This window comes from Protopterus annectens, chromosome 15.part0 (genome assembly GCF_019279795.1).
Source record: "Protopterus annectens isolate FY-2018-M chromosome 15.part0, PAN1.0, whole genome shotgun sequence".
NCBI lineage: Eukaryota > Metazoa > Chordata > Ceratodontiformes > Protopteridae > Protopterus > Protopterus annectens.
The window spans coordinates 849,166,313-849,238,401 of record NC_056749.1 but is presented as its reverse complement, the minus strand read 5'-3'; positions in this window follow the sequence as shown (position 1 = coordinate 849,238,401).

The following is a 72,089-nucleotide window of genomic DNA, read 5'->3' as shown; positions in this document are numbered from 1 at the left end:
TGTGCATGTGTGTGCCTTCTGTTGAAGGTTGGGCGCCAGGCTCACAACTAAACACCGTAAAACTCCACTGCCAATCATAAGCAGACAGGTGATCCGCTGTGGCGACCCCTAACCGGGAAAAAACCGAAAGAAGAAATTAACATGTATAGTTAAAGTTAATAACACTACAGCATAAGCTATTAACATGTAAAATGTAAGCAAATTATATGTTACAACATCTCACTATTAAACATTACAACAGTATTTGTCTTACCAATTCTTTACTCCTAAGAAAAAAGAGGTGTTATTTTGAGTAGATTTCTTATATATATAGTTGAGAAAAAAATAGAAAGTTGTTTTTTTCTTTCACAGACATCAGTCATAAACTTTGACCTAGCTTTACTTTACGACAGCTCAAGGTGGGAAAATTGTAGCATTCTGAAGAGATGGAACAGTCTTTTGCTCTCAAGCTTTTTCTCCAAGTATCAGTTGTTTCATAAATGACCCATGAAAGGAATGTGTTACACAGGAACCAAGATAAAATTACCAATATATTACCAATGTAGAAATTGCCTCATGTACACAGACAACCCCCTCCTCCTACCACCCAACACTACAATCTGTGAGACATGCACTTATCTAGCCTAACTTGAGTTAAAGCTCTTTCCAACCAAGACTGAACTTGACAGTCATGAGGAGAAGGTAAACATTTGCACCACACCACATTCATCACATAGTCTCACTAAATCTACACCACCAAAATCCCCACATAGTAACACAAAAACATTCACAGAGGCTCTCAATAATAATCTGTCTAAGCAACAGAGACCTCCAAAGCAGAAATGCAAGCAACCTCCATTCCCCCAACACAATCCAAATGACACATAGCCCACAAACTCAGTGTGCCACTCAACCACAGCCAAGAAGGCAAAACAATGTACCCAACACACTAGTCATAGGTGACTCTATAGTCAGGCACACTGATGTCCCACTCACCAGGCTAAACAAGGAGAGGGTTACTGTCAGCTGCCTGTCGGGTTCCAGGATCCGCCACATAACCCATGCACTTAGGTCACTCCACAACAAGTACAAATATGACTCTGACATTGTCCATGTTGGTATGAATGACCTGAGATGTACCTCCCTGGGCTACATGAAAAGAGACATGGAAGAGCTCTCCAATCTTGTAGCCCAGGCAGGTATGACCCTAACCCTGAATACCATTCTGCCATCGCCCAGAATGATACCGCAGTACAAGGACAAAATGATTGACTTCAACAATTGGCTAAGCTTCTGGTGTCATTCTAAGGGGATCCAGTATCTGTCTGCTTGGGATGACATGGTCGACAGACCATGATGCTTTGCCACAAATGGCCTGCACCTGTCACCCCTGGGATTCTGGATACTGGCTAAAGCTCTTGTTGCCCCTATAGTGCCTTTTTTAGGCAAGGTTCAAATGACAAATTCACCACTGTAGCAGGAACAGGCAAGCAAAAACTGAGGATAATGCTACTCAATGCTAGAAGTCTAAATCTCAAAATGCACACTCGAGGCACTCCTTAAAATGGAGAACATTGATATCTGTGCAGTGACTGAGACCTGGTTCAAAGCTCAAGAGAGCACCCCTGCACTACCAGGCTATAACTCATACCACACTTTTCGGCCATGTAACCTGGACCGAAATACCAAAGGCAGAGGTGTGTCCATATTCATTAAGGATATCCACACCTCCAGGCTAGTTGCTCAGCATAATGCATCCGAGGTTATCCAAGTGCAACTAACTCTGGGCAAAACTGCAATCCAAATTGTAGCTTGCTACAGATCCCCCACCATGCCCCAGGATTCCAAATCCTCTTTTCTTGATGTACTGGAAAATATTAGGGTTCAACCAAACACCCTAATAATGGGCGACTTCAACTACCCCACAATTAACTGTGAAAACTACTTGTGTACAAACTCCTTAGCTCAACGCTTTCTGGAATTCATAAACTCCAATGCTCTGGATCAACTTATCCACACCCCCACCAGGGGCAACAATATCTTAGACCTAGTCATTATCAACATGAGTTCATGTTCCACACATGAAGTCAACTCCTTGTTGGTCCGATCCGACCATAAACTAATCACCCTTGATATCCACATCCCGCCCCCACCCCCACTAAGGAAAAAAATTTCTCCAAAGCCATCTTCATGCTTCTTAAGATAGAAGTGGTGAACTTCATGACACCCATGCAGATGGACAATACAGTTATGACTGCTGAATCCTACACAAATTCACTCTATAAGCAGTTATATGAGTGCATGGATCGTGCTATCCCAAACAGAACCAAGACGCTATCCTCCAAAAAAAGGAAGCCAATCTGGTGGCCCCCTGCCATAAACAAACTGTACAACAGAAGGAAGAAACTGTTGCGAAAGAGAGTAAACTCACATGAGTGTAGGAGCTCCCTGGTCAGCCTCAGTAAGAAGCTGAGATCCCTTATAAGCTTCTCCAAAGCTAGCTACAAAAACAAAATTGCCACTAATTCTAAGGACAACCACAAAGCATTCTATAGCTATGTCAAGAATCTCAATGGCAACACCCAGATCTGCTCTGAGTTACAGCACAATGGCATGAAAATTACAGAACCAACTGATATTGCCAACATCCTGGCAGATAGGTTCAGTGCTAACTTTATCCCCCCCACCCCACCCCCTAAAGGGCCCATATCTATAAAGGAAGAATGCAGAGTCCCTGTAATCACAAATATGCAGGGAAAAGATGCACTCTCTAAAGCCAAAAACACAGCATCCATGGGACCGGACAACATCCCAGGCTGCGTTTTACACGAACTTCAGAATGAACTGGCTCCCCACTTAAGCATCATGTTCAATAATAGCCTAGCATCAGGCTTTGTGCCCACTGAATGGCACACAGAAACAGTTATCCCACTCCACAAAGGGGGAGCCACCACTGATCCCGGGAACTATCGACCTATTAAACTGATGAGCCTGGTCTGCAAGACCATGGAACGTATCATCATGGAACTCATAAACAAAGACATTGGTAACCTCCAAACTCTGGATCCCACCAAGTTCGGGTTTGTGAATGGCAGATCATGCCTCCTGAACCTGATAGATTTCTTTGAGGCAGTCACCAAAGCCGTAGATGAGGGTAAGGTGGTTCACACAGCCTATCTTGACCTCACCAAGGCTTTCAACACCATCCCTCATTCTGGAATTATAGCTAAACTAGGTATAAATCCCTACATCACAAGATGAGTTGCCAACTGGCTCACTGACAGAACCCACACTGTAAAAGTTGCAGACTCCAAATCTGACCTCAAAGCAGTGACAAGTGGAGTACCACAGGGTTCCGTCCTGGGACCTCTCCTGTTTGGTATTTACTTGTCTGAAGTACAGGCTAACACAGAAGACCTCTGGCTAATGAAGTTCACAGATGACTGCAAAGTAGGAGCCATAGTCAAGTCCCCAAATGATGTGGGCATCCCACAGAAGGGCCTCGCTGAGACAGATGCCTGGTGTCAGAGCCATGGCCTCAAGCTCAATGCCAAAAAGTGCAGTGTCATCCCCTTTGGTAAAAACTCTGTACCCATGAACTACCACATAGGCAGCAATCTACTTAACACCGAATGTGTGGTAAGAGACTTTGGGACCCAGGTGGACAGTAATCTCTCCTTTGATAGTCACATCACCACAGTGTCAGGAAGACCTTCTACATGGCTCACCTCATCATAAAAGGGTTCTCATCCAGGAAAAAAGAGGTCATTGTTCCTCTCTACTTGACACTCATTAGACCCATTATAGAGTACAATGCCACTTTTGGAATGTACCTCACAAGACATCTGTAGCAGCTGAAAAGGCCACAGAAGTACCTCACAAAGAGGATTACTGACCTCAAACAAATGCCCTACACTGACCTTCTCAAAAAACTCCGGCTTTACTCCGTAGCATATCGCCTACTCCGAGGTGATCTCTGCCTAACATATAAAGCTATGTTAAACCCAGAGCTGTTGGACATGCTACACCTAAAGAAATCCCAATCCCTCCAAGCTAAACACTCTAGGGACCTACACCTTGTCACCACAATAAACAGGACATGCTGGAGGGATAGAGTCCTGTCCCATAGACTTCCCATACTCTGGAACAGGCTACCCATCTATGTCAAGCAAAGTTCTTCATTAGCACGCTTCAAGAAACATCTTGATGAGCAGATGGGAACTAGGAACTACACCCTGGGGATCACTTCTGTGTCTCTGCTCAACAGTGGCAGAGGAAAATAACTTTTTTGGGTGGCGTAAGCCAGGGAACCTTGTTGGCTAGGCTTATGTAGGCCCTTGGGCCGATAGCCTAGTACTTACCTATGAAACTATGAATATTTTAACACTTATAATTAGCATATTACTTAGATCTGACATTCAGTTAACCAAGTAATGCACATACTAAGCAAAGTTGAACAAATACAATAACATTCTTAACTTATATAGCATTACAGTTTCCAGTTCTTTTGCTTATAATATAATAACATTCTCTTACAGGAAGTATTTGTTTAACATTAAGAAATGCACTTATACATTTAGTTAAATGAAATATATTAAGAATTTCACTGTAAATTAGGTACAATTGTAAAACTAACCCTTTATATTCTTATCATAAAAAATGTTTTAGCTTAAAATATAAACACATACTTAGATATGTTTTGGGCAAATCTAGTGTTTTGGAAAATAATAGTCCTGCAAATGGAGAAAGAGTCACTTATTTTTTAGGATTTTTAGTTTTATAAGTAGTTTTCCAAAAATTCAAATCACTCTGTCAAGAATATACTGTTCTACCCCATTCCTTTAGTATTATTACAAATTTTATTGCTGTTAATAAAGGTGGATGCCTCCTCCAGCAAGTTAAATATGTGGGTTTGTCAGAAAGGAATAATTTGATCTTTGCAGGAAACACCAAAATGACTTTAATATTGTTATTTTTCAGTTCCTTGATCAGTGGTAAACAGGATTTTGTTTTACTCATTACTTTTCTGCAATAATCATTGCAAATCTAACTAAATGCTTACCTTTTTAGTAGGTGGGCTGGATCATGCTGGTTTTAATATTCGGGAGGGAATTCATTGAAGCTGACACAATTTTTTTAGTATATGCAGTGCAGACAATTTTCAGTAAGCATTGCTTAGTGGTGTACAATCATGCACACAAATGGAAAGTTCCCTGGAATGCAAATGACCTCATAAGCAGTTGAATCTAATGCGAATGACCAAGGTGGAGTGATCCAACAAGCATAAAGGCATCAGTGTAGACTCCTACCAGGATTTAATAAACTCTGTATAGGCAACATGTAAAACCTACATGAAATATATCCCTGTACAGGGCCATGGTCTACCCTCGGCAGCACACCATTGATGTTAATGATGGCACGCTGCCGAGGGAGACCATAGGAACAGGGATATAGAATCAGTGTAAGGAGATGTGTAGACACTACCTGTGATTGTGGATGCCTGGTCAGATGTTAAGTACAAGGTGAGGGTCTCACTAATGCATCACATCACTGTTGAAATGCTGTGAATTTTGTTAAATGTGTAATATTTAAGTTTTTTTTATTTTTTTTTTATTTTATTCTTCTGCATGTTTGCATGGCACATACCAGAGCACAGCAATGCCAAGCCACTCTTATATATATAGACAGCTGACACCTGCTACATATCTAAAAATAGAAACTGGATGTAATTAATTATCATAATTATTTTTTTAAATTGTATTATCTTTTTTTAGAGTTGCTGTTTGCATGGCATGGCATGGTGGTCAGCAACGCTAAAAGGTATCTCAGTAGTATATGTGAAGGTGTACTACTTTTCATAATATCCAAGTACCTAAATAGGTAGAGTTATGGTTTTATGTCTATTGGGTCCTGAGTTCGAGTCCATATCAGGTAGAACATGTCTCTACTTTAATGTACTATATTTGTATAATTTAATAACAAAATTGTAAAATATGGCACTGCTGTGCTCTGCTGAGCTTTTCTCAACCATGTTAAACACTGTATAAACATGAAAATGGCTGCTAATATTTGTGCGGTGCTAAGCTTCACTAAAACCATGGTTGAGCAAGTTTTCACACTGCTCAGCTGGTTTGAGCAATACTAATTGACACGGTGCATTTTTGAATGTTGCTCGATATGCAAGGGAAGGAAAACAGCCTATATTAAGTGTAATAGGTTACAATTCTGCACCATTCATTGGAGTTCAATTGACTGTTGATATGGGAGGCAGTGCTGGTAAAGGTGCATGCTTTTGGGTGCAGAAGTGGGGTTATCAGGAGTCCAGGGTCATGGTTTGGCTCCTGATAAAAAGCCATGAATGCAGGCTGATGCAGGGCAGTTTCCAGGGCTCAGTGTATAAGGTAGAGTCCTGGGACTGGTTAGCCAGAGAACTCACCAGTGTTACTGGTATCCCCCTGCACAGGTGACCAGTGTCATCACCACCATGATGACCTGAAAAGGAGAACGAGGGGAACCTTGGACATCTGGGTCCAAGAAGCAAGAGATGGGAATGCCCCACAAGTATATAAGTGTGTTTTCCACTGTCTTACCAAAATGCAAGCTGAATGTCTGCAAAACTGGTATGCATAATGGTGTGCTTCTCTCCCAACAGCTGCATCTGAGAGGCTTGCAATGTCGAGTCTCATGCAGGGTACCTGGCCAGATTGCGCTGTGAGCGTTATGAGGACAGATGTATTATGCTTATTGTAGTGCAATAGGCAAGAAAGAGTAAAGCAATTACTGCAAAAATGTATACAAAAGAAAATCTGTATTGCAATAAATGGGCAATAAGAGCTGTAGTGCAATAAATGAACAATGACAACTGTAGTTCAATAAAAACAATAAACAATACCAATAACAATAATCAAAATGGTGTACAGCAGAATTGTGTTGTCATAACTATTGCAATAAAGCTGTATGCATTGATTCTGTATGGTATGTTTGCTGCAGTCAAGGATAACACTGTAATAGCTGTAGAAGGCAAATCTAATGGCCTGCAAATTGCATTGCTTAACTCAAAGTACTGTCCAAGTCTGTCTCCAGGCCAACATCAGTCACATAATGCTCTCTGTTCCTCAGACTTCAGGTAATAAAGGTATTTGGGTGAGGTAGCTCACTCCATGGGCAGTTATTGTGTGTGGACTTCACAGATATTTCAAATCAAATCCGCGGTGGTGGTGCTGTGGTAGCATTGTCGCCTCACAGCAAGACGTTGTCCCGTTCGGTTCTCTTCTGTGGAGACATGCGTGAATGGGCGTACCTTCGTTGAAGGTTGTGCGTTAGGGCCGGCAACTTAGCACGTAAAAATCAACTGCCAATCATTAGCGGACCGGAGTTCCACTGTAGCGACCCCTAACTGGGAAAAGCCGAAAGATACAACAACAACAACAATAAAAAGTGTTCACCAGCATTGTTGATTCTAAAATAAAGCTGTCTTAATATATGTAGTATGGTTGTATTCCATGTGTGTGTGTTCTACTGTCACTGCAGTCTATTATAACACTGTAATAGTACTAGAATGCCAGAAGAATATCCTGTAACTTGCATTGCTGAATTCATAGTATGGTTCCAGGTTATCTCCAAGTCAGTATCAGTCACTTACTAGTTAGCAGTTATTCAGTAGCTCAGTCTTTTAAATGCCTTCTACATAGTACATTTTGCCACACACAGTCCTGGGTTCAAATCCAGTGGTATGTAGCACTAAATTTTCAGTATCAATCACATAATCCTGTTAAAATCAATACCAAAAAAGTGTTCATTAGCATTGTTGATTTATAAATAAATCTGTGTAATCCCAGTATTGTATCCCTTGCATGTTTGTACTAAGTTGCTGCTGTCAGTTATTACATTATTTGCAGCTGCCCCCTGCAGTCACAGCTATTGAGTTCTACTCCTATGCCTGCCAACTAAGGCATGACAGCTGTCTAGTTTACTTGCTGCACACACACATGCCACGCAAGTGTCATGATTTCTCATAGAGTAATTAAAACTGCCTAATCCATCTGTCACATGATTACCAGATAAATGATTATCTGGAAAAAATATATTACCAAATCTGTTTACAGAACAGCTTGGTGGTTATATAAGTCCACATTATGTGAAACTGTTCTGTGTAGTCATTTACCTGCATTTGTTAGTGCTTGGCCCATACTGTCCCATGCTATAAGCTTCAGAGGTATGTATGTGCTACAACAGCTATAGGAGAATTTTACTCACTGTACTCACAACTGACACTACACACCTGTAGAAGTATGCATTACCAGTGTTTTCAGGGATATCATCTGCAATGTCACTAATGGAATGTTTCTCTCTCTCTCTCTCTCTCTCTCTCTCTCCTCACCCCTTATCTTCACTGTTTCAGTGACGCTGTGCACCATGCCTCACCAGGCTAACTGGAATAAAAAGTAATGGAAAAAATGGAAGTGTACCTTGGACTCTGGTGCAATAGTATACCACCAGACAGCCAAAAACATGATTATGGATGTAAGTGAGGCCTGTGATAGCAGGGAAATGTACCTTTTATCAGCAACATGTAGAAAGCCACCTGCTAAGGCATCAATGGCAAAGTACCTGTTCAACTGGGACCCTGGTGCAGAAATGCATCCATATAAAGCCATGCACATACTGATGGATGTAGAAAATGTTTGTCACAACCTATATGTGTGCACATATATCTTGTAATAGTGACTCAGTAGCTCAGTTTAAATGTCTTGCATACAGTACATTTTTCTACACACACACACACACACACACACACACACACACACACACACACACACACACACACACACACACACACACACACACACACACACACACACACAGAGAGTCCTGGGTTCAAATCCAGTGTTGTCTTGCAATTCAATTACATATTGTGAATACAGCAATTAATGAATTAATTATACACTCTTTATCCACAAAAAGCATTGCAAATTAAATAACTGTTTTTCAGTCCTGGACGTCACAGGCTTGCAGGTAGGGACACCCTTCACATATCCTTATAACATAACTGTATGTCATCTAGTAGTCTGTTATTGACACAGCTGCCTAACATAAGTACCATAAACACATGCTTTAATTGGAGTGTAAAGGGTACCCTCACCCTGGCTCTGTCTCTACAAGGCTGACACAACTGACACAAGTGCACCTACATCTTGTTGTCCTCCAAAGTGTTCACACCCTCTGTGTATGTCTATTACCTGGAGCAGCAGCTACAGCCTGTAATACATACAGCTCTATGTAAACATTTCTGCTACAGACCTACCCTCTGTGACAATGTAGTCTACTTACCCCAGTAATGTCTATCTCAACAACTAAGAAAGGGGCCCTGGTCTACATGAAGGCCTTATATATTGCACAGTGATTGCATATCATTGGCTAATGATAGTACAATTAAGCTATTTTGGCTGCAATTACATATCAGAGTCACAGATTGGTTTAGGGGCAATTACCTGCTAATGAGAAGCATGTTAAAAATGCAAGCAACTGGCTATAGGAAAACATTCTGTATGAGACTTTCCTCATGCAGAGCACACCTTTGTGAAACATTACTATTCGCACATTTCAACAGAGGAGTACTGCACTCCACCAGGTATGTAACTGTTTTTTGTGTATAACAGGATGCAGATGAGAGGATGGAGGTATGAGGAATAGAGATTACAGCAGTAAGCCTGTCTTAGACCCATGGCAATGACATGTCATTGATTTCCTGCTGTCTTACACCTACAGGGGACATAGAATACATCAAGGTGGCATTATATTTTGTCATTGTGGCACACTGATGTTGGACTGTCCCTATATAGTGGTTGCAATAACACACTGCTATTTGTCATCTGGCACTGGTCTTAAGACATGTTATTGGGTGGGTGGCCTTAGGGGACACACCATAGTGGGCTGGAGTGTTGGGTGTATGATCATACAACAGAATCTCTCATGGCACACAGATAAATACCTCAGTATTTATATTGTCTTGGTTGTATTCACACATGTAGTATGTGGTCACAGTGTGGCATATGACATGTGTGAGCAAGCAATGGATATTGCTGGCCATTTCCTTCTTGTTGTATCTGTGCATAGAGGATTTCCATGTATCTGATCTTGTAATGTGCTTCCCTTTTGTTGTCTTTCAGGAATAATGTACCGTAGATGCCATGCCCCCTTCTCAGATGCGGAGATTGAAATAATACTTGAAAGACTATGGCAGCATCATCACATCCTGCTATCCAGGAAGAGGCATAACAGGGAACAATGCACTGCATTGTGGGCAAACCTTGTCTGGGTTATGAATGCCACTGGCCACCAGGGCAGGACATATGAGCAGATTTGACACCACACAACAGACATGATGAATGGTGCATGATGACGGACAGCTGATGTAGCCAGGGATTGTGCCATCACCAGTGGATGGCTTGCAATAGAACAATGACTCTTAGCCACTGAGGAATTCCTGACAAACTTAGGGACACACAACAGCTCCCAGGCATCCATCACACCATATATCATGGAGGTGGGTGCCACAGTGAGCACAGCAGAGGAGTGTGCAGGTAAGCTTGCTAAGATCACCATTGCAATACTGTAGCAGTCATTCTGACAGGCTGTACATACTTTTACATGGATGTCAAGTCAATTTACTTTGGGGAGTGGAGTTTAAGCTCAATTGTACACTCATACTCAGAATGTCATCAATACATTAAGTAACGCAGTAGCTGCTGTACAAGTGAGATATATGCATGTATTACCTTGTTGTGCTGCAACATGCGGTGGTGCTGACATTATCTCACCCTCACCTTTTTACAGGTCCATCAGGTGTTGTCCAAGGCCATGGCCCTGCTCCTGGTAAGCTGGATACTGTTTTGTTATGGAACATATATATGCTATTAAAGTTAAGGGCCAGAATAATGCCCTATGTACACCTAATTTTGTGTGTAACAAGATTAGAATGTTTGTATGCTCCATTTCTGGAGTAATCACAGGAGTGTAGTTGAATGAACAGAAACACTTTTGTAGTTATAGTTAAAAGTAAATCAGCCTCCTGGTTTACATGATGCATTAATCTGACATGTCTTTTAAAAACCGAAAGGTTGATGACACATACCTTAGGCATTGAAACTTGTATTTGTATATATTTGATAAGATAGATGAACCGGGATTATGTATTGTTTTATCAAGTATAGTTTCATATTGAATAACTAAAAGGTAAATTGTACTGGTCAAGTTTCACTTGATTTACCTGATGTACTTGTTATACAGGCCATGAGTTAAATGTGCATTTTGTTGTGAAGAAGTCTTTTGTGCATGAAAGCGGAGATGAGGAGAAGTGAGACTGGTAACGCAGTTGTGGATCTGCATTATTATGAGTCTTGGTGGAACTTCCATACGTAATAGTGCAGGTAGGAATGCATTGCTTTTGTCTTGGTTTTCACAGATGATCAGGAGGGTTGGACTCCCAAGAGAAATTATACTACATATATTTACGTGGAGTTTAATGCCATGATTGTATCAACAATCATTTGGTCATGTAAGACCCTCATGGAGGATGTTGACATAATTTGGAGAGTCTATGACCGCTCCCAGCTTGCAGGCATCAGCAAACCTTGTCAGCTGCAGACATTCACTTTGTGTTTGTATGTTGGAAAAGTGGATTCCAAACCTTAGAGGACACAGAACTGAACCCACTGGAACATCACTGGTTACAGCTCTGGTATTGGAGGTGGATACCTCTATTTTGATATATGAGTGCTATCAGTGAGCCAGCTAGTGACCCTTCTAATGATAATACTGTTGATGGCTACCTGGTAGGTTTGTCAATGATGCCTGAGTGGGGGATAGTGTCAAATGACTTGACTAAGTCCAAGTGGTTGCATGCGCAGATGTCCCCTCATCCAGGTAATTGGTGACTGCCTCACAGATGTCCAACAGGTTTAACTGGCATGATCTCCCTATCACAGATCCAAGCAGTGTAGGGCAGTGATGGCAAACCTGTGTCACGTGTGTCAAAAGTGACATGCCACAACGTTTTGGGTGATACGCCAGCGTTCACCAAAAATTGAGTTACCAAAGAAACTGCTTGTATGAACTTCATTGAGTTAATACTTCTGTTATGCAATTTGCTTAAGTGTATAACCCCACCTGTACAATTTCTATGCTGTCTCGGTCATTTCCTAATTACAGTGCAGTTGTAGGTTTGCTTACTTTAAGGAAGTAATCACCTTTTACTGCTAAACTGCATTTTGCTGTTTACAGTTTGGAAATACACTGTTTCAGCTTAACTTTGTCTGATTTTATTAAACCGCTTACTAGAATGCAATACTTTTACTGCTTTTAAATTGTTTGTGTGCAACTTTACCTGTAAAATACACATACTGCCTTGGTCATTACCTATTTGGTGTGCAGCTGCAGGTTTGATTACTTTAAGGAAGTAATGACTTTTTACTGTTAAACTTGCTGCATTTTACTGTTTACAATTTGGAAATACACTGTTTCAGATTGGCTTAGTCTGATTTTGTTAAAAAGCTTACTAGAACACATTGCTGTTACTACTTTTAAATTGGTACTGCGTGCTCTCATCGGTATTCAGCCGCTGTGCTGTTTCAACCTGTGTTAGATTTTACTACTTAGCTTATTTTGAGTGCTTATTTTGTTACTGTATTGTGTGAAAACATTGATATTACTGTAATTTTATGTCCTGCCACCATGTTGCTCAGTTCTTTTGGCATGCATTACTAAGTAGCAACAAATAGCTGGAAAAGTTTACTGGCAATGAATTACTCTGCATTCTGTGAACTTATGGTGGCAATAGACTAAATTTCATATAAGTGAACAGGGTGACTTTCTTATTAATTATCACTGCTTGTTCCTTGACTAATTTATTTGATTAAGTACTGCTTAGATAAACTACTTAAACTGTGGAATTTCATTGTCTGTCTCTTATTGCCACTTTTTTGCTTCACCTACCCCCTTTTCTAGCTTCATATTAACATTTCTCACTCTATTTCTCCTTACAGTCCCTTAAACACATTTAAAGTCCAACAAAAACAAAACAAAAAAAAAAACAAAAAAAAAACTGAAGCAACTGCCTTCATACAAGAACATGGAGAGCGAAACCCAGTACAAACCAGTAAAAGCTACTGCAAGTCCTACTTTTATCAACAGACTGTGAGCAGTGTAGGTCTATTATAATCTTCTCTCTGTGATACTCCCACTGATTCTTCTGCTGTGCACACTACTGGACGCCCCTTTTCCTCTCATTTATTGTAACAAATATATGCATTTTTCCAAAGCTTTGGATTTATGTTATATTCTTATATTTTATTTATCTTATATATTAGATTTATTGTATATTCTTATATTTTATTGTCCCTTTTATTGTAACAAATATATGTAGTTACCCAAAGCATTACATATATTTTATATTCTACTTCTCTGATGCTCTACTAAATTTGCTTTTGAATTTAAATAGATAAACGGACACCTTTAGGTACTGACCTAGGCTAGCTGGTTGATTGTTTTTCTCTTGTCACAGCTTTCTCCAAGTCCTGATTCATAGCCTCCACCAATTTTCTTGTTCTCCTAACGTAATTCTATTTTAAGTTTCCTATCCCTGTCAAACCTGCTTTCTCACAGCTTTCTCCAGGTCCTGGCTCTTAGCCCCCCTTTTCTCTCTGTCTCCTAACATAATCTTATTGTAAGCTTCCCAGCCCTTTCAATTCTGTCTATTCCCTCCTTCTTCCTCTTGAAAGTTCACGTATTCCTCCCCTGAGCTGCGGCACCATGTTTAAATTCTTAGACCATCTACTCCCCCATCCAGATGTTCTACTTTACTGATAGTTTTCTTTCTAGATAGCAACTCCGCAGTTGGTTTCAACCCACTCCATTCACCCTCGCTGCACTTGGGCTCACTCCAATTCTCTACCCTACCCACATTCCCGACCACCCCCACATCAATTACATTTATACTTTCTCTAGCTCTTCCCCTACCCACCACCCAATTATCCCCTCCAATTCCCCTCTCATTGCTCCACTAGCCACACCTCTTCACTTCCTCTCACATAACACCATTAGCCACACCTCCAATCAAACCCACACATACCCAACATCTTAACTCACCTCATCATTACCCCATCAGCACAACCTCTTCTCCACCACCACAACTCTCTATTGCACATTAATTCTCACTCCTTTAGTCACTCACATCCCATACAACAATGTCCATCTCTATGATCATTACTCTACTTACTTTATCACTCTCTTTCAATATCCTACTACATCTAAACTCTCTACATTATTCTTCTATCTCTTCCTCTCACTGTCCATTATCCTCTATCCCCATGCAGTCTGAACACACAACTTCCTTCTCACAAATTTTAGCCAGCCTTTATAACATGCATATTATTATGTGCTAGAGTAAAAATCCTCCCCCACCATCACAACAATAATATTTTTTCTCTAAATTATCCAATCAAAGTAAAACGGAAACTAGAAGATACTACTTTCCCATATTCTGTAACAAACCTATCGCTATGCGGAGATATACATCCCAACCCATGTCCCAGCTCCTCTCCTATGCAGCCTTCCAACTCCCATAAATCAATAAACTTCACTACAATTAACCTACAAAGCATCAGAAATAAAATACCTGACTTCCATGCATGGACAGCCCACAACAAACCTGATATTATTGATGCAACTGAAACATGGCTAAAACCCTATGTTAAGGACACAGAACTCCTTCCCCCAGATTTTGCCTGTCTTAGGGCTGACAGACCATGTAAAATAGGTGGAGACATCTCTCTCTAATATACCCCATGTCCTTCATTATTTTCCCATATACAAAACTCATCCCACAGTTCTCCACAGCCAGACTTCTAGTTTCTTTCCTTAAAATGAATAATTGCAAAAACCTCTGTGTGATGGTCATTTATATTCCCCCACACAATAACATCCCAATTCTTTAGGAAATGCTTGCCTGGGCATCTACTAACATAAAGAATGAGACTATCATACTGGGAGACGTACATATCAACTGGCTAGATGTATCCCCATACCACTCTAACTGCAATATCAATCTATATAAGTTCACCCAGCTATTTAATACCATAACCAGGCCTAATAAAATTAATACTAATGGCTCAATCCTAGATTGGATTTTAGTGTCTGACCCAAATAAGAATATGTCCGCTGGTACACTCTCCAATAGTATAAGAGACCACTTACCAGCCTTTGTACAACGTGAATGTACCACGACAAGTAATAAACATCAGTACAGGGTTACCAGAGAGGAATCCCAGTTCTGTCCATCTAGCTTTAACGAAAGGTTGCTTAGCATCGACTGGGATGCACTAAAATCACTTCCCCTTGATGAGGCAGTTGAGTTCTTCAACTCAACTGTCCTCAGCATACTAAACAATCTTGTTCCCCTTAGACAAAGGAGAGTAAAGACCAACCATGCCAATTGGCTAACAAGAGCCACTAAGGATCTTATGAAATGTAGGGACAAATCATGGAAAATCTGGCAAAAAAACAAAAACCCATCTGACCTTGCCAAATACAAACTGCTCCAAAACCACGTTAAGCTCTTAGTATTACAAAACAAAAAAGAACACTACCTTACATTACAAAATCAACACAAGCAAAACCCAAAGAAAATCTGGAGGTCTTTCAACTCTTTATTAAACTCAGGCTCTGGTAATAATCCTTGCCCAGACCCAAATAAAACACCCATTGAAATTGCTGCAACCTTCAACTCCTATTTCATAGATACTATAGTCAATCTAACTGCTACCTTTCTCAAGACCAACTTGTCCACCACAAACCCCTATAACAGCAGTACACCCCCTATTCCCCACTTTACTCTGTCACCTATACCTACCTCAACTATCAAAAAATTGCTTTGAAAACTCAAACAATACAGAAATGCCCCTGACAATATACCCGCCATGTACCTGCAAATCTCAGCCAACTCAATCACTTACCCTATCAGCATACTTCTCAACAGATCTATCCAAGAATCCTATATGCCCATCATCTGGAAAAAAGCTTATATCCTCTCTCTACACAAGGGGGGCCCCAACATAGACACCACCAACTTCTGCCTCATTGCTATTATATCACCCACTTCTAAGAGTCTGGACAAATGTATTCATTCTCAGCTTCTTCACCATCTGACTCACAACTACATCCTCTCCCCCACCCAACAAAGATTTGGGCTAGGCCATAGTACCACCACTGCCCTCATATCCTTCATGGACACTGTCAAGCCAAGCCTGTGACACTGGTAAAATTGTATCTTCACTATTTCTTGATCTTTCTAAAGCTTTTGATACTATATCCCACTCTCTCCTTCTAGCAAAACTCTCTAACATAGGTACCTCACTTCAAACTGGTTCACTAATTACCTCACTAACAGTCAACGATCAACTAAATGGCAGAACTCATAGGTTCATACGTTCAAAGGTAGGTACTAGGCTATTAGCCCTAGGTCCTATATAAGCCTAGTCAAAAAGGTACCCTGGCTTTCGCCACCCAAGAAAATTATTTTCCTGTTCCCCTATCAAGCTGAGCCACAGAAATGATCCCTGGGGTGAATTTTCTATTTCCCATCCAGTCATCAAGATTTTTCTTGAAGAGTGCTAATGAGGAGCTCTGTCTGACATAGATAGGTAGTCTGTTCCAGAGTATGGGGAGGTCTCTGGGACAGGAATCTATCCCTCCAGCATGTTCTGTTTATTGTGGTGACAAGGTTTAGGTCCCTAGAGTGTGTAGCTCAAAGGGACTGGGATTTCTTTAAGTGAAGCATGTCCAACAGCTCTGGGTTTGACATAGCTTTGTATGTTAGGCAGAGATCACCTCTGAGTAGGCGATATGCGACGGAGTAAAGCTGGAGTTTTTTGAGATGGTCTGCATAGGGTATCTGTTGGAGGCTAGTAATCCTCTTTGTGAGGTATTTCTGTGGCCTTTCCAGTTGTTGTAGATGTCTTGTGAAGTACATACCAAAAGGAGCATTGTACTCTATAATGGGTCTAATGAGTGATAATTAGAGGGGAACAATGACCAAAACCTTTTGTGATGAGGTGAGCCACGTAGAAGGATTTCCCGACCACTGTGGCGATGTGATTATCAAAGGAGAGATTACTGACCACCTGTGTCCCAAGGTCTTTTATCACACTTTTGGTGTTAAGTAGACTACCACTTATGTGGTAGTTCATGGGTACAGAGTTTTTACCAAAGGGGATGACAATACACTTTTTGGCATTGAGCTTCAGGCCATGGCTTTGACACCAGGCATCTGTCTCAGTGAGGCCCTTTTGTAGTATGTCCACATTGTTAGGAGTTTCGATTATGGCTCCTATTTTGCAGTCATCTGCAAACTTTGTTAGCCAAAGACCTTCTGTGTTAGCCTGTACTTCAGAAAAGTAGATACCAAACAGGAGAGGACCCAGGACTGAACCCTGTGGCACTCCACTTGTCACTGATGTGAAGTCGGATTTGGAGTCTGCTACTTTCACAGTGTGGGTTCTGTCCATGAGCCAGTTGGCAACCCATCTTGTGACATAGGGATTTATACCTAGTTAATTGAGCTTATCTATAATTCCAGAGTGGGGGATGGTGTTGAACGCCTTGGCGGGATCTAGATAAGCTGTGTGAACCCCCTTACCCTCATCTATGGCTTTGGTGACTGCTGCAAAGAAGTCAATCAGGTTTAGGAGACATGATCTGCCTTTTACAAACATGAACTGGGTAGGGTCCAGAGTTTGGAAATTACCAATGTCTTTGTTTATGAGTTCCATGATGATACATTCCATGGCCTTGCAGACCAGGCTCACCAGGCTAATGGGGCAGTAGTTCCTGGGGTCCGTCATGGCTCCCCCTTTGTGGAGTGGGATAACCATCACGGTGCACCATTCAGTGGGCACAAAGCCTGAGGTGAGGCTATGATTGAACATGGTACTTAGGTAGGGTGCCAGTTTATTCTGTAGTTCATGTAGAATGCAGCCTGGGATATTGTCAAGTACCATGGATGCTGTGTTCTTGTCTTTGGAGAGTGTGTTTTTTACCTGTGCAGCCGTGATTACAGGAACTTTGCATTCATCCAGTATATAGATGGGCTCTATAGAGGGTGAGAGGGAGGTAAAGTTAGCACTGAACCTATCTGCCAGGATGTTGGCAATATCAGTTAGTTCTGTAGATTTAGTGCCATTGTGCTGTAACTCAGAGCAGATCTGAGTATTGCCATTGAGATTCTTGACATGCTATAGAATGCTTTGTGGTTGTCTTTAGAGTCAGTGGCAATTTTGTTTTCATAACTAGCTTTGGAGGATTTTATGGGTGATCACAGCTTCTTACTGAGGTTGACCAGGGAGTTCCTCCAGTCATGGGATTTTACTATTTTTTGCAACAGTTTCTTCTGTTGTAGAGTTTGTTTATGGCAGAGGACCAGCAGCTTGGCTTCCTTTTTTTGGAGGATAGCATCTTGGTTCTATTAGGGATAGCATGATCCATGCACTTGTGTAAGTGCTTATAAAGTGCATTTGTGTAGGATTCAGCAGTCGTAGCTCAATTGTCTGTCTGCATGGGTGTCATGAAGTTTGCCACTTCTGTCTTAAGAAGTGTGAAGTTGGCTTTGGAGAAGTTTTTTATGGTGGTTTCCCTAATTGGGGGTGGGGGCGGGATGTGGATGTCTAGGGTGGTTAGCTTGTGGTCAGATCTGACTAACGAGGAATTGACCTCTGGTATGGAACACCGCTTGCCCATGTTGGTAATGACCAGGTCTAGGATATTGCTGCCCCTGGTGGGGGTGTGAATAAGTTGATCCAAGGCGTTGGAATTTATGAATTCCAGAAAACGTTGAACAAAAGAGTTGGTACATGAGTAGTTTTCCCAGTTAATGTTGGGGTAGTAGAAATCGCCCATTATTAGGGTGTTGAGTTGTACCCCAATACTTTCCAGTGTATCAAGAAATGAGGAGTGGGAATCCTGGGGCATGGTGGGGGGTCTGTAGCAAGCTACAATTTGGATTGCGGTCTTGCCCAGAGTTAGTTGGACTTGGATAATCTTGGATGCATTATGCTGTGCAACTAACCTGGAGGTGTGGATATCCTTAATGAATATGGGCACACCTCCACCTTTAGTGCTTCGTTCTGGGTTAGGTGGCCAAAAGGTGTGGTACAAATTATAGCCTGGTAATGCAGGGGTGCTCTCTGGAGCTTTGAACCAGGTCTCTGTCACTGCACAGATGTCGATGTTCTCCATTTTAAGGAGTGTCTCGAGTGAGTGCATTTTGAGGTTTAGACTTCAACGAAGGATGATGTTGCGAACAGGTTTCTAGCAAAGATTTTTCGTAAAAATACATACTCCAATAGTTTTTTTACATTTTAGTAGTTGTCACCCATTCAAACAAAAACGGGCAGTTGTAAAGGGGCAGTTTGTCCGTGCTGCCCGTATGACAACTGTATGGGAGACATACATTGAGGAGTGTAATTTGCTGAAACAAATGTTTCTCAAGAGAGGTTACCCAAGTTCATTAATAGACCAAATTGCTAATGAAGTGAACAGTAAGAGAAGGTCTGGGCATTTTGCCCCTATTTTAAACATGAAAAACACTAATGTAGTACAAACATTAGAAAATGTCTGTTTAACAACTACAGGATTCAACACTATTAATAATAATAACAGCGAAACTACAATATGTATATCAGCTACACCGAAGTCTTACGAGAATAGTTTTTTAACAACATTTAATAGGGAAGCAAATTACATAAAGAATATTTTGTCTAAAAACTGGGAGTTTATTAGGAATGACAAAGTTATGAGGGACATTTTAGGAGAGGCTCCCATTTGTGCACACAAGAAAGGACATTGTTTAAAAAACATATTCGAGACACAGAAAGGTGAGCAGTATAAAGGGTTTATGCACAGATGTGATAGGTATAAATTTTGTAACAACATTATTGAAACAGACAAAGGTGTGGAGATTAACGGAACAAATATCTGGGTTAAAGGCAAATTTACATGTTCTACAGGGAGGGTCGTTTATTGTGCTATTTGTGTTTCCTGCCCATGTTTTTACGTGGGCAAGACTGAAAGAAAATTTAAAACCAGAATTAGTGAACATCTTAGACACATACGGGATGGCTGGGAAGGTAATGCCTTAGCGAGACATATTACAGGGTTTCCACAACATGAATATAAGTTCATTATATTGGATTGTGTGGTACCTAGAATTCGTGGGGGGGCATGGCCCTACATATTAGAAAAATTGGAACTCGCATGGCAGTTGAGACTGAATTCCATGTACTGGCCGGGACTGAATGACAACTTGTCTATTAATAGCCTTTTAAAATTAAAAGCCCTTATAAGACATTGAACTTGTAGTAATAGGGTATGTGAAGGTAATAGCGTAGTGGTTATTACACTTGCTTCATACGTAAAAGGTTCTGGGTTGAATTCCTAGTGGAAGCTGCTCATTTACCTTTCATTATTTTTACTGTTTTACAATTTTATTTATCTTTTATTAGCACATTTACTGGGGTAATAGAATGCTATATTTAATTATATTATATTAAATGGATTGGTTTTATTATATTTTTTAAAGTATCCATGATATACAATATATTTTTGAACTTGAATACTGCTGCTATCTGACTTTGTTTTAGGACATACTGTTGCTTTAAACTTTTTAAGTCTGTTTCAGGATATGATGTCATCCTTACAGGGTTTAAAACAAACTGGGCTGTTTTAAAATTTGTATCTGATGAAGTCTCTGTAATTTTGGAATATTGAGATAAAAGCGCTTATATATTTTATTGTTTATTAAATAAAAAACGTGCTTGGTGGTTTTAAGAAGTGGTCTGCCTCCTCTACACTCATTTTTGTGGATATATTTTAAGGTTTAGACTTCTAGCACTGATTAGCATTACCCTCAGATTTTGCTTGCTTGTACCTGTTACAGTGTTGAATTTGTCATTTGAACCTTGCCTAAAAAAGGCACTATAGGGGTGGCAAGAGCCTTAGCCAGTATCCGGAATCCCAAGGGTGACAGGTGCAGGCCATCTCTGGCAAAGCATCGTGGTCTGTCGATCATGTCATCCCAGGCAGACAAATACTGGATAGAATAACACCAGAAGTTTAGCCAATTGTTGAAGTCAATCATTTTGTCCTTGTACTGTGGTATCATTCTGGGTGATGGCAGGATGCTACTCAGGGCTAGGATCATACCTGCCTGGGCTACAAGATTGGCGAGTTCCTCCATGTCTCTCTTCATTTAGTCCAGGGAGGTACATCTCAGGTCATTCACACCAACATGGACAATGACAGTGTCATATTTGTATTTGTTGTGGAGTGACCTGAGTGCATGCATTATGTGGTGGATCCTGGCAGCTGAAAATAACTTTCTCCTTGTTTAGCCTGGTGAGTGGAACATCAGTGTGTCTGACGATAGAGTCACCTATGGCTAGAGTGTTGGGTACATTATGCCTTGTGGGCTGTGGTTGAGTGGCACACTGAGTTTGTGGGATATGTGTCATTTGGGTTGTGTTGGGGGGTAGAGTTTGCTTGCGTTTCTGCTTTGGAGGTCCCTGATGCTTGGGCAGGTGAATGTAGGTGTGTGTTTTATGTTTCTATGTGTGTGTTTTGGTGGTTTAGGTTTTGAGGGACTATGTGATGAGTGTGGTGTGGTGCAAGTGTTTACCTTCTCCTCTTGACTGTCTAGTCCAGTCTTGGGTGAAGAGAGCTTTGCTTCCAGTTTGGCTATATAAGTGCACCTCTCACAGATTGTAGTGTTGGGTGATAGGAGGAGAGGGTTGTCTGTGTACATGAGGCAATTGCTGCATTGCCCCAAGATGCCCAGATTCATTAGGTAGACAGGAGAGATCACCGGGAGCTGACCCTTATACATGCTTGGATAGGTGCTTATTTATTATGTACTAAAAACTGCTTTCCTCTAGACAAGTGAGGAAATTTGAGTGGTGTAGTAATTTGCAGCTTATTTAGTGCTTACGAGTTCTGAACAAGTGCTGAGTTCAAAGAAACAGATTTGAGTGCTGAAACTACAAAACTGGCTAGTTCTAAGAATCAAAATTAAGCTAGAAGGCTTCCCTCCAACCCAGAAAGGCCTGGGGGCTCAGAAGCCCACAAACAGTCTAGACCACTTATAGGAAAATCAGGAAACAAGCTTAATTTTTTCTTTCTTTCCCAGATGCTCTCTTTGTACCCAGTAGGCGTGCCTGAAATCAGAATGTGATCTCACTGCACTCAGTTGAGTGAACAAATGAGATGGGCCCAGAAGGAGTATCCAAACACAAATTTACAAGAGGGGTGGGCAATTTCAAAGCCACCAGATTAACACCAAAACAAAACCAGGGAGGGTGGGTGGGGAACTAACTGAAAAAACAAGAGTCAAAACTTCTAGTTCAGTTAATATTCAATGCAACACAAATAAATCAATTAAAATGCTGTATTATTTGAAAAAGTGCAGATAAAAGGTACTTAAATTCTCTTATGCATCCAGTTGAATACAGCTAGATCTTAGCCGGCCAACCTTCTGTTTCCTAAACACCACTACTGGTGTTCCTCAAGGCTCCATTTTAGGCCCACTTTTGTTTAGCATATTTATCAATAACTTCCACACCACACTCTTTCAAGGCTCAGTCATCCAGTACACAGATGACTCTACTATCATTTGCACTACAATAACTTCAGAACTACACCAGTTTACCCAAAACACCCTCACTTCCACTGAAATTTGGATGTCTAATAATCCTCTTGCCCTGGACTCCAACAAAACCAAACTAGTAATCTTTGCCCCCCCCCCCCAAAAGTCAACACCTCTACAAAAAAGAACTTCATCATTCAATCACTAAATGGTACCACCATCAACATTGTACCTAGCACAAAACTCCTAGGTGTCATCATAGATGAAAACCTCACATTCAACCTGCACATCCAGTCCAATACATCAAAAGCTTGGCACTCTCTACCGACACAAACATCTACTCAGTGCATCAGCCTGACTTTCCCTTGCCTCTTCTTTTCTATCACTCTCTCTTTTATACGGTGCCCCCATCCTCACCAACATTCAGTCCACTGTAAAGTGCAAACTAGACTCATGCTACAACAAAATTGCTAAGTTTGTAACTAATGCCTCCTACTCATTCCACCACTGCTTATCATTACGCAACCTAAAATGGCTTGAACTCCCCAACTACCTCACCTTTATCCAACTAACTGCAGCTCACAGACTCATTCATAATCCATCCATGTGCCCTACTCTATCTTCTATACTTACTTTATACCATCCAAACAGATCACTCTGATCCAACAACCAACTGCTCGTAAATGTAGAAAAACCCAAACTTTTGGCTGGCCAGATGCTTTACTCCTTTACCATCGCAAAACTTTGGAACTCCCTCCCCCCAACACTTAGATCCACCCGCTCAGTAATCCTCTTCAAGACATCTCTGAAACAACACCTCTCCTCATCTTGGCCGTGCACATGTGCTAACACCGCATCTCATATAACCTATCTTCAACCATCACAACTATTCTCACCCCTACTCTACTACTCTGGCATCCTCCTTTCACATCCACCTGTCTTTTTTCTTACTCTGCCACTCCATCCTGTCCACTTCCCCTCTTTCACTAACCCTCATTGTTCTACCACTGATGCCTCCTGTCTCCTTCCTTCTCTTCCTAACCCTTATAGGCCTACCATTGAACCAGGTGAGACATTCAGGTACCCTCACAGCCTACCTTAATATCATACCACCACTAATATCTGCAACAATATCCACCAACTTTGCTGATTCCTGCAACAGGACTCATACAGCCTATTGCTCAGCTATCACACCTCCTAAACATGTGAAAAGTTTAAGTACCTAGTCTCTGATTAATTCCTATATCCGCTTTGCACCCACTGCATGAAGTGTCCTATATAAATTTCGCTAGCTGAAAACTACTCATTTGGAATGTTTTCATGTATATACTCTGTACTGCTTGTATAATATCTTTGATTTGAGAATGATTTCTTATGTACTGTTTTTTTTTCACCAGTTGTATAAGCTGCCAATATGTACTAAATGTCTATTAATGTAAATTATGTACTGTATATGAAATGTCTTGTATGTGGAGCTTTACTTCCTGAAACTCCACTGAAAATGGGCATTTCTGGCCCAGCTGGACCATCCTGGTAAACAAACGCAAATAAATAAATCATAAATAAATTATTATGTGTCAGGAGCCAGTTCACCAACACTGCTGCAGAGGTAAGGAAGTTATTAATCTCAAAGACTACTTCAGTATACTATCCCGATAGAGTCTGCAAAGGGCAAGTAGTCTGCATTTCTAAGCATGTGCTGTTTTACATTCCTGTCAACTATCCCCTCTTAATCCCTCCTAAAATTGGTGACTTTTTACACTTAATAATGACAATAATTAGATTTAAAGATGTATTTTACATCAGAACATGTATATTAATTCATGTTAATTTTTTGTCAGTGACTCATATTAACAGTACTAGTAGTTTAAAACTGTCCATGTCACTTATTTCTAGATTTGTTCCTGATTCTGTTAAAATTTATCCATGATGTAGTGAGAGCTATGCTGCTCTATTTCACATTTATTTATTTATTTATTTATTTTGGGGGGGGGGCAACACCTCAGCAGAGTCAAGTTAGGCATTTTCCAAATTTTTGACATGCCGGGCCCAAAAGGTTCACCATCACTGGTGTAGGGCCACATGTTCTTAGATTGCCTATATCTTTGTTGATATGGTCCTTGATGAGTTACCCCATGGCCTTACAAATATGGCTAGTCAGGCTAATAGGACTATAGTTCCCATGCTCAGTGGACACACCACCTGTGTGCAAACAGACAACAGTTGCTGTTTCCATTCAGCTAGGAAAAAGCTGGTGGTTATACTATGATTGCAAAGAATTCCCATTGGTGTTGGTAATTGATGTTGGATACTGTTGCTCGTCTTGTTTCACAAGTGAAGATGAACAGGCAGGGTAATTCATTTATATCCTTTATTACATAAAAACACATCAAGATGGATAGCAGCAGTATAAAATATAAATGAACTGATTAACCAACAGACTACACAGACATGCATGCTTACATCTCAACAGCTAACTACAAAATGGCAGTCAGGCTCATACATGCTCAGTATTTATACACTTGTGCAAGCCCCTAGCTTCTTAAAGGTATACATACATCTTGATCTACAGATGCCATGTAGGACACAGCCTGGGATGTTAGCAGATGCAATAGATGCTGTGTTTGTCACCTTAGAGAGGCCATTAGTACCTGCTCTTAAGAGATACAGGGTATGGGACAGGTTGTAGGGATGTCATTGTGTATGTGTGGCGGAGATAGGAGTGCAGTTGTCAACAGGTTAGCTATATCCACAGGCTCATTATATGTGGTATCATTATGTATGACTTTGGCAATTATGTCGGCCTTTCCTTTTATGTTACACATGTAACTACACAATGCCTTGTGGTTGTCTTTTGTGGAGGAGACTAATTTTGTCCCATAATTTGTTTTGCAGGACATCACAACAACACTTAGTTACTTGTTTTAGCTGAGGATGGAATGCCACCATTTTAGGGAGCACTCCCTTTCTCCTAATGTGAGACACCAATGTATACCTCTTATTGTAAAACCTGCTACTGGCAGTTGTCCACCAGGAAGGTTTGCTTTGCCATGAGGAGCTAATTTTGCCCCTGTCAGGTACAGGCAAGTCAATGCAGTTGTACAGGTACTTGTATAAAGAATTGGTGTAGAGCTCAGCATAGTTGCCTTTTCCATCTTACAGGGTGGTGCAGTCAAGCTATTTATGCCATCCCATAGTAAGTTATAATCTGCTTTGTTAAACTTTATTACTTTATATGCTACAAGGAGGGGGATCAGGTGTTATACCTACTTTGAATGAGACCAGTTTGTGGTCAGATATCACTAGGGAGGACCTCACAGTGGAGGATCTACAGTGGTCACACATATTGGTAAGCACCTGCTCCAGTACATTGTCTCCCCTTGTGTGGATGTCAACTCAGCAGTCCAGGGCATTGTAGTTAAGGAAGTCAACTAACTTCTGGGCAAATGAGTTTGAGCACTAGTAATATACCCAGTTGGTGGATAGTTAAAGTCAACAAAAACATCTTGTTTTGATGTATCCTGGGAGACTCAAGTAGATCCATTTAAGCACAGTGGGTGTATTGATTCATGTTCCTGTAGCTGGCAATGGCTTGATTAGGTACTCTACAAGCAGTGAATAGCACCTGCAGTTTCTCCAGGGAATCATACTGTCTAACCAATCTGGATGTGTATCCATACTTAATGAATAGGGATGCACCACCTCCAATTCTTTGTATGCTTTACGTGTGAGGTTTGAATGTGTGGAAGGAGGTGTAGCCTGGTTGGCCTGTGACTGCACAAATGTATGAATCTTCCAAGGTGGGGACAGCTTCCACTGAGTGGAGTTTAGTGGTGACATTCCTAGCATTTAGCAGCACAACCGTGATGTTGTTTGTAGATAGCATTTTCCCATTGGAAAGTTTTTCCTTGTGGCACCGCATAAAAGGTGCACTATGGGGGTGGCCACAGACTTTGCCAGTAGCCAAAATCCCAGGGGTGACAGATGAAGACCATCTCTGGCAAAGCATTGAGGTCTGTTGAGCAGGTAATCTAGGGCTGACAGATAGTGGATCCTCTTACACTGACACCACACACTATGGCAATTATTGATGTCAATCAATTTCTGTTTGTATGGAGACATCATCTTAGGTGATGGTAAAATATAGCCCAAGGCCAAGGGCATACCCACCTTAATCACAGTCTATCAGCCCAGCCATGTGTCTGTATACAGTCCAGAGAGGTATGTCTCAAGTCGTACATCACAACAGTAACTATGACATAGTCATAACAGTACCTGATGTAGACAGATTTGAGTGCATGTGTATTATGGAGTCTGCTGGAATGTCACAGGAAGCTGATCATGATCTTTCCCTATTATAGTGTGGTGAGAGGTCGATCAATGTGTCTCATCATGTAATCACCTATGAGTAATATGTTTGATTTTGTGTTTTGCCATATGTGTTTGACCGGTAAGACAGTGGTGTGTGAGCTATTATGTGTAGCGTGCATGTGTTTGGGTGTCTGAGGCATCTGGTTCTTCCTTGTTTGTCTGGTAAAGACCTCAACACATGTAGGTATGTATGATGTGGGTTTGGGTGAGGTAGGAAATGCTCCATCTAGGCATTTACTTCTCTGCAGTCATGGCTACTGTCATTGGCCTTTGACTGACTAAATTTGTGGAAGATTGCAAATTAAGAGCTGTCATTGAATCCCACACTGACTCAACAGTTATTCAGGATGGGCTGACACAGACATTCAGTTTTTGCCAGAGCCATGGACTAACAATAAATGCCACAGAATGCACAATGCTATCCCTTGGAAAGTCATCCACCCCTGATAACTAATGTATTGACTGCACACCTCCAACAGTTGACCCAGTAGTCAGGGACTTAAGAACACATAGTGAGCTAGCCACTGACTTTCATGGGTTGGTAATATTTGGGGATGCATTATCTGTTATGCAACCTATGAACAAAGGTATGCCATGTAAATCCAAGACAGTCATTGTTCCACTGTATTCAGCATTCATCACACCTACCATTAAGTTCAATACCACCTTTGGTATGTAACTAACCTGGCATATCTGACAAATGTCACATCCAAAGAGGTTCCACAGTAAACCAATACACAGTGTACATAACATGTCCTATGCAGACCATATCAAGCCCGTAACTGTGTATTCTGTCTCTGATATGCTTTGGAGGGGAAGGGTATTTCTGGCATGCAGGGAGGTGTCAGACCCCACTGTGTACCTCCTGCATATCCAAGAAAGGACTAGCATGAGAATTACCACTCCTATACACCTACACCTTGACTGTGGTATAAACAGGACATGCTAGACAGACAGCTATGTAGCTCAGACACTACACCAAATATGTAACAGTAGATAGTCACCCTTGCATCAGACATGTAGTTTCATTTCCCTGCATCAATGATAATGATGACTGGGATGTGGCACAGGTATCATCAATTGCACACAGTGTTGTATGGGGTTGTAGGAGGCCTAGGCTGACCCAACAGGTTGCATGTGTGTGAAGCAGAAAGGAGAGGAGGCAAGATGGACCATGTAAATGTGGTGTGTGTCTGTAAAGGTGACCTGAGTGTGACCTGAGTGTGACAGCAGTGTGAGAGTGTCTGCATACACAGCCAAGCTCAGTGCTAACCCTACACAAATGTATGTTGGACAGCTTTGAGCAGTGGATGGTAGAGTTGACAGTTCAGCATCTCTGGCCCCAAACATGAGAACTGGCTCTGCCAGGAGTTGCAGTGGCACCTCCATGTCCAAGGTCAGATGCTGGGCTACTACCTGAGGGTGACTGCTGTCTGCTAGGACTGTGCCCTCCATTGGACCACCTGAAACCATGAGTCTATGGTCTAACACATCTTGGGGTGGACAGCACTCTCTCCTGTGGACCGTTGGATATACTGCCACTATGGGAGTGTGATTGTGCACAGCCATGAGGGCTCTCAGCAGATGTAGTTGCTGACCTACATCCATGATCCGATGTTCAACTCCAACCAGACTTTTCATCACAGACAATATGTGTTCCAAGGCAGATAGTGTGTGATCTGTTTCAGACCAATGTATTTTCACTGCATCAGTCAACAGATCCAGGGTATCAGCAACATGGAGGAGGCAGTCACAGATGTCACACAGTGTTGCATCCATAACCCTGAGCATTCATCTGAAGTTCCTTTCTGAACATGCCTGTACCTCCATTATGGCCCTAAACATACGTTGAGTGACACATGATGAGACAGCTGCAACAAGTGGTGAAGGGACAGCAGGCCTCCTATAAGCACCCCTATCAATCTGTCTGTGTGGAACATCTCCAGATGTTTGGCTATGGCCAGTGTTGACACTCATTGCAGCTACAGTATCCAGCTTCCCTGTTCAATGTCCTCACCCTCCAACTGTCAAATATCTGTCACCTCAGGGGACTGGGTAGCCATAGGCATACTGACACTGTACAGTGATAATATGGGTGGATGAGGGATGTAAACCTCTGTGACAGACTCAGCCCTTGCAACCCCCAGCTGTGCCTCACTTTGGCCACCATCATCATCATCAGAATCTGAAGTGACACTGACTTCAGGTCATGAAGGGGACAAAAAACAACCTCCCAGGTCACCTGTGATATAAAGGGGAAAGCATCACATTAATACCTGCACTACTATGAGTTGCAGTCCTATATTTCACTATATCTTAAGCTCTATACACTGCTGTCACTATTACAGACTAGTACAACCCACAATCTCATATAGTAGGACATGAGGTCATTAATTTCTAACCCAAACTGGTAAGTTTTCAGAATAACTGCTCTTTAAACTAGACTCTCATTAGCAATACATAAATTATGTACACTACTGATATTCTGCAAAACTCTGCACAGTTTACAGGTATGGCCAACTGAAAAGTCTTGTCAATACTGTAAAATTAATCACTGTGGTCACACCTACAAGGCCTAGGTATGACCCTAAAGTGTGTACAGTCAGAACATATCTCTACATTTTTCAATCATGCAGACAGTACATCAATCCAGCCAGCAGGCCTGGCATGACACTTTCGCGAATAACTTGAAGTAAATCTCCATCTGTGACAAAAGTTTTTGTGCTTGGCAGTGGCATGACCTCTTTCTATTCCTGATGGACCTGAGAAACATTTGAGGGAGAGATAATGTAAACATCAACACATGTTACAGTGTAACACTGGTACTATGTCCAAATATTCCCAATTTACAGTAGCTGCTATGTTAACAGGTATGTGGGTCACAATCTCTGCATGAACTTAAAACAGCAGGTAAACTAGTTCCCTCCCACCCCACAAAACACCTGACACCCACGTAAAATTATGTACACCTTTTCATGCTAAATCTTACAGTATTCCGATGCTGATTCAACTAAACATACCTGGATGGTCCTCTTGGCTGGAAATGGTGGCACCCACAGCTATGGCATATGGTATGATGGAAGCCTGGGAGCTGTCCTGTGTTGCAAGGTTCATCAGGAATTCCTCACGGGATAACAGATGTTGTTCTACTGCAGGCCTACCACAAGTGACCTGACGATCCCTGGCAATGTCAGCTGCCTGTCTGTGTGACGATTGGATCATGTCTGTGGCACAGTGTTGCTCCTGCTCATATGTACGATTCTGATGGCCCACACCATTTATGTTATGGACCAGTTCATCCCACAAGGCTTGTCGCTGTTGCCTGTTTGCTCTACCTCTGGACAGCAGGACTTGGTAGTGTTGTCTTAGTGCTTCAATTATGAGGTCATTTTCCACTTCAGTGAAAGGTGGATGACATCTGGCGTGCATGTTATCACCTGAAATACAAACTAATGAGAACACCTGTCAGGATCACGTATGTGGGTGTAGACTATGTACATATACAGCAAGTAAGGAAGGCTATCAGTATTACCCACTTGATTACACATCTCATATGGAACAGTGTGCCAATTATACAAAGGGTGTGGAAGCAACTAGGATAGTGGCAATAGTGATCTACACCTGCATGTGCCATGACAGTTACGCACATATGATCAGACACCCAACATAAGAGTCCACTGGTACTGTGGCCCATAACAGGAAAGCCCTCCCCCATAACATATGTATATAGTACAATGACAAAAAAAATAGCTGTGTAGTATTACAACTGCCAACAAAGGCAGTATCCAGGAGACCTGTGTCCCTAGTTAACAAACAGCATTAAACCCTTGATGTAGTCTACATCCTCTATAGGTGTTACACAGCTGCAGATCATTGGCATGTCCCCTGCACAGTTCTAAGAAAGGCTTACTGATGTAATCCCCATTCCCCCTAATTATATTAAAACATATGCATCATGTTGAAAACAACATGGTTGCATAATTGATGGAGTAAAATACTCCTCTTTGAAAGATACAGATATATACATGTTGTGAAAACATGTTCACCATAGAAAGTGACTCTCATACACAATGGTTTCCATAGCTAGGAGTTTGCCATTTTAAGATTGTTCTCATTAGCAGGTGATTGCCTCTGAACCAATCTGTGGTTGAGTAATGCTAACTGAAGTGTGCACAGCTGATTTGCAGTGTAATCAGGCAATCCCATGCAACTATTGAAGGAGATATTAGGCCTCAGTGTAGAATCCATCCCCTTTCTTATATGATGGGGTGGAAATGCTGGATAGAAATACTATGACAGCACAAAGAGGATGCTTGTAGTAGATACTTATTACATACATGTGTGTGCTACAGGCTGCAGCTGATGCTGCGGCAGGCAATAAGCATAGTCAGAGAGGCTGCAGAATGTGGAGGACAACAACACTTATGAGTAATGGTGTGACCAGTGGTAACTCTGGTGTACAGCCAGAGCCTGATTTGGGGAACCCATCCCACAGTATATTGAGGTATGTGTTTAAGGTAAGTATGTTAGCCAAAGGTATCATTAACAGAGTAAAAGGCAACATGTTTGTTGTGCCCTTGAAAAATGCACGGAGTAAATTTACCATTATATCAACCATTTGAACAACTGCCAAGCCATTTGTTACATTATGGTAGCGATCTGGAATACATGTGCTGGCAATCCATGTTGCTAACATGACCTTCATATGTGTATGTTAGTTGTGCAGCTGTGCATATCTGTAATATCAGTAGCAAATGACTGTGTGGTGCAGTCTGATATTACTAGGTATCCTTTGTATTACATAATTTAAAATCCTATGTGAATGCATAGTAATGCATGACCTGATAATCTATGTACTTTCTAGTGTTGCAATATGTCAACTGTGTTCCTATCTGCAGGCCTTTGACTTTCATCAGTGAACAGCAGACATTCTATCTGAAATGCTTTTCATTGATAAATAGTTGATGATAGTCATTCATTCCAGAATTCACATTGGTAATTTACACATACATGTATTTTAAATGCTACACACCACTGGATTTGAACTCAGGAGCATGTGCACCAAAAGTTTGTTTTCAAGGCATTTAACAGACTCAGCTACTGAGTCTTTATTACAGCTGGTTTATTTTACATCATATAATTGCATACTTACAGGCCTCACTTACATCCATTATTATGTGCATGGCTTTATAGGGATGTATTTTTTCACCAGAGTACCAGTTAAACATCTATTTTCCCATTAATGTTTAGCAGGTATATTTTAAATGCTTTTATCTGCTGTTAGAGACCTCACTTACATCCATTAGTCTGTGTTTAGCTTTCTAGCGATGTACTTCTTTACCAGACCCCAAGTTACACTCCCATGTTTTCAATTACTCTTATAGGTTCATAGGTTGGTACTAGGCTATCAGCCCTATGGCTTATACAAGCCTAGCCATAACAATTCCTTGCACAATTACAATTCTTTAAGCAAATTTGTGTGACACAGCACAATGAGCAGCCCTGCTTAAATGCACTTAATGACGGTAACTTAATAATTGGTATGTTTTACTTAAACCACCTATGTTAATTAAAAGCTGTGTGGCTTAGTGTGTTGATGCACAGGTCTGCAGGTGCAATGTTATGGGTTAGAACTAGGGTGTAGGTGTGCATTTTGATTGTGATTATTATTATTTCAAACACATATATCAATATAGCACCATTTAGCTGAGCTTAGTGTCATGCAGCATCGTGCAAAAACTCTTTAAAGAAATGAAAAATAGGATGATAGGACAGTGGTGAAATTGGATGAAACAGGGAGGAAAAACAATAAAAAGCAGGTAGGTATGTGCAGGAAGGGTGTAAGAAAGAAACACAGCTATCTATTTCTTGTACAGCAGCACCTATGCAATTTAGTAGATTTTTTACCTGAATTTGGACTGTCACCCCCAGAGAGAGGGAGGACAACATATGTGTGTTTTGAAGCCAGTTGGACCAAATTAAGTGTGACCAGTGGACACGTGTGCAAAATGGAGAGCTATGTATGGGACGATTTATTTTGGGGACAGGTGCCCATTTTCTTTTTCAAGTGAGAGTGGAATGTTGGGGAAGAGACATAGATACATGTGGGGGAGTCAAGTGGAAAGGTGAGGAAGTTTTTGTAGACAGACAAGACAGACAAGACAGCAAACAGAGTTGGTGTGTGACACAAGAGCAGGGATGAACACCTTGGTTGGGAAGGGTGTTGGGAATCCCAGTGACATCAGACACGGTAGCTATGTGACTCACTGTACCTTCACTGCTCCTGTGGAGGCAGTGGTTGATGCCAGCATGCAGAGCATGTCTGCCCTACCAGGATGGACAGCATGCTTTCAATCCAGACATACACCAAGAATTCACCACAGCAGCCCACACAACATGCCTGGCAATTCCTCTTGGGTAACATAATCACCCCCTCCACTTCCACTTCTGGGGGGGAACGAACCCCAGCCTGTGGGACAGAACTACCAGATGGCCCAGGTAGTGCAGGGGCAGCAGAGGGGGTACCACCAGGCTGCGGTCCAGATGTGCTGGGCTCCTGTGCCATGGCCAGAGCAACAAAGTAGGTGGATCACCCCAAACCAGCCTACCTTGTTGCATTTTAGTAAATTAAATATAAACATTAGATAAAAATAAACCTAACCAAACAAATGTTAGTATTAACATAATAGAAGACAATGGAATATAATGAGGAACACTGCAATAAATAACTTTAATGAAAGTATATTAACAGCAAAGCAATATGAAATTATACATAAGGCCAACATTAGAGGTAGTTACCAAGTCATAATAATAAATATAATTAATAAATTAAAAAAGAGAAGAGGAGGGGTGAGAGAGAAAAGGCATTAGTAACTTTGCAGGTAATATTACTACACAGACTACTACAACATACTTGTACATATCTAAGATTTCAGTTGTGAGTACACTGACTGCGAATATTGTATAGATGATGTTGCACGTACATAACTCTCAACCTGTTAGCATGGGACATTATGGGTCAAGGCCTACCAAATGGAGATACAAAGGCACAACTACAGGGAACGTTTTTACATATTTTTCCCATACGTTAGTGGCAAGATGTTCTGATAAAGGATTTGCCAATAACTTGCATTCCAAGTGGTGCCATGTATTTGATAATCAGGGACCAGATATATGGGGCAGTATTGATTACATTCTGCAAAAATTGTGATAGTTGAGAGGTATGTTTGTATACACTAATTACACTAAACAACTCATCATTTGCCAGTTGGCTGCCATGGGATTAGAACCCACAAGCAGTGACTCCAGGAATAATGTGCACTTTATTTCAATATAATGAATTCTCAAAACACCATCTCCTTTAAGAATTTTATTGCAGAATTTTGTGTGAAATCATACATTTACACACATGAATAGCTGTGTGTGTTACCAGATTGGAAACCAAATGCAGCAATCACATGAATAATGAACACTTTATTTGAAAACATTAATTATCAAAGCACCACTCCTTTTACACTGTAATGCGTAATGTCACATGAAATCTGGCAGTTACACACGTCTGGTGTGCAGGATGTCTGTTAACCTAACCATATACCCTGTTAATTTACTAAGTGCTAGCTACAGCATATTTCAGGGAAAAATTATCAGAACTGCATCTTGGCACTTAATCTGGGTATTGCACTACATGTATTTCTGAAATTTACTGCTGCATTATTTGCTAGTTAATATGTAACAGCTGACTGGTGTCAAATTAGAACACGCATGCAGTGAATACAAGAAAAATGAACACTTATTTGAAAAGATTACTTATCAAAGCACAATCTTGTTTTAAACTCTATTGATAATGTTTCTTAAAATCTGGCATTTAGACACATGGATAGCTGTCCAGGACCTCAGTTAACTTACCAAAATGCCACATTCATTGACTGAGTGGAATATACAGCATTATTTCAGACAAAAAGAGCAGAACACAGGCTTGAACCTTACTGTAGGTATTGCACTACTTTTTTCCTGACATTTTTTGCTGCAGTCTTTATTGAGTTACCTGTATTACTTGGCTGGTGTCAGATTAGGATACACATGCAGTGAATACAGTAATAGTGAACACTTTATTTGAAAACATTAGTTATCAAAGCACCATCAACCTTTAAAATGTATTGATTAATGTTGTCTCAACTCTAGCAAATAGACCATGGATAGCTGTGTAGGACTTATGTTAACTAACCCATATACCGTGTTCATTTATTGAGTGCAACCTACAGCATATTTCAGACAATGACCAGACCTGAACAATGACTCTTAATCAGGGTAGACCCTAACATTAACTGATCTTTGGAAGCTATGCTAAACATTACTGCATGTTTATTTGCTGTAACTTGATCCACCATTTCGGGTAGGCAATGACACATTAATACAGATGGAGGATGTCCCAGGTGTGTCATACCTGACTGTTAAGACTGTGAACTCTATAAGAAATTTATTGTATAATTATGTTAGGCATTAAGTTATTACTTTGATGTTTTCCTACTTACCACACGATCGCCTCATCCAGTCCAGATGCCCTGCATGGGACTAGACATTGCAAGCCCTCTCTTCTGCTGCTGTGGGAAGAGAAACAAACCATTATACAAGCTGAATTTGTGCAAACTGGTATGCATATTTCTAAATTACTGGCAAACATACTTACATATCTGTGGGGTTGGCCCAGCCAGGTGTCCAAGGTTCCCCTCTTTCTATGCTTCAGGTCATCATGTTAGTGATGACACTACTCACCAGTGTGGGGGATACCAGTAACACTGGTAAGTCCCATGGCCAAGTGATCTCAGGCCTTAGACTTGTACTCTAAGCCCTGGTAATCAACCTGCAGCAGCCGGGGATCATAGTCCTTAACCAGGAGTCCAACAAACACTTTGGACTCCAGCACTCCCCACCTTTACTCACAAAAGCGCACGCCTTCTCCAGCAGCACAGCCAAGTTAGAAATCCAATGAATGATGTGAAATTCCTGCCCATTGGCCTTTGAATAGGCTGCATTCATGCCCTTACACATAATGCTGTAACTATCAAAAAAGCTTTGCTTTGTTTAGCATCATGCAAACTTGCACAAGCCATGTGTAGGAGCAACAGCTTACCAATGAGCAAACAGGAATAGACCATTGACCATGTTTAAGCAATGCTTAGCATCATGCAGCTTTTCCAAATTAACATTTTTTTTTAGTCTTAAACCAAGCCAATGTTTCAGTCACCTAACACATTTTCACAGCAGTAAATGTAAAAAGTATGAGGGCTCAGGATTCGAACTTGGGATCTACTACACTGTACGTCATGACTCAACCTATCTAGCCACTACAATAGTGAAGGGGACTCACATATCTTCACATATAGTACAAGATGCCTGTAAGCGTAGCGCAGCTTCACTGCACAAGTTTGCGGTTGCTAACCAAGGCAGAACTGCAACAATTGAATACCTCCAGTTTCTATTTTTAGATGTCTAGTGGATGTCTGCTGTATATGTAAGAGCAGCTAAGCATAGCTAACTAATGCGCCACACTGTGCAAATAAGCACATGTAAAAAAAAAAATTTAAATGGAATACATGCGGTTTCTATTTTTACATGTCTATCATGTGTGCTGTATATGTGAGCAATGTTAAGCATAGCTGCACAATGCACTGCACCATGCAAACATGCACATAAATGTAACAAAAAATAAAATTGTAATTTAATGCATCTGTTGTTCACCTTTTGGTCCAGGTTAATGGGACGAAAGGTATTGTGCTCTGCGCACAGACTGTCCAGAAGTTTTCTGGACAGTCCATAAGTGTGGCCAGCCTGTATAGTGTTTCTTACATGGATTCAAAATCCATGTTACTGTGGTCTCCCTCGGTAGCCCAACATAATTAATATGGATGGTGCGCTGCTGAGGAGGAACCATGGACTTATACACAGGTACATTTGATGAAGGCTCTTCATGGAGCCTACACAGATTTTATTGAATCCTGGGGCTGATCTTTTTCTAAGCTAGACATTAACTTAACTGTAATTGAAAGTAGTGGTGAGTTTTTTCCACTTAGAAGGTGCTATAAGGGATCTATGTGCTCTTTCAATCTCAAAAGATGAGATTTCAGGTAGATTTAATGTATTATTTAGTCAGGTAGTTAAGAAGTTTATTATATTGTCTCCCTCATAATTTTCAGGTATGTCATAAATTCTAATGTTATTTAGTCTCAATCTATTTTCTAAATCATCATTTTTTTCTATGAGCCAGTTATTTTATTTTAAAAGAAATTCAGTCTGAGACTCACCTTCATGATCATTCAAAGTCTCTTCCATACTGCTGATCCATGCACTTTATTGTTTCCTAAGAATTTCAAAATGTTCCATCCTCTTTCTGGTCTCTTGAGTGACTTGTGTTGAAGTCTCTTCTCTCTCTTAACCAAGCAGTTGAAATGCTGACAGAAAAAATACAGCTTTTGAAGAACTTGAAGCTATAAATCTTTTATTTCACTATTAGTGAATACAATTAGCTAACAAGTATCTACAAATTTTAATTTTTTGACTATATTTTCTGTCAGAAAAAAGTTTTCTATATCAGAACTTTCACCAATTGCTGCTTTCAGATAGCCATCCTGATCATGGCCTCTCAATGCTGGGTTTTTCATGTCTTATCTCATCTTGTTTCATTTGTGTTATACTTGGTGGTGCAAAAATCACTTTCATAATTTAAGGAAAAAGGTGAAAAATTTAGTTTAAGCTGCCATAGGATGCACAAACCAGCCAGGCATTGGACAGCACAGAGGTGTGCAGCAGTAGTGTTGTCACCTCACAGCAAGCAGTTCTCTGGTTCAGTTATAGGCTGGAGTGCCTTCTGTGCGGAGTCTGCATGTTCTCCCTGCGTTTGTGTGGGTTTCCTCCGGATGCTACGGTTTTCTCCTATATTACAAAGACATGCATCTGGAGTGTTTTTCCCAGGGCCTCCACTGAAAATTGGCTTGATTCCAATTTGGACTTTCCCAGTTAACAAATGTTAAATAAATAAATAAATAATTGTGCATTCAGCATTGGGATAGTACTCAGGGAAGAAAATACAACTGGCATGTATCTTTCTTTGTGGCACAAGTTGTAAGTGTAGTGGGCTTATAGATGATGGATATCTGATTCAAGCTTCAAATCCACTGACATGACACTTTTACAGAGGATCGTCTGAGCATTTCATCACATTTTGTGATATAATTGTGTTATTGTTTAAAAAGCAACTGTTGTCACTATTGCTAACAATATGTGATCATTATTCTGTCCACTGTAACATAATATGTCACTAAATACAAGTAGGATAATGTGCTCCACAAAGTACGTTGATGCTGCAAAGAGATGTGAGAAGAAGAATTGTTCAGCTGAATACACTTCTGACTCCAGTCATTGATACATATCCCCTTGCATTGCATTTTATTTGCTATCTGTAATTTCCCTAACATATATTACCCTTCTAATGTCTTTTCTAGTTGGTCTACACTTGACATCACACAAACACAGTTCACTACATAAGCAAAAAATTAAAAAATTTAGTTTAGTCTGCCTTACATAGTTCAATCATGCCTGGTGTTGTTGAGTGATGCTCCGCAACAGGGAGAGTACTTAGTTCAGTAAATGTACCAGATACATGTCAAATTCTGTGCTACAGGGTGAAACTGAAGTGAATCAAGAGAAATAAGGCACATGTAACATTGATCCAACTCCCCTTACCATAACTGACAATATTTACTTTTTAATTGTAATAATTTTAAGGTACATTTGCCTTCCACTTGGCATCAACAAACAGGGTTCACTACCTAACGTAAGAAATTAAAAATTTACTTTAGTCTGCCTTAGGTACCTTAAACATGCCTGGCATCATTGCACAAGTCCCATCAATAGAGAGAGTACTTAATTCACTAAATGCTCATAACAGCTGTACTTCATTCATTAAATGCTCATAACAGATGCACTTAAATCACTAAATGCACATAACAGATGTTAAAGTCTGTGCTGCAAGGTGTAACTGACATGAATGGAGAGAAATAAGGCATATGAATTATTGTTTGAATCCTGTCTGCGGAGCACATTGCAGTATATTACAATATGCTATTTTTTTCTATTTACCTTCATTTTAAGATATATTTGCATTCCACTACCTAAGAAAAATAAATGAAAACTTTTCTTTAGGCTGTCTTAAGCAGCTCAACCATGCCTGGCAATATTACACTGTCTTCAGCACACTGGACAGTACAGAAAGGAGAGCTCCTACCTGTCATGGAACTATCTCCTTGGTACAAGGTGTAATAACAATGATTTCTGAGAAATAGTACAGGCTTCATATCCAGCTCCAAATTATTTTTTGAAAAGGGAGTAGGAAGCATGTATTTCATAAATGTTTGAATAGGACTGTAATAGTAAAGAAAATTGATAATGTCACACCTGTTTCTTGCAAGCACATCAGTAAACCTTCCATAACAAAAATGTACTTAATGTACATTTTAGCATATATGACTAATATGTCATATACACACACACACACACACACACACACACACACACACACACACACACACATATATATATATATATACATACACACACACACAACCTAATGTATGTCCACCTTCCTAGACATGACAATGACTATATTTCATATAAAAATTAGCTACATATGTATGATGGGCACAATACAGCTGTTGTAATCATCATGACTCATCACATTATCCAAAACCTGTGTTTAGGAGCCTTATGTCTTATATAGTATGTATGCAACATAAACCCCACCTGTCTTGACTATCTCTTCCAACTGCATCCATATAAAGCATGACTACTTTCAGTAAGTACAACTTTTATATAGGAATGCTTTCCAAGATTGGATTGCAACCACTCTCTCCGAAATGTATCACCATTCATTCAAATATCAATAAATCTCATTTTTCCATTGTGTAAAGCTAGCTTTCATGCTGTGGCAATGTCGGTTAATATGATAAGTTGTATATTTGCCTCCTTTATCCATTGAGGTTGATTCCTTTCCCAGCTGTTAAAATAACAATTCACCCTTGGAAAAATCCCTAAAATGATATATCAGAATTTATCCATCTTTCACTATCCACAGTGCAACTCTCAAAAATCATGCCAGTAATCATTCTATTGTTGAACAATGGAATGTATAATAATGGATGGAGAATCACACATGGCATAGCTCAATGCCATGTTTTCCAGCCCTACTGTCTTCTGCTGTAGGCAGTGTCAATGCATCTGCCAAGAGATCCATCTGCTTAAATCATACATGTGCAATCCTCAGGGCTGTGCATGTTTGGACAATTCGAGTAACAGGTGAGATCTAAATAGATTCCAATTCAGATATAGTTTGTAAGCTTGATATTTGCAGATCCCGACCAGCGAGAGAGAGAACATGCTAAATTTAGAGCACAAAGGCGGAGTTTTGAGGAGTTCAGGATATTTGTGGCACTCCTCATGAAATGCTAGAGCCATTGGCTGCTGCAGGGGGGATTATACCAGGTCTCAGTATAAGTCTGAGGCTTACAATAGTTTATCCAAGGCTGCTTTAACTGCAAATGACATTCCATGCAATGGGAAAAAATGTCACCACCAACATAGTGACCTTAAAAAGTACAAACAGGACCTCCTAAGCCAATGGGAGGCTGAATTTAGGACTGGGAACCCCAACCAGTTGTGTGAGTATAATGACCCATAACCTGTCTGTGATATTGCAGCAATTTTCTAGCCAGCCAATGCAGGTACTCATTATGCGTTCATATATATTTGTTTTCTTTTTGTTCTCTATATCTGAAAAGTAGATTGCTGCAAACTATGAGGTGCACCAGGAGAGAATATCTCACTTCAGAGAGGCACGGGGTAAATATGAATCAAATAAACATTAAAGACATTTTCATTCCCTCAAGCACTAGCCTGTAGAGCAGGCATACCTCATAATTTATCCCAAGCATGCATGCCTTCAGCAATAAGTCTTACTGCTTACATTAGGCAATTAGAATACTACCTTTACTGTGTGGGGATTCAGTACCCTGAAGCAACATAATATTTTTTAAATTGATAATTATTTATAAGATCTTAATAGCAGTCTGTAAGGAAGAATTACATTATGATATCTGAAATTAGTTAGAATGCATAATTCCAATCTGTCATAGTGAACTAAAGGCCGTTGCTTTTTCATATCAGAGCAGTGATATTTCTTTGTTTATAGGTTCATAGGTTCATACTAGGCTATCTGCCCTAGGACATTTATAAGCCTAGCCAGAGTGAGTTTGGCTTTCGCCACCCATTTTAAATGAATTTTGCTATGCCCTTTTTCGAGGTTAGTATACTGTGCCTCTGTCTAACAGTGACACAGAAGTGATACCCAGGGTAAATCTACGATCTCCCATCCACTCATCAAGGTTCCTCTTGAAGAGAGTCAATGAGGGACACTGCCTAACCTGGACTGGGATTTTATTCCAGAGTGAAGGGAGCCTCTGGGTTATGAATCTGTCCCTCCAGCATGTCCTATTTATTTCAGTGCTGAGGTTCAAGTCTCTCGTGTAGCTCGATGGGATTTGGATTTTCTGAGGTGCAGCATGTCCATTAATTCTGGCTTGGACATGGCTTTATACGTCAGGCACAGATCACCTCTGAGCAGGCGGTATGCCACTGAGTAGAGCTGGAGTTTCTTTAACCGGGCAGCATATGGCATCTGTTTGAGCCCTTTGATCCTCTTGGTGAGGTACTTTTGGGGTCTTTCCAGTTGCTGCAGGTGTCTGGTAAGGTACATCCCAAAAGGGGCATTGTACTCAATTATGGGCCTGATGAGGGATGAGTAAAGAAGCACGATGACCTCCCCTGATCTATATGTGAATCCCTTCATGATTAGGTGGGGTATATAAAATGTTTTTCTAACCACTTTGGCCATGTGGTTTTCAAATGAGAGATTGCTATCAACTTGGGTCCCCAGGTCCCTAATTACTTCTTCCGTACTTAATGGATTACCACCTATATGGTAATTTGTGGGAACTTTGTTTTTGCCAAAGGGGATGACTATACACTTTCTGGTGTTTAGCTTGAGGCCATGGCTCTGGCACCAGTTGTCTGTTTCTATGAGGCCCTTTTGTAGGATGCTTGTGTTGGCTGGAGAGTCGATTATGGCACCTAGTTTGCAGTCATCTGCGAACTTGGTCAGCCACAGTCCTTCCGTGTTGGCCTGTACCTCCGAGAAATGTATACCAAACAAGAGAGGTCCCAGGACTGAGCCTTGTGGGATGCCACTTGTAACTGGTTTGGAGTCTGACATGGCTCCAGCAATTCTAACCATGTGGGTTCTGTCCTTGAGCCAGTTTGCAACCCATCTAGTGACATAGGGGTTTATATTTAAGCTGGTGAGCTTATCTATAATGCCCAAGTGGGGTATTGTATCAAAGGCTTTTGTGAGGTCCAGATAGGCTGTGTGGACCACCTTCCCCTCATCAATAGCCTTGGTGACTGTTTCAAAGAAATCGACCAGGTTTAAGAGGCAGGATCTGCCCTTAACAACGCCAAACTGGGTAGGATCCAGTGTCTGTAGGTCCCCAATATCTTTATTTATGAGGTCCATGATGATCCTTTCCATAGCTTTGCAGACCAAGCTAGTCAGGCTTATGGGGCGATAGTTTCCAGGATCCGTTGAGGCACCACCTTTGTGAAGAGGGACCACTGTTGCTGTACGCCACTCTTTGGGTACATATCCTGTAGTAAGGCTGAGATTGAACAGTAGTTTTATGTTTGGGTTTAGCTCTTCTTGGAGTTCATGTAGGACGCAGCCCGGGACACCATCTGGTCCCATTGATGCTGTGTTTTTTGCTTTGGAGAGGGCGGCTCTTACCTGTGCATCTGAGATGTCAGGGGGGCAGTACTCTGCTGGGATAGATATTTGCCCTTTTTGTGGGGGGGGGGGAGTTTGCACTGAACCTGTCAGCTAGGATGTTGGCAATGTCTGTGCGTTCAGTGTATTTTTTGTCATTTTGGACTAATTCTGAGCATAGCTGGGAATTCCCTTACCCAGGTTCCTAACATAACTAAAGAAAGCCTTGTGATTATCCTTGGTGTCCTGTGCAATTTTTCTCTCGAAGCTGGCCTTAGACAATTTTATGAGTGCCCGTAGTTTTTTGCTAATACTGATCAGAGATGCCTTCCCTTTTTTGGGATTTTGCTCTATCATGTAGTAGCTTCTTCCTTCTATTGTATAGTTTGTTTATGGCTGGGGTCCACCAGACAGGACGCCTGCCTTTGGAGGATTGGGTCTTGGTTTTATTTGGGATTGTATGATCCATGCATTTCTGAAGGTGTTCATAGAATGCATTTATAAAGGATTCTGCGGTCTGGGCCATATTTTCCACAGGCCCGGGGGCTTTGAAGGATTCCACCTTGGTTTTGAGGAGTGTGAAATTTGCTTTAGAGAAGTTTTTCACTGTGGTTTTCTGGGCAGGGGGTGGGGTCGGGATGTGAATATCCAGTGAGATTAGTTTATGGTCTGATCTTACCAGTGAGGGATACACTTCTGGTCTGGATCATAGAGCCACCATGTTGGTGATGATCAGGTCCAGTATGTTTTCCCCTCTTGTGGGAGTGGTAACAAGTTGTTCCATAGCATTTGAGTTTATAAATTCTAGGAACCTTTGGGCTAGGGTGTTGGAGCTAGAGTAATGCTCCCAGTCTATGTTTGGGTAGTTGAAGTCGCCCAATATAATGGTGTTTGGAGAGACCTTCATATTTTCCAGTGTTCTCAGGAAGGCCGAGTGAGGTTCCTGGGTTTGGGAGGGTGGTCTGTAGCAGGCTATAAACTGGAAGGCAGTTTTACAAACTGTTAGTTGCACATGGATAGTCTCTGATGCTTCATGCTGTGCCACCAACCTGGAGGTGTGGGTATCTTTGACGAATATTGATACTCCCCCTCCTTTTGTGGTTCGGTCCAAGTTTTGGGGCTGAAAAGCATGGTATGAGGTATAACCTGGTAGTGCTGGGGTGCTTTCAGGAGCCTTGAACCAGGTTTCTGTTACTGCACAGATATCGATGTTCTCCATGCTAAGGAGAGTTTTGAGTGCATGCATCTTGAGGTTTAGACTTCTGGCATTGAGTAGCATTACTCTTAGTTTCTTATCCCTTGTGATATCTATGGAGGTGGGTTTGTCTTTTGAGCCTTGCCTAAAAAAGGCACTATGGGGGTGGCAAGAGCCTTTGCCAATATCCGAAAGCCCAGGGGTGACAGGTGCAAGCCGTCCCTAGCGAAGCATCGTGGCTTGTTGAGCATGTCATCCCAGGCTGACAGGCATTGTATCCCCTTTGAATAACACCAATACTTAAGCCAATTGTTGAAATTGATCATCTTATCTTCATATTGTGGCATCATTCTTGGTGAGGGTAAGATGCTACTCAAGGTCAGGGTCATACCGGCCTGGGCTACATGCTCAAAGAGCTCCTCTATGTCTCTTTTCATGTAGTCCAGGGAGGTATGTCTCAGGTCATTTACACCAGCATGGACAATGACTGAGTCATATTTGTACTTGCCTTGGAGTGACCTGAGTGCTTGTGTTATGTGGTGGATCCTAGCGCCCGACAGGCAGCTCACCATGACCTTCTCCTTGTTCAGCCTGGTGAGCGGGACGTCAGTGTACCTGATGATAGAGTCACCTATTACAAGTGTATCAGGTGTGTTGTTTAGCCTTAAGGGCTGTGACTGTTCGGCACACTGGCTTTGTGAGCTATGTGTTGCACGTGTTTTGTTTTGGGGTAGCGGTTGCTTGGGTGTTTGCTTTGGAGGTCTCTGTTGCTTAGGCAGATTTTTATTTAGAGCCTCCGAGTATGTTTTTGTGTGTTTATGTGTTTGGTTTGCTGTCGTGGTAGGTCTATGTGAGACTGGAATTGTAGTGAGTGTGGTTTCCTTCTCCTCCTGACTGGTTACGCCAGTACTGAGTTGAGAGGGCTTAGCCTCCAGTTTGGCTATATGGTTGCATCTCTCACATGTGTTGGAATTTGTTGGGAGGAGGATTTGTTGTGTTTAACAGCACATAAATACTTTTCCATCATATATGGATGTTGCAACAGTATGCAATAGTAAATTATTAGAGTTGTTTATATATTACCGAATAAAAGTTTGTTTAAAGTATGCATTACTGTTACACAACATGGATCTAATTATAAAAAAATAAAAAATAACAGCCACAGACCCAATATAAGAAGAAAAAGCTTTAATCACCTCTGTAGCACCTCAACAAGTTTACCTTTAAGGAATAAAACGCACAATACAAAGAACACACAATATATACTCTGTCACATTAAAATTCTAACAAGCTTAATAGATTAAGTAACACAATTAATTAGTGAGACATTTTTAGTTGCCTTCTTTATTTAACCCCCCAGGTACCAAGGTATTATGTTGTTGTTGTTGTGTCTTTTGGCTTTTCCTGGTTAGGGTTCGCCACAGTGGAACTCCGGTCTGCTAATGATTGGCAGTAGATTTTTACATACCGAGTTGCCAGCCCTGATGCACAACCTTCAACGAAGGTACATCCATTCACGCATGTCTCCACACAGAAGACGCTTTAGCTGAGAATCGAACAGGACAACATCTTACTGTGAGGCATACTTTAAAATATAAAGAGCTTCTTTATACAGTAATTTATCTGTAAGTTGGCTATGTTCACTCAATTTCATCCCTTTTTGTTCCACCTTTTAACAAGGTCAAATTACCTTGATGATGTAATTTAGAGTACACCACCAGAGGGTTTTCCCAATGTCCCCTTTTATGTCCCTAATATGTTCTTGGGACCTAATCTTAAAAGACCTCTACCTTCCCCCCACATAAAATGAATTACATGGACATTTTAAAACATAAATTACTCTCTCGGTATTGCATGCAAATTTATCAACTGGGTTAAATTCTCCCTACATAAAATAAATTGCATGGACATTTTAAAACATAAATTACTCTCTCAATGTTACATGTAAATTTATCAACTGGGTTAAATTTTCATTACTAATTTTGAATAAAACAGTTTACAACTTGATGACATATTGAACATTTACCACACTAAAAAGTACCTTTCTTAGATAAGGGGTTCTTAGAAAGGCCATTAGCTGGAAATTTAAAAGTACTAAGAACTACCATATCAGCCAAACTACCGCTTCTTTTATAAGAAATAAGTGGAGTAGAAGTTATCAATCTAGACAATTCCCTATTTTAAACAATATTGGCCAGTAATATTTTAAAAGTCCAATAATTTGTTTACTAAGAAAACTGTAGGTGGCGACAAAATAAGCATCTCTTTTCTTATTATTTACATTATGTACATTGCTATCCAAAGCATAGGGATAATTATGCCTAATCAATGCAAAAATGTTATTTTGGTAAACATTATTATAATTAAAAAAATATTTCCTTTTCTTATTTGGCATGTATTGCTTAGTACATCAAGGATAACTTCTGTATTATTAAATTTTGTGATCACTCTACTGAGGGAATCCATCATCATTTCTCTATTATAACCCCAGTTAACAAACATCTCCACAAATTGTTGAGCTTCATTGTAAAAATATGTTCCTGATTGCAAAGTTTACTAAGGCATAACAACTGCCCAAACCTGCTGTTATGGCAGTAAGGAGGTGAGAAGATGGGGATGATACCTCTTCCAGTGGAAAAACACACAATCTTCTCCCACGTTCTTATGAACAGAAGACAAAACTTTTCTACCTACAGGTCCCTTTAAATTGAAATCTACAAAAGACACTTGTGGACCATACTGGAGACCCTCAGAAGTAAAGTTACATTTATTTCTTTGCATTTTTGAACAAAACTAAGTACTAGATTATTAAATCATCACTATAATGAAAACAACTAACAACATAGGATATAAATGCTCTAACTCAAACATAGTCATAGTAAGATTTGCATACATAGGGGCAAAAGGTGCCACCATCAGTGAACCATGGATCTGATGGAAAATCTCATTATTAAAGCAAAAACAAAATATTTTTAAGACAAACCTGTACAATTTCACATACTATAATTAGAAAGAGGGTTATCTCCTAGAAAATAATACAAAGACTGAATGCCATGTATATCATGAATGTTGGTATATAAACTTTTAACATCTAACATGACCCAGTACATATAAGCATCCCACTTTAACTCAGAAATCTTATCCAGAAAATCCTGGGTGTCCCTAATATAAGATGGAATTTTCTTAACATGAGTAGAAAGGTATTCAAGTAGAAAGACCCCAGCATTATGAAGAAAATATTTACAAGCAGATACTATTGGACAACCTACTAAATTGCCCACACCCTTATGAATCTTGGGAAAACAGTAAAATGTAATAAAACAACAACCAGAAATGCCAAAGTTTTTTGAAATACCATTTTTAGAGAAATAGCCCAATTGATGTCCCTTATTCAATAACATTTGGTATTGTGCAACAAGTTTATTACAACATTCAGTAGCACTTTTCTAATACACACAATTATCCATAAGATGATTATAACACATTTGGGCATACTGCTTGTAATTCATAACAACAGTCTTATTTCCCTTGTCTGAAGGCTTTATAATTAATTCATGATTATGACACATCATTTAAAGTCTGCCATTGATTTTTAGTCAAATTATAAGATATGGTATACTTAATTTTAATAAAAGTAGAAAATAACCTTTCCACAGAATAACCAAATGTTGGGAAGTATTTTATACATTCATTTAGAAAAAGGGGGTGTATAAGTACTTTTAAACTTTACCCCAGTAGCACCTAAAGAACAATAAGCATTCAATTGCATATCACTTAAATCAGCTTCATTTGATATACAACAAAAGAAACTTCCATCTGAACTAATTTCCATTGCTGTGACAACATTAGCAATTTCTTAATTATTTAAAAAATATGCAAGATGTAATGTCCTTACTAAACAGAAAATTTCACATTTCAAAATAGGTAAACATGATATCTGAGATGGAATGTATTTAAGCACTGTATTAAGTACTGATAATGCCATTTCAGTTATTTCACAACTGGATAAGTTCAGAACCAAAGAAACAGGACAGAAAACATTACTAGCAAGATTAATGGCAGCCTTATTCTCAACATTATCATCATTCTTATTATTATTATTAACATTATTGCTAACATTAACATCATTGCCCTCTACCTTTTTGCAATTAGATTTAAACTGTCCATCCCCATTATTGTTCTGTCCATAGCCATTCCCTCACTCTCAGGCTCAAAAGGAGCACTGGGGCTTTTAAATGCTCACAACCACCAATGTGTAATGTCCAGTTCTAAGTATCTTTTAAGGCTTAATATAGTAAAAGGGGCATAGTCTCTTTAAACAGCAAACCTTCCAATTTACTGCATACCTCTTGTAACTCAATGGAAAATAAAGCAACATTATAAGCCTTCACAAACGATAAAGGATTCTGCACTTGATGATTTCTCTCTTGAACATGCTTCCCACAAAATCTGGAAGTTGTATCACTATTTATAATGGAACAGTCATTAGCATGATAAATATATTGTTTCATAGTATGCTGGGACCCATCAGGACCATTGTAACAAAAAATACATGGAAAACTGGATGAAAGGTCTGTGGCCATAAATACAATACCACAACCACACAAAAAAGAAAATACAAAATAAAAAATAAAGATAACAGCCGCAGACCAATATAAGAACAAAAAGCTTTAATCAGCTCTCTAGCAACTCGGAAAGCTGTGATCTTGGTTAATTATTTGGAATCCATCCATTACTGCTCACAATATATTGTGTCAGTGTTATTGTGGCTGTACATGTCACTAATACTGTTGTCATACACTTTGCCTTTCTATACATATAGATCTTCATCCTTCTTATTAAGAGTAATGACAATTTGTCACATACCAATGCTTTTATTTAGAGAAGTGATGACATCAGCTTCCATGTTCCTTACATAATGTACTAAAATCAGATCCAAAGGGTCTCTTATAATGTAAAATGTATTTCTCACATGAAAAAGCTAGTCAGTTTGGCTATAAAGCTTCATCAGTCATAACATCCATAAACTTCCAATCACTTAAATATCAACTCATAATCACATTACCCGCTACAAAAATTTAAAATAAAACACATGCTTAAAATTAAAGAGACATATTCCCTATTCCTTATCATGGAGTTCATATAAGATGGGGTTAATGCTCACAGTTCCATTTAAACCAGGTGGAATGTGAGCTTGAAATCTTAGAATCTACCTTAATTCCTCTTGTTCAGTGATATTTGTCATATCCCCACCCGAGTGGTGTTTGTACAACTTGTAAAATCACAAACCGAAAGCTATGAGTCCTGTCCGTACATAATATATGCTTATAAAGAACATTTGTTGCCATGTTCCTTGAAATTTTAGACAGATGACTGCCAATATGCTCTTTTAACTTCTGAGTAGTTTTACAATGTAATTGCTGTGCAGAAAACCTATTTGGCCATACATATCACATTTTTGCATTACGGGTACCATAAGCATACAATATAAAGGGTTTTCCAGTTAAAGGATATTGTACACTACTGTCAGTAAAACTATGAGAGCAGTAAACACAATTAAAACACTTGTGAGTACCTGCCTTACAAGAAGCTGCATTGTTAACATTTCTCTATTGTTCTTTATTACACAACCAATTCATCAGATTCTGACTTCTTTTATACCCAAAATTAAGCCCCAGTGTAACATTTGAGTTTAATTCTGGTACCTGTTCTACAATAAGCCAATATTTCATTATAATATCTTGTATACATTTAGTACTTTTATCATATGTTAAAGTACATCTAAGCTGATCATTACATTTATGCAAGGTATTAGAATTAACATTATCATTCACCAAGAATGTAGGTTTAAAAATAGTTGCACATTTGCAGTAACACTATTCATTAAAACATCTATTCTGTCAGGGTTATTGCCTGTATTTAGAAAGTAAGTACATAAATTTGCCATCTGATTAGACATATTAGTATCACTTATGTTTAGTTGAGAAATTCTACTCATTTGACCAGTCACAGTATTATCAAATATGAAGAGCAGTGTGAATAGTTATTCCCTGGGATTTAATAAAGCTTACATGGAGCTAATCACCATGTAAGCATAGTGGCACGGCTCAAACACTGAGTTTAGACCCTATGCGGTTCAGTAAACAAGGCTGGGGTCATGTACGAGTCTACCAGCACTATTCCGGCATGGACGCAACAGAATAATAAAATCACCTCATTTGCAGGTGAAAACCATGCAAATGAGGTGAATTTGAGATTCAGCTAGCAGGCAGGCATCTGTGTTGGATCTCTGTTCACAGCAGAAATGTATGTGGTTAATAACCATGTATATTTCTGCAAAAATCAAAACAGGGGCATAACAGCTCAAAGTAAAGCATGTATTATGTTTATTAGGCATGCCAATGGCCAAAAGTATGGCCATTGGCATACCAAAGTGTTTTAAAATTGCAAAAATTAAAAGCTTTTTTTGGCCAATTTTGGCAGTTTAAGTGGAGCGCAGCAGCATGCAAACACAATTGTGCAGAAAATCAAGATAAAATAGGAAAAAGGCAATTAAATGTGAAACAGTAATTTTGCCATGATAGTGGGCAGCATAGAAACTCAGAGCAATAACAGGTAATAGTGGTTACTAAGGACATAGGCTCTGGTGTAGTGGTGTAACTAGGCTATATGCCAGTAGGTGTTTGTAAATTAGCTAAATTTATTGAATAGTAAAATGGGAGACCGTGTTCATGAGTACTTAACCATGTAGGAGCTATAATGTGGTGGTGTAAGCAGAAGAAGCTGTTGACATGAAAAGGTGAGTGTCATGCTTGGTGTAAGCACATTGGAGCTCCACGGCTCCTATTTGTGCTCAGCTAAGCACAACTAAGTAAGGAGGTATGTCTGAGGCTGCTTAGCTGTGCTTAGCTGGTTCAATGAATCATGAGTGTGTTCATGTCCAGGAGAGGGCCTTTTCTGCTCAGCAATGTTTACACTACCTAAAGCACTTTGCGTGGTGCGCTGCAGGGCTTAAACACAGCGGAAATAGAAAAAAAAGGAAATAGCAGAGTAAAGGAAATGAACTACAAATCATTAATACAGACTCTGCCACTCACATTGGCCTATTCAAACCTCTCAGTAATATAGCTGGCAGGTGAAATGTATCATATTCAGCCAATCACACAGGCAGCATCTGCAGCACACCAGTGTTAAGTATGCAAACACCTTTCAGTCTCATTTTTCCCACAAACTCAGCACCATTGGTGTACATACTTGGGAATTTTATCTGACAAAATGATAGGGGCTGCTGCTGCTTTGCTACATCTGTATGTGCTACAGACTGAGGGCAGTGATCAGGATAATGCTGACAACCAGCTCAGACCAAGGAGGAGAAGAGTGTTCAGACCCAGGGTAACCTTTCAGGGGCTATATTATCTGGAGATACTAGAGCACTACAGGGTGGACAGGGACATACTTCAGCAACTCAAAGAGCTCTGCTGGCCTCACCTCAGACCCAGAGACAACAGAGTGGAACCCATCCCAGTTGCAACCAAGGTATATGTAGCCTTAAGAACACTAGCGACAGGTACTTTCCAAAGACATACCAGGGACATCATGAGGCTCTCACAGGTATCTATATCCAGGGTACTCCACCAGTTCCTGGATGCCGTGCTACCCCATGCTGGTGAGCACATTTATTTCCCAAGCACCCATGAGGAGAGGACAAGCACTATGCATTTCTTTCATGGTGTAGCAGACTACCCAGAGGTACTGGGTGCCATAGACTGCACTCATGTCCACATCAAAGCACCACCTGATGAAGACATTAGAGTGTATGTCAACTGCAAGTGCTATCACTCCATCAACTGCCAGGGCATGTGCAATGCCCAGGGCATTATCATGAATTTGTTTGCTGGCAGCCCTGGCAGCTATCACGACTCCCACATCTGGCATGCCTCAGAGTTGCACCAGGCATTTGCTGAGGAGACATCCCATATGGCCATCTCATGGGGGATGCTGGTTATGCATTGGAACCGTGGATGATAAAACCCATCAGAAATGCACACACACCTACTGAAGAATGCCATAATGAGGCACACACACAAACTAGAAACATTACAGAGCATGTGTTTGGGATGCTCAAGTCCCGGTTCTGCTGCCTTGACATATCTGGTAGAGCCTTGCAGTACTCTCCAGCCACATGTGCGCACATTTTCATAGTATGTGCCATGCTACACAATATGATCCTGTGGCAACAGCTGGGGCAGGAACATCACAGGGAAGGGGCACACAGCCCCTCACCATTGCCAAGGTCCCCACAGACACAGGGGGACTCAGAGGAGGAACCCCCCTGAGCCTGACCCTGTAGGCAGACGTAATTGTGCCCAGTATGCCCTGGCTTTGGCAATGAAGCAACCTATAGCACATACACTGACACCCTAGGTACCCAAGGACTGACACCTCTCTCTGACTTGCATACACAGCAAAATGGATGCCACACACATCACACTACCTGTACCTTACCATGTATAGGTTTTGTACTGCGTGCATCTGACAGACTCAGCCCTCATGCACCATCCACACAACTGCCAGAGGCACAAGGTAAGTCACTCTTCTTAACAATAGATGAATGGAGTAGTACATTTTGGTAGCATATCTAAGGTATCGCTGCATGTATGCAAGGGGATGGGGTAGCCTACAGGGATAGCAGCAGACAACTGACAGCTATGTGGGACAATGTGAAATGTCCACCCAGTACTGGCTTCCCCAGAGGATGCAGTAGTTCTCTAGGTTACAAAACTCACTGCAGTGTATGTGGGGGACTAATAAACTGGGGGGTCATAGGTCACATGCATGGATGTCACTGTTGGGCCCCATACTCACCCCTCAGCCTCTCTCAGCAAGTCAGCCATAGTAAACCATAAAGAAATGTCTGGCAAAGGCCCACAAATAGGGACAATGATGACATATTCCTCTTAAAGACTTACACAGTGATATCACAGCAGGTCTTGCAGTTGCTTGAAGTTTCTGAAGGGTGGAAGTCTGAAACTCAAATGTCTGCCATTACATTCTAACCTGAAGTCTTTAGTGATATGGCAGTATTCTCCAAGACAGGCACAACACTATGCTAAATGGAATCAAAAAGTAAAACCAATATCTGCACAGTCTGTGCAAATGTGTACAGTTGACAGGTATGCATCCCCAACACACCTATGTCCCCATAGAAATGCAATAACATGTATGTTTGTAGGGTAATAGCAGCAGAGCACACATTCCCAGGGCTGTTCCAATTAACCTGATAACTTGTTGCATGTCCACAATATGCAGGGTCAATGAGCTATGTATATGCGTGGTTAATACTGTCAGGAAGTGGGCAGCACTTACTCTTGGCTGTTGTGGCTTAGTGGCCTAGGTACAGTACTGTGGTTGACAGGGTCCGTGTGCCAAAACTTTCTGTGCCAACTATTTTGCATGCAGCTACACCTACGGCAGCACTTGTACACACTTCCCACAAGTTAATATCTGTCACTGCAGGAAAACTGGGCAAGTTAGGGATAGGGGGACACATATATGGACAGTACACAGCTTGGAGTAACTTATACAGTGCCTAGTAGGGCAGCAGGTACCTGAAAGTCAGTGTACTGCCATGTGTTAAATGGCTGCCACCTTACTGTGTCAGCACTGACAACAAGTCATTGGCCCCCATCCATACCCCTGGAATGACAGACTGTCACAGAAGGAGCACTGACAAGTCATCGGCCACAATCCATACCCCTGGAATGACAGGCTGTCACAGAAGGGTCACAAGTATGCCATGTTTATCTCTTCAGCTTGTCCTAACATTGCATTTGCCTGACAAACTATGTGCCAAACAAGTAAGGTTCATGTCAAAACATCAATGGCAGACAGTGGAGAAGCAGACGTCATACCCATAAGAAAAAGCAAGCTTATACCAAACCGGTCTCCTAGCTGTCTATGTTTGCCAGAGTATTATTAACACCCTGTCCCCATGTGTGGGCTGTGTCTGACTGTCATATATGGGCCTGTACAGATGTCAGTCTATGACAGGTTGACAACTAGGGCCAACATGTAGCCTCATAATAACATAGCAACACAAACTGTCTAATATATTATCATTATAGATCATCATGGATTATCATGGACCTCATTAACAGAGACATTGACAAACACCAAATACTTGACCCCACACTGTCTGCCTTTCTCAAGGGGAGGTATGTCAATGAACTCTGGATGACTTCCCTGAGATAGCCAACAAAGGTATGGATGATGGAAAGATGGTTACATGACAATATCTGTCATTAATCTGCAATGTCAGTATGTCATGATTTTCCAAAACATTGGCCAGAAAACCACAAGTTTATGACAGATGGAAAGAAATTATGTGTCAGACATCAGGACAATCTGCAGACATATGCAGAGGTCAGATGTATGGTCACCATCTGTACCCATGCCTCCCAAGCTCTTTGAGCAAGAAATGTTTACAAAGACATAAATAATGGGATGACAAAGGTCACATAATAGGGACACTTTTCAAATACTGATCCTACAAACTTATAAAGGTGGTAGAATAACAGACTTTGCATTAACAGAGATAGTCTGCAAGGTATGAAGTCTACAACTCATAATGTCTGTTATTAGTTTTTGACATCAACCGCCAAAGATCTGGCAACAATCTGTCAGAAAAACACAGGTTTATGAGAAAATGGACCAAAAATATGAGCCATGAATCTGGACATAATGTGGAGATCTGTACAGGTGAGAGGTATGTCTGTACCCCCCTGCAGGATGCAGTCCATGTTTGGAAAGGTGTAACCTGTGACCACAACTGAATTAGTAAGAAGAGATCCCTAGAGTGTAGGACAAGAAACTTGTCATACAGTTCTGTACTGATAGCATAGAACAGTTATTGCATATCAGACAAACTTTAATGTTATATGAAATACTGTAAGTTAAGGTAATGTCACACAATAAAGGTGTCATAGTAGCAAACCAGAGAAAGTCCTGTGTGTTGCACTTGCCGTGGGCATGCTATGTCCTGCCAACTGTCACATTACTATACGTTGTGTCCCACACTCCACATTTGATAATGTCACACACACACATTGTGTGTTGCCTATGTGTGGCAATATGTAAACAGGTGAAGGCCCAGTGACTTCCTGGTGCCCACAAGATAGGTGAATCTGTTGGGGTAAAGTAATGGCTAGGCTTGTGAGGGACCTAGTGCCAGTACTCAAGTAACCTCTCCTGTATGTATGAGCCTGTGGTACTACAGAACACCCAGGTGACATGTATGAAGGCTACCTGGCTGTGTCAAGGGGTATGTATGCAAAGTCACACTGTCTGCCCCCAATGTCCCTCACACACTGTTGCATGCATACACACCTGGTAAACATGTACATATACAGCTGTACCTTGGCTATTAAAATGTAACTGTGTTTCCACTCTGTCATACTCATTGTTGGTAATGTCAGCAGGCCCACAGCCTGCAGACAAACAGAAACCTGGAACACAAACAGAATACAATATGTGAGACTACAGTCAGTCAGCAGTACTAACAGCCATAATGCATCATGGCTAAAAAGGTACATGCACTTTGATGTGTACCCATAACAATTGCCAGCAGACAGCACCTTACATGGTATTACATTACTACACTGTACTATATTCACCCTGTGCATCAGACCCATATTAGCATATCCCTGCATCAATGGTATGGATAACAGGGATGTGGCACAGGGATTATCATATGTACAGGGTGTGGTGCGGGTTTGCATAAGGCCTAGACTGGGCCATACGGTTGACATCATGCATGTGTGTGTGTGTGTGTGGCTGGAGGGATGGTGTTTAACTGTGCCGTTCAGAGGAGCTGTGTGTGTGTGTGTGTGTGTGTGTGTGTGTGTGTGTGTGTGTGTGTGTGTGTGTGTGTGTGTGTGTGTGTGTGTGTGTGTGTGTGTGTGTGTGTGTGTGTGGTGAACTGCCTGTGCTAGAGATGTGTGAGTGTTTATATGCACACAGTCAAGCCATGTTGGACAGCCATGAACCATACATGGCAGAATGTACAGTTCACCATCTCCGACAATGGACAGGGTAACTGGTTCTGCCAGAAGTCTCACTGGCACTGCCAGGCCCAAGGTCAGATGCAGTACTACTCCCCAATGGTGACTGCTGTCTGCTGCATCCATGTCCCTGACAGGACCAGCCAGGACTACGTGCCCATGGCCTGCTCCATTGTGGTGTGAACAGCACCTTCCCTTTGGTACTGCTGGTGGTACTGCCACTGTGAGAGTGTGAATGTGCACAACCACATGGGCTCTCAGCTGATCTTGTTGCTGACCTACATCCATGTGGCTGACACCCTACTCCCACCTCATGCTCAAGCTCAGACATTGCATGGGCAAGCAATGGCAATATCTCACCCCAACATCTATCCACAACATCAGCAAAATAATGTATGGCATCACCAAGACCACTCCACCAGACCAAGCAGTGCACAAATCCTCTTAGCTGGGCTGAATGCTGCTTACAATTATACTTCTTAGCAATGTTCAAACCGGGTAAGCAGAGCTATGCATTGCTCAGTTTTCATTTCCAGACAGTTAATGAATTGCATATTAATTCGTCCTTACTGACATATTATTAAGTATACATATTTTACTTTACATGACGTTCCCCTATGTGCTTTGGTTACATTACTATGGGGTGTGACTGTACTGTCTAGGAAACTTGTGCTCACATGGGGGGATTTCACGTCATACATCCAGTGACACTATTTTATTATATCTCCTAAACTTATGCATTTCACTATGTTATCTGTTCCTTTCACTGTACTACATTGGACACTTGTGTGTAACTGGGGCTTTTATACTTGGGTCTCCACTGCAAATAGGCTTCTGGTCAGGCTGGATCACCACAGTTAACATATTTCAATGTATACAAAAGAAATACAAAACATTTACAACATTTCCCTATCACGTGTAATAGCCAGGATTTGACCCTTGCACCTCATGTACAAGTTCAGGTGTCCTAACCATTCAGCCAGTGAGGATCTGCTGTTAAACTGCTTTATATACCTCTTTATTTTCATTTAAGCATTGCTGAGCACCGAGCCGTGCTGTGCCAACCCACTCAGCTACGCTTAACCTTTACATATAAATGACAAAAATTATTTCATAAGACCATTTTAAATAGATATATCTCAATATATAACTATCAGCATGTCAGTTGCAGGCCACATACTCTTCACGACAATCCATGGTAATGTAAAACATGTCATTCTACCAACTTTATAAGTTTGTAAGAGCAATATTTAAAAAGTGCCCCTATTTTGTCCCTTTCTGCTGCTTTTCTTTAATGGCTTTGTCCAGATTTCTTGCACTAACAGGTTGAAAGGTATGACTGCTCTTATAAATATATATATATATATATATATATATATATATATATATATATATATATATATATATATATATATATATATATATATGGGTGTACTTTCCTACAACAAAAATTCACTTTTTCGAAATGGGAAAATACATCCCCACTTAAGCGAAAGTGCACTTTAACGAAAGTGCGGTTTCTCTTAAGCTCACTAGACTGAACCTACCGCACCACAATGGAGGACATTGAAAAACAGGCTATGTCCTCCACTGTGGTGTGGTAGTCACGGCCCTTAGGGTTAGAGCACATGTCAAGGTAAGGGGATAGCCCTACTAACTATCCCCTTACCCTAACTTTTGCCCTAACCCTAAGGTCAGTGACTGCTAACCCATTCGGACTAGCAGGTTCGCTAAAGTGCACTTTTGTGTTAGTGTGAGTGTACTTTTGAAGTTCGAAGTAGTGAACTTTCGTTCTCCAAAAGTACACCCATATATATATATATATATATATATATATATATATATATATATATATATATATATATATATATATATGTGTGTGTGTGTGTGTGTGTGTGTGTGTGAGTGTGTGTGTGTGTGTGTATACAACAGAACTACAAATTCCACAGAGTTATTTCCCTAACATTAGATGACCATAATGCATGATATATTGACAAAAGCATTATGAAATCTTACTGCTCAGATGGTGTAGGGGTATGTTGTGGTGATTGTAGTGCACAGAGTCCTGGGTTCAAGACTTGGTAGTGATGACCTTTTTTTCACTAATGTTAAATGACCATAATGCATTATATATTTACAAAAGCATAAGTAAACCTCACAGCTCATATGGTGTAGTGATACACTGTTGTGACAGTATTATACAGGGTCTTGGGTTCAAGACTTGCCAGAGTCAGTTATTTTGTTGCTGGACAGAACAGGAGCTGATTGAGACAGAGTGATTAAACAGTTTTAAGCAGTTGTAAGCAGGTTTGCTCATGTTTGTGTGATGCTAAGTGATGCCAAGAGGCACTTAGTCCATTTGGGTTCACTTAGCACTGTTTATTCCCACTGAAACCCTTGCTAATTTCAAAAAAAGAAAAGAAAAAAAATGGTGATAGGATAGTGGTGAAATGGTGCAAGCAGGGATAAAACATTAGGTAAAGTAGCTAGGGATGTCCAGGATTGGTGTAGGAAAGAATTATAGATATGTATTTCTTCTGCAGCAACAGATGTCAATGATGTGGAAAATTTGGAATTTACAGCCTCACACCCCACAGGAAGTGATGTTGGCAACATACATTTGTAGAGTAATTTAAGGGTAGATTGATTTATGTCACTGTACATGGGGGTGAAATGTTATGTATGGGGCAATAATTTTTTTTTGTGGGACAGATGCCCCCCTTTTTTAAGGTGAGAGTGTTTTTTTGGGGAAGGGCTGAAGGTATGTTTGGAAAGGCAGGTTGGGGAGGATAGGTTGTATTCACAGACAGACAAGACCCACAAGACAGCAGACAGGGACAGTATATGACATTTGAGGGGGTAAACACCTTGGACAGGGAGGGTGGTTGGGAATCAGAGGCCCATGAGCCCCCAAAGGGATACAGTGGGACTGAGATCCCCACCCATGGGCAGTCACCACTGCACCTTCATGGCACCAAAGGTGCTGTGCTGGGAGTTGGACAACAGGAGCAGGCTGCACCTCAAAGTGCTCCAGTCTGTCCTTGATCTGGCACAAGCATACATCCAACTCTGAGTGGATGACACCATGCAGCATACCCCAGAACTTCCTGTGGGTGACCGGTTCCTCTCCATGCCTGCACTAGGAGGGGATGGGTCCTGTCCCCTGAGGCAATTCCACCAGAGGGTGGTGCAGGACTAGCGGAGGGGGCAATTCCAGGTTGGGTCCCAGACATGCCTGGGACTGGTGCCATGACCAGATAAGGTGGGACAGGTGGATCCATCAGAATCGGCCTTCCCAAATGTGCTATGGTGTTGAGGTTTTACAAAATGTATCAGTTAGTCATAAACAAAACATTTAAAAATTAGTTATAACAGCATGCATGGGTGTTCCAATTAACCTGGAACAGTGGAATTCATACTATTGCATAGCAAACAGAACAGATGCATATATGGAATAACAGAACAGCATGCCAGTTAAATGTGAGGCAACAGGCCTCCAACAATGGTATTTGAACAAGGTATGTCAATATGTAAACAATTAAAAATATGAACAAGTCACAACATTAGATTTTGAGAACAATATACCCGCAGTCTATGCATAATAATTTTTGATGCACATAAGGGGTGGGGGCAGAGGAAAAACATTCATTAACAACTAGATAGGCTTCTATTTTTCATTAGAGTACTGCTCAGTACTCTACAAGTCTGCCCTCAGTTTACATCTACCTGTGGCCAATAGCTTCTGTAGCACATACATAACTGTTAATCTGTCAAGCTGGAATGGTATGAGGCAAAGTGTGAGTACCCTGGGTACATGACTGGAGAGGACTTGTACATGTCAGAGTTACATATATGACTAACAAGGTGTATCCTGCACTGATGCTGTGTGAGTGTGCTACTGGCATACTTCAACTAGATTCACATCTGTGTCCAAGGTTATTGGCAACAGTGATCACTAGCAGTGACAGCGTGACACTTGAGAGACATGTATCGGGAAGAGTGCATGGTGTATGCACCTATCCTGCTGTCTTTTGCAAGCATGGGGTTGGACACTGGAACATTTGGACACAAAGGTTATTACTATACCCATCATACAGCTACTACAATCATTTCCTTACCTGTAAAACCTGTGGAGAAAATATCTGTTAACACTACCTGACTATTTGCAGACATATTCAGGATGACTTGTCTTAAATATTCACACATCTTAGTACCACTACCTGGATTCAAACCGTGGTCTGTGTGTGCAAAACTGAACAACAGATCTATTTCTCAACAGACTGAGCTACTGATGAACCGCTGTCTCTTGCTTGACTGATTTCTGCCTAATACTCACTTGGTTAGACTTCTGACCGAATAATCTAAGTGGAGTGTCACCAAAGACTCTAGTTACAGTTGAACATACAGATACTTATTGTACTGTGTATTAGTCCTTTGAAAGCAGGTGTGCACATTTAACCCCTACCAGATGTGAATATTGGACATCATTATATTTGCAGTCCTCACCTATTACACTCTCATACTTGCCTGCATCAGCATACCCACATTCAGGAGTACATCGATCTGAAATGCAAAGGTTAACACAAGACAATGTTGCAGGGGGTACACTGTAATCCATTACAACTTACTAATCAAGGTCCAGTTGTTAGTGCAGGACATATTTCATATTTCATTTATATCTTGTTTTACACATTCTATTTCTTCAACAACAAACCAGATTAAACACAACAGTTTGTGGTATAAATCTTTATTTGAGTAGCATGACACAGTGCTTTCTTACAGTTGACATTCTGCATTCAGTACTACTGCATATCCTGTAGATCAATATTGGTCTGCCAAACTTTTTATTTATTCAGTACACTCAGAACACACTATACCTACTGGTAGCAAACAATGTATTCCTTCTTATTTATTGCACTATATACTGCAAGATAAATGTGTACTCACCAGACTCTCATCGCAACCTCACCAATTTGTCAGTATGGGCCTCAAGGTTGCTAGCCCTTTCCTCTGCAGCTGTAGGGGAAAGAAGAAAGCATGAAGCATACATGTCTATCACATACTCAGGCTAGATTTTGGTACTGATATGGGTGAGATAATTACTCACTACTGGGGCATCCCCATCTTGAGCTTCTTGAATCCACTGAGCCAAGAGCACCCACTTCCTATGCTTTAGGTTAGAATAATGATGCCGTACCTGCTCACCAATTCAGGGGATTCCAGTAGCACTGGTGAGATCGCATGCCTGATGCTCCCAAGCCTCCATTTTGTACTGTGAGCCCTGGTACTGGCCCTGCAGCAGACTGTGGTCATGGTCTTTAAAAAGGAGTCCAGCCATGATGCTGGACTCCAAGATGCCTCAGCACTACACCAAAAAGTGCACTCCCTCTCCAACGTCAGACATAGTTCCTGCAGAGATCAAACTACAACAGGTTCTGGCTATATTCCTGCCTGTGTGGTTTAAAATAGGCCATATTCCTGCCTTTTGCCATCATTGGACCATTTTGAAAATGTTGGGCATGGCTCAACAGTGCACTAACCTGCTAAGCTGAGATGAGCAGTGCTTAAAGGGGTAGATGCTGAGCAGTTCTTAGCAATGTGCAAATCCACTCAGCTGGGCTGAATACTGTTTAGAATAGACTTCTAAGCAATGCTGAAATCAGCTAAGCAGAGCTGAGTGCTGCTAAGCATTGCTCAGTTTTCCAGTCAAAGCAGTTTTGAATTGGACATTACTCATTACTGACATATTATTAAGTGTATATATTTTACTTTACATGGCGTCCCCCTATGTACTTTCATGACATTAACTTGGGGTGTGATTGTACTGTAAGGAACACTTGTGTTTACATGGGAGTTTCACAGCATATATCCACTGACACTTCAACTATGCATGAGCTACACTACCCTGGTTAACAAATATCAATTACTACATCATTTAAAAATAAAAAAATAATTTTTAACAAATCTTTCCCATGTAAAAATGAAGGGCCTTTCTTAGCACTCAAATCATGACCAGCTGCATGCAAAGCTGGAACTCTAACCACTACACTATCTCACAGTTGAGGATTTTAGCTATATGTTTATATTTAGCTCCTATAAGATGTTTAAGCAATGTTGAGCAAAGTGCCACAACACGCAAACCCACTCAGCTACACTTAAACGCCACTTATAATGGAAAAAAAGTAATACAACCACTTTAATTACATATATTAATATTAATGCTTATTCATATTTGGTAATGCACAACCTGCCATTCTATCAACTTCCTATATCTGTATGAGCAATATCAGGATTGAAGTCCTGATAATAATGGCATACATTTGAGTTTCAGACTTCTAATCCTTCAGAAAATGTATGTTAAAACAAACCCTGTTACTCTATCATATTTCTAAGTTTATAAGAGGAGTACTTAAAATATGTCCCTATTTTTGGACCTTTCTCCTCCATTTTGTTGGCTTTGTCCTGATTTTGGGCACTAAGATGTTGACAGGTATGGCTGTGTGTCCGAGGACACAATTGTACTGTAAAGTGCCATACAACACTTTCACAATGCAAGGGGTGTGTGACAGTATCTATCACACATCCCCTACATCTATTTCAGTACTAATACCTAGTTCAGTGTCCATGGACACTGTTTTATGGTTGTCAGTTGCTTTCAGTTTCTGCAGATACTGAAAGCATTTAAAAAGTGTCATACGGGACTTTGACAGAGCAGGGGTTGTGTTGGATCTGTAAGCACTAATGTAACATGCCCCCTGCACTCATTCAGTGTTCATGTACGCAGATCCATCTCGGTAGTGCACCTTCATTAATATGAAAGGCATGCTGCTGAGAAGGGTATACGGACACGAACACCATTCACTCCTTGTAGGAATTACACTATTCCTACATGGAGTTTATTGAATCCTAGGGGTTATGTTTAACAGTCTTTTATATAGAGAGATTTCTAGTTAACCTGTAACATCTTTATTTTCTTTGTATACATATATAATCTCACTTTTTAACTGGATTCAGCCTGGATCCACAAATGAAAGACAAGATAATATTATACACTTCTTTTTCTAAAGTCAAATACAAACTGAAAACTCTTGCTGGATAAACACTTTTAGCTAACAAAATAGAGTTAATTAAATACACTTAAAAAAGACAATATAAAAGATTTCCAAAATAAAATGTATTTTTCATTTCCTCTGATGTTTCTTTCTGTACTGTTTCTATAATGTCTTGCTTACCAAACCATATTCCAAGAATTTTTATTTTTGTCATATTAAATTCAACCCCTCCAATCATCTTTTCAGATCTTAATCCTTTAATTTTTTTCTTTGTTTATTGAAAACCCTATTACTTTAATAGTTATTGTGAAGGCTGCCACCCCAGCTAGCTAGAATTTTGCAAATAATTCTATGTCATAGTAATATGATCCATAGGCTTGTCTACAAATGTAAGTAACCTGTGTGTTATGTGTTGAGCTTCAGCAATGTAACCACAGTGCACCCTGCTGGACAAGAGCAGAAATGCAGAAATATATATGGACTATATGCCTGTGCGAGTGTATGTTTTCATAGTAGACGTTGGAATATGCAGAGTTAACTTGCAAAACACTAAGAAAATAAGTTGACATGTAAAGAATTTTATGATGGCGTTTACCACAGCTAGAAGACAGAATGCTTACAGCTAGAGTTTCTTTCTGTTGTCCTGAGACAGAGATAATTATAGGTTTCAAGGGTAAAAGTATTTAACAGTTTTATGATTTCCAGTTCCAGGAAAGCTTCCAAGAGATAAGTGTCATCTTCTAAGAGATACTTATTCTTGATACTGAGATGCTAACTTTTAGGTTTCTGTTGACCTGGAAACTAAGGCAGAGATGACAAGAATTATGTAATCTGAGATGACCCAGCAGAAGTGTGTGATAATAATTTAAGCACTATCTCAGAGAGAAACTCAGTGCATTTTGTATCTTGTTCTGGACGTGTAAACATCCATTCAGCACTTGCATTTGCCTGTATCTGTAAGTAAGACTTAGATCATAATATCTTTCTTAGAGATAGGAAAATAGTAAGATCAATCTAGATGTTTTCTGCATTTATGTTAGACTGTCCTGCAATGTTGTTTTAAAGTATTTTCTGTGATTCTGAACACTGTTGTCACTATGTTGAGTTAGTGAATATTGTCTTGTACTTTTTAGTATGTATTACTAAATATATTTAAACCTTTTAATTGTGGCTGGTTTGTGTAGAGATGTTTAAGCTCTGAGAGTACTTGCATGTATTTGGTAACACTGTACAGGCCACTCTGGAATAGCCTTAAAAGTTCTGGTCACACTTGCCATTTGGATAACAGTAACACTGCACAGTAGAAGTGGTCACCATTTGTAAGAGCCTTATGGTAGCTGATCAGTAGTGGTTGGTGGCAGGTGATACTACTCTACAGTCTGGGCAGAAGGAGGCATAGCTAATGAACCTGTGACATCCTTCCATAAGAGTGTCTCTGTGTTTGTATATAAGTCAACTCTCAAAGTTTGTGAGTGTCTGTCAGCTATCTGGTCAGGGACATGAAGCACTGGTTGGACAGAGTGGGTGTTTGAGTATTTGGCTTGACCACTCAACTGAGCTCTTAACCCTATAGCTGTGCCAGTGGGGACTCTTATTGGGGATCTGGAGAGAGAGGGGAAAATCAGCCCCAGACTGACTGTGATCTCTGTGTGCTCTTAAGGGAAATTGTAATTTACTGTGTGTGCACTTATCCTCCCAATGTGCACATCCCTCACTGCTGTTAGTGGTGAGGATTGAGGCTCCTTGATTACTGGGCCAGGGCAGGGGTGCCACAGTTTCCTATAAATATTTCATCACTCTACTCAAACATAATTCATCTTTAGTAATAATAATAATAATATCATCTGTGTATAATCACATAATCAGTATCTTTATCCCTTTATTTGAATTATAACTCATCAATCCCATCCTACTATTTATCTCTCTCTCTCTCTCTCTCTCTCTATATATATATATATATATATATATATATATATATATATATATGTATGCATATCTATATATATATATATATATATATATATATATATATATATATATCACATTCATTACTAACAAAAATAATATGTTACTCAAAGGACAACCTTGTCTAATCCCTTTCTCAAGCTGTATATCTTCACTAAACCACCTGTTTACTAATGCCTTGCCTATATTGTACTTATACATTGTAATACAAATGTTTTTATCTTTTATATTATAAATTTCATATATGTTACATAATGAATTGAATCAAAAGCCCTACTTAAATCTCTTGCCATTAATTTTGCATGTACATTTCTGAATATTATATCATATCATCTACTATATTCCTGATTATTAATAATAAATCCTGAGTCCTTTTTCCTTTTATACAAAATGCATACCCCCTTACAATCTTTCGTACTTTTCTCCTCCAATCTTTTTGTAAAATTTTCATGAACATTTGATAATCTTTATTATTTAATACTGTTGGTCTCCAATTCTGTAATTGTTGTTTATCACATTTTTCCATATAAATCTAACTACATCTCTACAAATTCTTTATACATACATCCTTTACCTGGCCATTAATTCAATACACTTATAAACCATTATTTTTGAACCACTGTCATATCCTTAGACATCTTATATTCAAGACCATCCAGTTCTGCCTCAGAATCTAGGTTCACTACTTTCAAAACCTGCTCTAATTCTTCTATCATTTTTATAATCTTTATTATCTTTGTCAGGCAAGGAACATACTTCCCATTCCTTACTAACCATTATCCTCTGTCCTACAAATAATGTCTTAATATAATCCTTTCATATTTCCAGAATTTTCTCTTGTATATTATGTACTTTACTTAATGAACCTTAAATAATCTCATGACACTGTTATTCTCTTTAACTATTTTACTTAAATATGGTGCAGGTTATTCTTTTTTTCCTTGCAAAAAATGTCTCTGCTTATATAAAAATATTGTTTTTTCTTATTTAATTCATATAATTCATGTTCCTTCCTAGTAAAATGTTCATCATTCATTTCCGATCAATAGCATTGTTATTTATCTTCTAATATTTTATTTTATCCATATTTGTTTTTTATTTCTGTCATGTCATATAACAGTTTTACTTTACTGTTTAAAACTTAACCACCATTCTGACCAATCCATACAGCATTCTCTCATCCCAACATGATCTTGTCACAATTTAAACATTTCTTCTTTACCTATGTTATCCTATTTCACCTCATTTATTCTTTTTAAGGCCCTTCCTATTTTTATGCACTCAAAATTTCCTTTTATCTCAATTCAAATTACCCTATCATCTGAAAATCCTGTCATCAAAATGCCTTCTTTCTGACACCAAAAAATAGGCTATTTCAGTTCTCTTTTCTGTTTTATAAGTCCATATATTTTGATTCCAAATCCTTATATGATTTATTTTTCTGCAATCTCAAGTTACAATTAAAATCCCCTGCTATGATAATTTCCATATTAATAGTTACATAGAGAATACTATTTCTAAACATCCTCTGTCTCTCCTTTTTAGTTATATCTGCATAAATAACAAAAATTCTAATTACTTGATCTCTCCATCTTACATCAACTACAGCAGTTCTACCTGCTATAACAAAAGTAGCATGTAATACTTTTATTGTCTCTCTATATAAAATAAGAAATCCAGAGCAAGACTCCTTCCTAAATTCCAAATGACATTTTCCCCACCAGATTTCTGTTTGATATCTTTCTGTTTGTGATAAACTTCTGACATCTTCAAAGATTAGAATGTCATGTTAATTTTCCTGAATGTAATATATATATATATATATATATATATATATATATATATATATATAGTAAGAGAGAGAGAGAGAGCGAGAGTGAGAGAGATATACCCTTTCCCTTCTTTTTTAAATCCTCCTGTATTCGTTTTCTTCTGTCTTATCCTTTTACAATAGAATTTATTTTTTGTTTAACTGTTTCATTTAACATCATTGCTATTTCTTAACCATGACTATTTTTCTTCAATGTTTTCTGTATTTAAATCTTCCATTATTTTGACTTTTTGTATCATCTGCTCACTATCTACAATATTAATGTCTTCTTTTTCATTTCTACTGTTTCTAACTCTTTTTCTTTATCTGTATCCTTTTTCCTTGCTCTGTTACTTCCTCTGACATCGGTAATTCTACCTCACTCTCTTTTTCTTCACGTTCCCTCCCAAGTGACCCACTTTGTTACATTTATGACATATTGGTTCACACTTCCTAGCATCACATCCTATTTCCCCACATGTAAAACATCTTGTTTTTAGCACCATTATTAATTAAATCATCACATCTTTCTACACAAAAGACGTTGTTTTGTTGCCCCTAGTATTTAACCATGCCTTTGTCACCTTTGACATTAATAATACTTGGAATATGCACAGTACTGTCATTTTCAAGTTTCAGAATCACATTGCAATGCCAAGCCCAGGCCATAAACTTCTGTTATCAAACACTTTTGATAAATTTAATAATCTTTTCATAATTTTAATAAATGTTTTTGAGTCTCTTCGGTTCTAAACTGAATGTTAACTTTCTTCTTAGCTTCCCTATAAATGAGCTTAAATACATACAAGTTCCATTTCCAGTATCTGACCAGTCTCAAAAATAATGTCACGAAAAGCCTCATTAATAATATGTATAAACGCTTTTACCTTGTTTGGTTTAATTCCCAAATGTCTTATTTACTTTGTCCCATACCTTATATTTGGCCAACTCTACATCTTCCTTCTTCTCAATCCTTACTTTAAATGTCTCTTTTTATTTAAACTTACTTATTTTTCTTCATTCTAACTTTCTATCCCTGCTTTAGGGATTTCTGCATACAATTTTCTATTGACCTGTGTCCCTTCAATCTACCGTACCAGTTCTTTCTGGATGCTTTATATCAGTTCTCCCCATAACATATCCTTACCATTTTCCGGCTTGCTCTCATTTATCATGTCCATCAATAAACAATCCCACAGTCCCCTGACTGGAGAGTTACAACAACACATTCTTGTGTTGTAACCTCTGCCTCAAAGAGGATTTGTTTAAACAAATCTTCAGAATCCATATTTGTTGATGCTTCCAGCTTAGCCTGCCCTTGAAAAGGCTTAACTGCTTTTTCTATAATCTCCGTCACACCATCATCTCCTGTAAAGAACTCCTTAATATTCACTTCCTTCACTGTTAAATTTGATACTTCTGTTATCTGAATAACAGCAGCAGAAACACAACATCCACTAATAGTGTCTTGTTTGTTCTCCATGCTCGCTCAACTAACTCCTTGCTTCTCCGAGCCGCCTACGTGCCTGGACTGGAAGACAGGTAGTGTCACCACAAAACATGTCCCCATATGTGAAAACAGTAGCAGATGTTTCCTAATTCCCTGAACAAATTTCCCCTAGTAGGATAAATATCACCTTGTGTCTCCCCTGAAAACAGGAAGTAGGACTAATGTGGTCAACAAAGGTTAAATAAAAATGGTATGCTGTATATACATATATATATATATATATATATATATATATATATATATTTATCATCATCATCAGCTGGAGAGCAGCAGTATCATCAGTAACCCCATGTTTCCTTTTTTACATGGGCTGGGGATGTCATATCAATATTAGTCAATATGGATATATTTTTCAGGAAATTCCTTTTGGCTTGGTTGATGTCCTTACATGCAGATATGCTTTTGAGTCTAGTCTCCTTATATCTACAGGTTTAGGAATAGTATGTAGAGGCTTACATTTCCATATTGAGAATGTTGTGAGATGGCCACAAAACTGACTTGAAAAGGTTTCCCTGTGTTCTGGTATATTTGCTACTCCTACGTACTGGTAATTTCTTGTAGGTGGTGTAATAAGCTTGAAGGAGTCTAGGCAAGTGAGATGGGATGAGATCTTCATTGACTTGTTTGTTCTAGGGTATGTTCAAATCTTCTAACAGTTGAAGTTCTCCTTCATGATTGTAAAGCTTGTAGAAGTAGTTTTAGACTATATAAAGGAATTTAGCATCACCAGTTGTTGCTGTTAGGATCAAAGCTTCTCTTTCAGATGTATAGATTCATAGTTATTCCAAGGCCAATGGGTTTCATGACCTATCCCTCCTGTCTAGCACCCTTCCTCAGGCAACATCTCCTTTTTCTAATAGGGCCATACCAATCAATCCTGGAGTAAATTTGTGGATACCCATCTAGTTTATGTTCAAAGGAAGGTGGTGAGTCACACTGCTTAACATGCATGGAAATTGTATCCCACAGGTTTAGGTGGTTTTGGTTTTCCAACCTGTGCCTCCATTGTGTTTTATCTATCTAGTGATGAAGATTTTGGTCCATTGTTCAAGTACTGTCAGAGATATTGGATCAATTTATAGGTTTTCTGATTGTTGTTTCTAGTGTAGTTTTGGCTCGTGATGTACTCCTCTGTACATATGAGATACTGCTATATATACATTGCCTTCCTGTATTTATGATATATTAGTGTTATGTTTATGTTGCACTGTTGAGTTTTGATATATTTACTCATCTTATGTTGACAGTCTTTGTACGTGGTTGTTGCTAGATATGTCTCCATGATTAACTCACTATCCTGATTAACAACTAATAAATAAAGATGTATACCTGGCAATTTTAGTTATGTGGATTAACTAAAAGCCTTGTAGCTAAGAACAACATCCTTTCATTAATGGATAAAACCTTAAACTGCTTTTAAATATGTAAGTTATTTGGGGGTGTATATTAATTGAATGAAATACTGACTAAATAAAAGACACAAAATACTTCTGGTAGGGTCACTGGATTGGGAGTACTTTGCATCTTTTATTTTAATGTCTTGGTTGTTTTGACATGTTGGTCCAGAATGTGTATTCTGTGTTTGACTTAGTGACTTATTCCTCCTTTCTGCAGTCAGAGGGAAGGACCTTGATTGCTGCCTGCTGCATAATGTGCAGGCCATTTTTAACATTCATGTCTGTATCAGAACAGGTCTTCCTGCTTTGTGTTTTCCTTGTAGATTCTACTACAAACCATCATGCAGGATGTTGTTCAAATATCTACATAAGGTTTGTCCAGTCCTTGACTTTTTTCTGGTTTTGGTTGTAATTTCTCCATACGGGCGTCAGAGTAACAAAAGCACATTTTGCTATGATAATCCTGGCTTTAACACAGCAGATTATGATTGGGTCTCCAATCTTAACTGGCTTATTATGTGTTCACGACATGGATGCCAAGAAATTCATGAATCTTGGCATACTTGTTGAGAACACACAATAATCCTTTATGATCAGAGACACAATCATAATTCTTAGTAGCACATGGAGACTTATCAGCTCTGTGTATTATTATTAACTTATGTAAAAAAAAAAAAAAAAAAAAAAAAGCATAATGTCTTGTGGCAGTATAACAGTGGGGAGGATGTTGACATCATTACCTATTCCTTGTGTAAGGGAAGCAGTCTGAGTCATGGAGAATGGAAGTTAAAAAAAAGCCATTTCATGTCCTGCTGTTGCTGTTTTCTGATTGGTGCTGTTTGTTTTTAGTGCAAACTTATTAACAGCACACATGGGGTGCTTAACAGCACTGTTAATGGCTGGTCTCATGTTAGAGTAGCTCTGAATAAAAGGCAATTTATCTGTTTATTCAGCATAATGATGACACTCCATGCACTACAACATCATCTGTACCTTCCACCTTGTTAACAATAGTGCTGACGTACATGAAGCAGTTAACTATTTTCAAGGCATATCCATCCACAGTAATGGGGGGTTTTGTATATAATTTAAAATTGCAATCTCATGATTTTGCTGCCAGTGATTTTTGGTCCTGTAGACTTAACACTACTCAGCTTCATCTTGCTTTGCATCTGTTGGTGGAAATGTAACTGAAGATGGATGTGATCTGGATCCACTGGCTTCTGCTTTGCTGGCCCATGACTATCTACCTACCAAATCAATAACCAATTAAAAGTCAGCGGTAACAGAAGACATTCTTGTCTAAGCACAATTTTGAATGTGAACGGTGTGGGCACTTTACAAGTTTGAATAATTCTACATAGTATATCTTCCTGCACGTGCTGAATTACATTGCTAAGCTTTTGTAGATGCCAGATCACCTCAGGGCTTCTTCATATTATTATCCTCTCTACCATGTCAGTTGTCTTCTTAAAAATCTGTAAAGCTAATGTACAATGGAAACTGCAGCTCCAGTGACTACTGAATAATGATACATGACATCACAATCTTGTCTGTACAGGACGTTTATGATAGAAAACTATCTTGCTCCTCTTTCCCTCTCTTCCAACTCCTGTTTCATTTTTTTATCTAAAAGTGACCTGGTAAAGATCTTGCTTAGAAGTGGTCAGAGCTGCAGTTCTAGCCAATTCTAATCTACTCAGATAATCTTACTTAGGTAATTTGGCATTATCATAGCTTGTCTTCTACTCCTCACCTGCCTTTTCCTCTTTTCAAACTTGCTATAGTAAGGAGGGGTCTCTATTAATTTGTCAAAAGATCAGATCATCGAATGGCGTTTCAAATGGAATTTTATCGAACATGCCCTTGATTGAACCATTCTGACTGAGATTGCATTATGGTAGGGATTAGGAAACTTGCCCTTTCCCCACTGTAGTGCGATCTCGGAGTTGGTATATATAATTACTGGGGGGTGTGGGGTTCGATGAATGGCATTTTCGATGAAATGACATTCAATGATCTGATCATTCAATGATTTAATATAGACTCAGTAAGGAGATTATGATTTCTGTACCGACTCCAACAACTGATTCAAGGCTTTGGGTGGCATGTTATCATGTCCTAGTACTTTCCTGCTTCTGAACTATTTTTAATTGCTTGAATGACTTCATATCTTGTAATGGTTCCAAGGCTGCTAAT